Source organism: Quercus lobata, chromosome 5 (genome assembly GCF_001633185.2).
Source record: "Quercus lobata isolate SW786 chromosome 5, ValleyOak3.0 Primary Assembly, whole genome shotgun sequence".
Classification (NCBI taxonomy): domain Eukaryota; kingdom Viridiplantae; phylum Streptophyta; class Magnoliopsida; order Fagales; family Fagaceae; genus Quercus; species Quercus lobata.
In genome coordinates, this window is record NC_044908.1 from 74,287,144 (window position 1) to 74,350,717 (window position 63,574).

At 32.8% G+C, this 63,574-nt stretch overlaps 2 protein-coding genes, 1 long non-coding RNA gene and 1 pseudogene across 6 annotated transcripts; 2 read left to right on the top strand and 2 right to left on the bottom strand.

Moving 5' to 3' along the window:
- Positions 1 to 1,399: 1,399 nt before the first annotated feature.
- On the top strand, positions 1,400 to 9,414 carry LOC115991115 (putative pentatricopeptide repeat-containing protein At3g25970). Its single transcript, XM_031114861.1, has 5 exons — positions 1,400 to 1,421; positions 2,714 to 2,820; positions 3,009 to 3,152; positions 8,792 to 8,862; positions 8,952 to 9,414. Exons 1-5 carry the CDS (start codon positions 1,400 to 1,402, stop codon positions 9,412 to 9,414), a joined length of 807 nt encoding a protein of 268 aa, XP_030970721.1.
- Positions 9,415 to 11,355: 1,941 nt separating this feature from the next.
- On the bottom strand, positions 11,356 to 17,493 carry LOC115988606 (beta-glucosidase 45-like). Of its 4 annotated transcripts, XM_031112168.1 has the most exons (12): positions 17,192 to 17,493; positions 16,889 to 16,955; positions 15,768 to 15,826; positions 15,018 to 15,093; positions 14,854 to 14,928; positions 14,598 to 14,685; positions 14,005 to 14,257; positions 13,555 to 13,670; positions 12,977 to 13,232; positions 12,565 to 12,667; positions 12,374 to 12,482; positions 11,356 to 11,909 (listed from the first exon to the last, which is right to left on the bottom strand). In XM_031112168.1, the coding sequence occupies exons 1-12, from the start codon at positions 17,345 to 17,347 to the stop codon at positions 11,693 to 11,695; spliced, it is 1,575 nt and encodes a 524-aa protein (XP_030968028.1). In that variant the 5' UTR covers positions 17,348 to 17,493; the 3' UTR covers positions 11,356 to 11,692. The 4 variants fall into 4 exon arrangements, with proteins under 4 accessions (XP_030968028.1, XP_030968032.1, XP_030968029.1 ...); XM_031112172.1 differs by lacking the exon at positions 16,889 to 16,955 and having other exon boundaries at positions 15,018 to 15,089; positions 17,192 to 17,278; XM_031112169.1 differs by lacking the exon at positions 16,889 to 16,955 and having other exon boundaries at positions 17,192 to 17,278.
- A 24,016-nt stretch (positions 17,494 to 41,509) lies between these two features.
- LOC115992994 lies at positions 41,510 to 43,411 on the bottom strand. The gene is made up of 3 exons (XR_004092745.1): positions 43,182 to 43,411; positions 42,346 to 42,471; positions 41,510 to 41,761 (listed from the first exon to the last, which is right to left on the bottom strand). It is a non-coding gene; the product is annotated as an uncharacterized LOC115992994 (long non-coding RNA).
- A 19,640-nt stretch (positions 43,412 to 63,051) lies between these two features.
- Positions 63,052 to 63,574, top strand: part of LOC115991116 — a 5,014-nt pseudogene continuing 4,491 nt past the window's right edge.

Sequence of the window (63,574 nt, forward strand, 5' to 3'; positions counted from 1 at the left end):
TGTTAGATCATTCTTATTCTTCGTTCTTCGACGGCAGATCTTCGTTCTTTCTCTTCAGATCAGATAGCCTCTTCAAATCACCTCTTCAGATCAAATCGTTCTTCCTTCGACGGCAGATCTTCGTTCTTCAGATCAGATCGTGTTTCCTCTTCAGATCGTGCCGCTTCAAATTGTTCTTCGTTCTTTAGATCAGATCGTTCGTTCTTCGTTCTTCAGATCGGATCGATCGTTCGTTCTTCGTTCTTCGTTCTTCAGATCAGATCGATCGTTCATTCTTTGTTCTTCAGATCAGATCGGGCTTTCTCTTCAGATCGTTCTTCCTCTGATTTGGTTCAGATATCCAAGTATTTGAAACTCGAGTCTCTAAGACTCGAGATCTATAGTTTGATATAGAGTCTGTGAAACTCGAGATGCTAGTTTCCAACTTACTTTCCGAAGCATCTTAACTTACGATATACTCCCTCTTCACTATGCTATTCTGCACATTCCCTCGAGAAACAGCACTAGCAGTTAGCACCAACGCCTCCTCTCCTCTGACCAACGGAGCTCCTCCCTGCCACGGTGTCATTCTGAGCCGGCGCCCACGCACCCAAATACTGCGTGGACAACCAGGTGACGATCTAGTTCGACGGTTGGACAACCAATTCCTGGATCAGTTACTCCCTTTCCCTTCTCGATTGTTTCCTCGTCTTCACCTTTTACTCAAGCTCGTCTCCGCTGCCAAAGCCTCCAATCCTCCTAAACCCCAGATCAAGGACCCTTTGCTGTAGCAAGGCGACAGAAAGACCGCCGGGTCCAAGGGGTTCGCCGTGAGGTTCGCCGGAGCCGCCCTGTTCGTGGCTATTGTGCTTGGTCTCGTAGTTGGTTACTTGGTTTTCAGGAGTGGAGATGAGGATGTTGCTACGCTTGTCGTTGATAACCCTTGTGCTTGTTCTTAGATCATAAGAATTATTAAAATCCAATCATTTCCAATTTCTGTTTTTTTCTTTTTTCTTTTTGGATTTTTTTGGGGGGTTTTTACTTTTAATTTGACGTCCAACGTCTTTTTTTGTAAATATGTAATTCTGCTTATGAAACAAAATTGTTGTCTGTCTTTTCTTAAATTTGTGCTTGTGTTCTATTATTTTTTTGGTTCTGTGTTTGGGTGAGGAAGGACGTTGTTAGCTACAACCCATGAAAATAGCGAAATTTGACATCTGAAAATATTGTGTGGGCGCTGGCTCAGAATGACGCCGTCACGGCTCTAGTGGCGGGGAGGAGCTCCATTGGTCAGAGGAGAGGAGGCGTTGGTGCTGGTGCTGTTTCTCCAGGTAAGGGCTTCCGTGTTTGATGATTTGGGATTTATTTGAGCTACAATCATGTGTGATAGAGTGTACTGAGGTCTCATTGAATATCTGACATGGCAGCTCTTGATTGGTGGCGTAAATAACCCCTTTTCTACTAGCTCCGGACTGTAAGGTTGAATTTAATCAACCATGTGTTGGCTTTATTCCATGACAAATTTTCTTGTAATACAGCACTTAGAAACCCTGTATTTAGGTGGGAATTATGTAAGGGTAGTGTGTGAGAGAGTGTGAAGAAATGCTCAAGACTGTGCAGTGAAGCAGGGACTCGCGGGAGGCTCGCGGCTTGCAAGCCGCCAAAAGTTGCACACGTGCAAAGCATGCAGGGGAGCTGAACAGTCATGCCAGCTAGAGCACTACAGGACAAAAATCTAGACTGGCCACTTAGTTAGCTCGCGGCTTGAACTCGCGACTCAGTCAAGTCTCGAGGTCAAGTCGCCAGCCAGCCCTATTTTGGAAAAACTGATTCTTCGCATTCCATTCTCACACCAGTATAAATACCTCTCATTCCCACAAAATATGTGTGGCTATTCAGAAAGAAAAACCCTAAGAGAGGTTTCTTCAAAACACCCATCCAATTAGAGAGAGCTACTCATTCTTAGAGAGAAATCTTTGTAGTCTCTTCTCATTCCCTCTCTCATTGTCATACCTATTGAGAGGAGATTTCTATCCAAACACTACCCACACCCATTTAGAGTGTTGAGTGTTTTTGGAACTTTGGAAAGTATTGGAAGATGCCAAGGATGGCGGATGCTATGGATTATAGCAGAATCCGATAAGCTAGAAAAGAAAAAAGTTCGATGCAACCTCGTTGGAGCAAGAAGCTTGGAGGGCTTAGGTACATCGGGTAGATTAGGCTTGGAGGGTCTATTGCTGTTCATGTATCTCAACTACATTTTCTAGTGGATTATTGACCGCTTGGAGGGCGGCGGAGAGGTTTTACGCCGAGGGCTTCGGTTTCCTCTTCGATAACACATCGTGTGTTGTCCTTGTATTTGCATCTCTCTTCCCTTAATCTTTGCCTTTTATTTTCTGCTATGGATGTGATTTTAATTGGCTTAGATTGTTTACCAATTCTGTTTATAGCTTGTGTTCATTTTCCGCACACTTAGTGTTTGTCATAAAGCTTGAATTGGTTGTTTTGTAATTGGGGGTCTAAGCGTTCAAGGGTGTTTTATACACTATTTGAACTTTCACGGACAGAACGTTTTCTCTATCTGTAAAGCTTAAGATCTTTCTCCTCTGTGAGTGCTGCTCTTTCTTCTCATCACTTTTGAAATTTTGGTACGCTGTATGATATTTGATTCTATCAAAATATTTTAGGATGAAGTGATAAATAGAGAATTTCATTGTTTGAAAGTTTGTTGCAGATCTCATCCATTTCGGAGCTATATTTTATGCCCTAGTATGTCCAGAGCCTCCTCCAAGTGCCACTTCTGTGCAAATTAGGATATTTGAAGAAGTTACAGCTTCATTGGTACTGAGAAATAGAGCTTCCATCAGAGGGAAACCAATATGAGAAGCAGAGAAAAGTTTTAGGATAACTCATGTAGACCAGTTTGAGAGTGCGTGGGAGATTTTAAGATCGTGAAAAGATGCGGGTTTGATGATTTTGATGTGTATACTTTCAGAATCATACTTGAGGGAGTTGCTTGTGCTCACCAGCTTGATCTTGAGCAACAAGTGCATTCCATGATTTTCAAGATGGGTTATGTTGGAAATGTTTATTCCTGTACTGCTCTTCTGGACATGTATGCAAAGTGTGAGAGAGTTGAGGTTGCATATGTCGTTTTCAGAGCATACCTGAGCGTAATTCTGTCTCATGGAATGCGCTTATAGATGGTAATGTTCTGCATTCTGGCTTTTAGATTGTATTGAGCGGGATGGTGTCAAGGTTATGATGGTACATTTTCTCCGGTTTTGATGCTGTTTGATGATGCTGAGTTTTATAAATTAACGATGCAAATTCATTGCAAAATTGTAAAACATTGGCTGGTATTTCATAATACTGTGTGCAATTCCCTAATCGCTTCATATTTAGAGTGTGGGTCTATAGATGATGCCTAAGAGTGTTTGATGGAGCTGTTGATACCCGAGATTTGGTGACATGGAATTCCTTGCTTGCTACTTACCTTGTACACAATAAAGAAGCAATTGCATTTAAACTCTTTATGGATATGCGAATGTTTTTTGCATTTAGCCTTAAATTTGTAACAATTTCGTTAATGGTCACGTTTTCAAAACAATCCGGAAAAATAGCATCTCAAGCCTAAAAGAATCGAGTTCTATGTGCTAGCAGAGCTGAGGTGGATTTAAAATCCACGTGGAACTCTAGTTTTAGACACTCGAGTTCCGTTTCTTCATTTTCTCCTTCTTTTCTCTCGTTCTCCCTGTTCTTCCCTTTCTCCTTGTACCTCACCCACGGATTCATAAAATCTTGGCACCGGAGTAAAAACCTAAACCTAAAAATCATGATCTCGGCACCGGAGTGGCTCCCTTAGCTTGGGTTTGTTGATCTTGGCACCAAAGCAGCTTGGGTTTGATGTTTCTCTCTTGTATTGTTGTTTGGTTTTGTTGTTTTTTGGGTTTGTTGTTTTCGAAAGTGGGTTTGGGGTTTTGAGAGTTAGAGAGATCGATTAGATGTGAAACTACTGAATGAGGTAGTGGTGGTGATCGGAGAAGGAGGGCTAGGGAGATTTGGCCATGGTAGTCCGAAGTGAACAGGGAGAACGAAGAGGGAAAAAGAGAAGGAAGAAACGAAACTTGAGTGTCTAAAACTCAAGTTCCACGTGGATTTTAAATCCACCTCAGCTCTGCCAGCACATATAATTCGAGTCTTTTAGGCTTGAGTTGCTACAGTGAACACGAGTCTAAGAGACATGAGATGCTATTTTTTGGATTGTTTTGGAAATGTGACCACTAACAAAATTGTGTGGCAAAATCATGCTAATCTACAAATTACCTCTGCATATGCAAGGGTTTGGACTCGAACCAGATGTCTATACACTAGTGTCATTTAGTGCTTGTTTTGATGAAGCACATAAAAAACCATGGGAAATCCTTCTATGGATTGGTAATAGAAAGGGGATTGGAAAAATCAGTACCAATATATAATGCATTAATATCTATGTAATGGTGCATGTTGGATTCAAAATTTTCTAGGTTTGATTATTTGTTGCAAATCAACTTTTTGATTGTGTTAGAATTTGTTGAGTTTGATCACGAGTGGTTTGGTATGTCTTCATTTGGTTTTGATCATGATTTTGTATGTATTTTCGCATGTTTGGTTGCTAAAAAAAATGCAAGAAAAGAAAAGCCAAACAAGTTCTCTAGGGAAGAACTTTCGGAAAAATAATGAAAAGCCAAAAAAAAGAGAGAGGTTATTTTAATTAGATTGAAGGTTTGTTTGTTTGTTTGTTTGTTTGTTTTTTTTTTTTTTTTTTTTTTTTTTTAATTTTCTAAAGTGACTTTTTTTATTTATTAAAATTTTGATGTGAGATTTAAAAAAAGTGAAATAAATTATTATTATTATTATTATTATTATTTTATTAGTCATGTTTGCATCTAACGTGCCAGTAGGGTAAGTAGTATGTCATGTAGACTATTTCCATTAGTATGATAATAGTAAGGATTAAATTGAAAGCGATTTTTCAATTTTTAGAGACCAAAATAGGAGCTCAAAAAACTTGGGGGACCAAAATGGAAAATGACTGAAAATGTGAGGATCAAAAATTTTTTCGCCTAAAACAAACATAAACATAAATATAAATAAATGTATTATTAAATAATAAAAAAAAACTAAGCATTAAGTATTATGAGTGAATAGATAATTGGATTTGTATGTTTTCATTTTTTTTGTTGTTGAAGGTTGTATGTTTTCATTGAAATTAATTATAGAATAATTAATTGGATTTATCATTAATAAGATTATGGTTAACTATGACCCCTCTAAAGAATTTTTTTGGCTCTGCCATTGATTCACAACACAACTTTTAACGTCAATCACAATATCATTTTCTACATTATTAATTCAGAAAATTTTCAATTACAAAAGAAAACACATAATGATTGATAATAAAAACAATGTAAATTTTTTTTTTTATTTTTTTATTTTTTTTTTTTTTATTTTATAAATGATAGTTGAATTGACTCACAGTACACAATATCGTCAAACACATGTTACAAAAGAAAACACATAATGATTGATAATAAAAACAATGTAATTTTTTTTTATCGTCAAACACATGTTTTATGTCCAATCAAAAAGGGAGGAAATTTGAGGGGATGAAGGGACGTTTAGCACACGCACGTTTGTATTATGTTATTTATTAGTATTTTATGTTAACTCGCCCGTCTGTAAACCAACGTTATAATGATTCTGAAAGATATTATTGATAAAATAATAAACGATATTTTTTTAACAATAGTTTCTAAGATTGTTTTTATTAAATCGGTGTGTTCCAAACTGGGATGTTGTTCTAGGTCAGTATTTTCAAAAAATGATGATATAATGAGAATTAAAAAAAAAAAAAATTAAAGCGACAAAAGGTATAATGGAAAATAGAAATTAATAATTGTATAATGGATCTCTTATACTTGTAAATATACAAAATTTTTGAATGTTTCAAACAATTGATTTCTATCTACTTTTATATGAAACCAGATCTGCAAAAGGGGAAGAAGAAAAAGTGTAACTAGCTTTTGTGAATGGAATAACTTGTATTGCAATATCAATAATAAACCAAGTTAACTTTTTTAAATAATAATTAAAAAAATAAAACTTATGAACAAAGAAACCACTAATATATTTATGTTAATATTCATGCATGTCCTTGTATGTCTATGTATATGGGTAAAAAACAATATTATTGTGAAAAATATAACAATAAACGTCAATATAAATGTAAATGTATACATAAACATGAACATAAACAAATATGTAGTAAAATAATAAAAAGGAAAACCAACCATTAAATATTATGAGTGAATAGATAATTGGATTGCTATGTTTTTATTGAAATCTACATATTAATCTACTTAAGGCATTTGGTAAATCTCTAAATATATATATATATATATATATATATATATATATATATATATATTTATATATAAACGATTATAGTTAGTCATGGGCCCTCCAAAGAAGATTGAAAATTTTTTACTAATACCCTCGCAAAATATTTAGACCCCAAAATAAATTTTTACAACTTAATCACTTTTAACCCTAATCTAGCAATTAGTCCAAATATGTGTGATTAGCCAAATTTTATATTGCATGCATATAAAATATAAACGAAAGCATATTAAGAACAATGTAAATATGCTGAAAAGAAATCATACCACACTTAAACACCAAGACACATTTAAGAAGAGAAAAACTTGATCACTCGAGCAAAAAAAGCCTCTTTGTCAAATCCAGTGTCAGAAAACTCCACTAGTATGAATAATTGCAACATAATGATGACTATAAACCCTTCAAGTCTATATTCTCTTTAACCCTTGAGCCCTCCAATCCCTAGCTCGCAACAGACTTTCTTGAATTAATTCTTTAATTCTTTGGAGTACAATGTGAACAACAGTTGCATGTGCTGAAATAATATTATGCTTTGCTACAAAGGGCTCCCTCTTTGAATAACCTTGAGTACAATTTCCTATGGTAGCATTTGGCTTAGGAAAATCTATATTACTCCTAACATTTAGATTCCAGGGAATGTGATACTTGACAATTTGGATGCTTGAGAATGCAACTATTTTTATGTTTGGTTTACTTATGAATTTAATAAGAATCCTTAGTATATGAGATACTTATATTTGATTTACATCATGCAATCTTAAAAGAATTATTTACGGGAAACAAAATATAAACTATAAATCATGGAAAATTCAATAAAATTATGGTATAACATTTTCTAAATGACATATATTATACAAAAATAATTGTTCAAATTATCAATTTATAATAATTATTATATTTTAATTTTATTTCTATTGGTTAAAGGGTAAAGAGGAATGGGCAAACTTGTTTGTTTATAATTTTTCCAAGCATAGGAACATAGATACCCATTTTTTTAGAAGGGAATCTACATTCCTATAAAAAGGGGTTGATTAGGAATTCAGATTCCCCAAGTATCTCTTTCTCATGTGTGATTTGCAACTAAACATGCAACTATTTCAATATTCTCGAGAATCCTAAAAGATTACCTCATACCAAATACCACCTCGGTATTAGGCATCCACATACCCCAATATCATTTGGCAATTTGGCTCATTGAAGGTAGCCCAGTACTTGACCCGATCTATGAAGAACTTTAAATAGATTTCAGCAAAATATTCAAAATCCTCCTTGGGAAAAGGAAGTGTAGTATGTTACAATGCTTCGTATAAAAAAAGGGGTCATGTTAACTGATGTTCTTAAAGCAATTATTAATAAACATTTTAGGAAAATTTTGATATAATTTTTATGAGAAATAGAAAAACCTGCCAAACATTAATTGGGTTTTTTTTTTTATTATTATTTTTTTAATAAAACTTTCTTAAAATGATTTATTAACAAATGCCCTCACAACATTCATTTACATTTCCCATAAAAAATAGGAATAATTGCAATAAACCTATCTTCAAAATTCCTAACAACAATTACAAGAATTTAACAAAATCAAACAAAAAAACACAAAAAAACCAAGCACTTAGCAAAAATTGAATTAAACCCAAACCAAGAAAACCTTTAGCAAACGATGCACTCTACACACACACACACAAAATAATAATAATAATAATAAAGAAAACCCTTGAGCCGGAGCTGAAACCACTACATGCAATCAACAGCAAAGCTACCCCTCTTGACTCTATGTCCTAGTTCCGTCCGTACTACATATTGGATTACTGCAATTACTCCCAAAAAAATATTGTGATATTAAATGGTTGGATTCCTGTAGATTTCATAATTAAGAAATAGAGACATGCATAATGCAGTGTTAAAAGTGATAATTTTATGTGCAGCAAGTAAACGATAGCAACTTTACGAAGACAAATTGTTGTGCATAGACGTCGACGCAGAGTTGTATTGCTCACAAACTGTTCGAGGAAATGCCTCTGAGAGACACTCTCTCTTGGAATACAATGATAGCTGGTATGTATACAATGGGAACTTCAAGACTGCGTGGAAGATTCTAAGAATCATGAACAAATATGGGCTTGATGATTTTGATGGGTATACTTTTGGAAGCATAATTAAGAGACTTACTTGTTCTTACCTGCTTCACCTTGGACAACAATTGCATTCTATGAATGTCAATATGGGTTATGTTGAAAATGTTTATTCCTGTAGTGCTTTATTCTGGACATGTGTGAGAGAGTTGAGGATGTATATGTCGTGTTTCAGAGCTTACCAGAGCGTAATTCTGTCTTTATGCTCAACTGGGTGATTGTTAGATTGTATGGAGTAGGAAGGTGTCAAAATTGATGATGGCACATTTGCTCCGCATTTGATGTTGCTTGATGATGCTGAGTTTTACAAGTTAACAATGCAAATTCATTGTAAAATTGTAAAACATTGGCTGGTATTTCCTAATACTGTGTGCAATGCCTTAATCACTTCATATTCAGAGTGTGGATCTATAGAAGATGCCAAAAAAGTGATTCATGGTGCTGTTCATACCCGAGATTGGTGACATGGAATTCCTTGCTTGCTACTTACTGTGTACACAATAAAGAAGCAATTGCATTTAAACTCGTCATGGATAGGCAAGGGTTTGGACTTGAACTAGACGTCTATACTTACACTAGTGTCATTAGTGCCTGTTTTGATGAAGCACATATAAAACATGGGAAATCCTTGCATGGATTGGTAATAAAAAGGGGATTGGAAAAATCAGTACCAATATCTAATGCATTAATATCTATGTATCTCAAGTCTAAGAACAGACGCATGGAAGACGCATTGCTCATTTTTGACACCATGGAATTGAAGGATCGTGATTCATGGAACCCAATTTTGACTGGATTTTTGCAACTTGGGTTCAAGATGCCCGGAAATTCTTGGGGCATGTGCTTTGCTTTTGGCTTCTGACAAATAGTGGGAACTAATAGTGCAGGAAACCAGGGACCTATAGTTTTTTTTTTTTTTTGATAGGACACGGACCTATAGTTGAATTCAAACAATGCAGCTCTTTTGTTGAATGTGAGTGAGAGTATGTTTTTCTTGAAGGACTTCAATCCTTTGGCAGGAATTCGGGCATCAACCCTGGCATATTAATAGCTGCTACGCACTATCAAATATCTGGCTATGCTAGGACTGCAGCTTGGATAGTGTTAGGTGTGTAAGCCTGAGTTTGTACAAGGGATCTCTTGCTAGTAGAGCTTAGTTGTTTGCTGTGGCCCAGGTGATCTATACAGCAGAGTTCAGTCTCTATTTGGTTGTACACAGGATTTTTGCCTTGAGTTTGGGAAGTAAAAGTATGCATCATTGCAGGTGTGTGGCAGGTGTAGTATAGTGCAGGGATGCCGTCATCCTGTGAGAATTTGTTGTTGTTTATCTTAGGAACTGTACTTTTTGCCTGGCTGAGCTATTGTGTATTGAATTGGTGTGTGCATAGTTGTATGCTATTATCACTTGGTTGTATGGTCTGCTAGACCTGTGTGTTTGAAACAAAAATTCTTGCTGATTCACTTAAAAAAAAAAGAAAAAGAAGTTTTTTTGAATTACTAAGGAGTGCCTGCTCATAGGCTTTGCTGACTCAAAGACTCAATTTTTTTGTTAAAGCTACGCTGAATATTGTTGGTTGCTTCCATGTCCCCTGCACAGTGGCCCACCAAGAGTTGAACACTGGGTTGTCTTAGAAGGGCCTGGTCTAGAATATATCGGTATAGCTCTGGATCTTCCTCCTCTGTGAGTGCTGCTCTTTCTTCTCATCAGTTTAGAATTGTTGGTATGCTGTATGATCTTTCATTCTCCTAGAATTTTTCAGGATGAAGTGATAAATAGATGATTTCATTGTTTGAAAGTTTGCTGCAGATCTCATCCGTCTTGGAGCTATATTTTATGCCATCATATGTCCAAAGCCTCCTCCATGTGCAACTTCTGAGCAAATTAGGATATTTGAAGAAGTTATAGCTACGTTGGTACTGAGAAATAGAGCTTCCATCAGAGGAAACAGTATGAGAAGCACTGAACACTTTTAGGATAACTCATGTAGACCAGTTTATTGAAGCTGGAACATAATTACAAGTGCATGTACACCCAAAACCCTTCACAATGTAAAACATAATGTTGATAGAGTTTATTAACATTTTTACTAGCATGGTGCTTGTTGAATTTAAATTTTAATCAGGTGCTATGCAATTGACTGGAAATCAAGAATTATAGGTGTGACTGAGTGCTATGTGGTTTTAGACAAACCTGCTGGCACAATAATTTCTCAATTGTATCTGATCTGACCTCACAAAAATTTGTGCCTCAAATGAATTGATGTTTTGTAAAATTACTTGGATAACTGTAAATACTAGAGGTGCATAGTTTGGTTGTCATTTCAATGCTATATATATATATGTGTGTGTGTTCACTTTTTTATACATTATTTACAATATTTAAAAAAGGCAATCCAAACTGGCTATTTTTTACGGAGAACGTTTGCATCACATACCCAATACCTCTTTGCTCATTGAGAATTTTCACATCAAACCTTGCTCAGTGTTCCTCGCAAAGGAAACCCAAAATCAAAACGACAGCCCCCATTATGCCCTAATTACCCCTCATCTTGTGAAAATCGTAGTTTGTGTGATTTGCACCTTCGACATGAATTGCATTTCCATCCTTCCCATGAATTACAAGTTCACCCACATCATTGCATTCTGTACTATGAATATGCATCATAGTTTAAGATCTCCTTACTTAAAAAAAGGGACATATATATATACGCGCGCACACACACACATATGCATATTGTATTCTCATGGTATTTTAGAACATGCATTAATAACAAGAGAGAGAAGAAAAAGGGAACTAACATGCAGGGTGGATAAATGGAAGATTAAATGCAGTGAAGATCCTCAAAATTGCCGAGCACATAGTAGAAACATGCAGAAACTCAATGATGAATGGAAAATGATCATCTATCCCATCATTGATATGCACTTTATGTGGTCTACAAACTTAATTTTTGAAACAACCAACACAACTTTAGCCAAACAAGCTTGTACATGTGATTTCAAAGTGAAGGATGTAGAGAATGTTTTGGATATATGCTAGTAAACAGCAAACTTTTCTTTTCCTCCAGGTGAACAACATATGGCCATGTTTTTCACTTTTTCTTTTTTGGTATCAAAACATTGAGAAATAAGATATTTAATTAATACTGGAACTGTTCCTGATCACTCTTTGGTTTTATGGGATTGATCGTATGCTTTGCAATGAACTGTTTGTACCAACTTGCTGATAATTTTGGGGTTCTCTTCAGCGTGGTATAGTCAACATGGTGGATTCCGAACCTTATTGTATATCCAAAATTCCACTCAAAGTTGTCAAGCAAGGACCAGGTAAAGTAACCCCTCACATCTGCTCCTTTCCTGATCACAAAGAGAGAGAGAGAGAGAATCATAAGAATTTGATTGTCTTAAATACTCGTCTAGTAACGGAGCATTGTTATGAAATTATATATTGCCTATCCAAAGTACATCTCAGTTTAACTCAAAACGTAATTGCAAAGGAATAATCTGATTGCCTCTCCAAGTGTAACACTTGACCGGGACAATACCATTTCAAGTCAAAGTAGAAAAACTGAAAATGTACTTAGACCTCTTTTGTGGTAGTGCACCACAACTTTGTTAAGATCAATGAAATTATTGTGCAGACTAATTAGCATTGATGGGAAGGGGACATAACAAATCAAAGATCATTAATGTGGCGCCTCCCTCTTTTGTTCTATGGGATGCTGTGCATAGGTTGTATATAAACCCGGATTTGTAAGATAGTGCTAGTTTATTGATAATATAAGTTGAAAAAATGCCTAATATTGTGGCTATATTCTTACCTTACTGCTCTCAAGAGTGCATCTAAGTAGTGGTCCATGTACTCTACTCTTTTAACATCGTGGTGAAGCTCTTCTACGGTGATATTTGGATTGTCCTCCTCGCCATACCCTACAAGATCCGTGACTTAAATTTCTGTAAAAGTTAAAAAATATGCAGAAACCACCAAGGAGATTATTAGCCTTTTGCTTACCATTTTCTGTAATGAACATGGGTATGTTATTGTATCTGTCCATTACATAGGTAACCATTTTCTCCATTCCCAGTGGGTAAACATTTAGCCATTCCAAATCAGTCTGTACAATCAAAAAGCTTCAGCAATGATTGACAAAGAGACACAAGACAAACCAGGGCTCTCTAATAGGAAAAATAAATATAGATGATCTAGGGTTATCACCCAGACCTACTTCGACTTTGCACTATGTGATAGAAAACCACTTGGAGTTATCACTTAGGGTTTACTTTTACTTATAGGCTTGCCAGAAAAATAAAAAATGAAAAACCTCTGACTTCACCACTGACTGACACATTAGTTTGTATGGCTTATGTTGTAAAGTTTGTGGTATCCCTAACATCACTCTTGTTATAAAGTTGAAGTTTCGTACAGGTTCTCCAATGTGCATGCCATCTTTCTGTGAACTTTGTCGGTAATAACCTTCTGTCTTGGTCACCCCTGGTCCAGGTTCACATATGGAGGAAATGCAGTCTTGGACGTAGTAACTGGTGTACTGGTTGATGCCAATAAAATCCAATCCATTCTTTAGCATTTCCCTATCATTGTTTGAAAATTCTGGCAAGATAGATCCTAGAATTTCTTTCATCTCTGCTGGATAATCTCTGAATATTATTGGGTCCAAGAACCTGCATTAAAATTGATTCAAGATTCATGATATGCCAACCACATTTGAACGTTTGTGCCTATTTGACACATAAAATGTGAAATTCAGTGTCAATTTTACTATAAAAGTTTTACAAACTGATGTTATAATAAATGTGATTAGTGTCACTTCAATAACATAGTATATAAATGACTAAATGGTCTCAGAAAAAAAGAAAAAAAAAAGTGAAGGTTACATTTCTGTGATTGATGACACATCAATTTGTAAGGCTTATATAATCAAAATTTTAGTATTTTTAACATCACTCACATAAAAATATTGATGATTGACAAATGGATATTTACCAGTTCAAAAAGAAGGATTGGGCTCTTTCAGCTGCCAGCTTGTCTGGTGTGGAGTTGCTAATGGGTTCAAACCAGGCGGCATGTAAGACAATCCCAATGCTACCTTCTTGTTCTTTCTGGATGTTCATTGATCTAGTTAGCAAGCATACAATGTCTTTCGAGAGTGTTTTCTATTTTGGCATATAACTACTTCTTACTCTGTATAATCACTCCCTCTATATATAGTATGCTTCAAAAGTTCATACCAAAATACATAGTTAAGAATATTGTTAATTCAATGGAATAGTTTTTTCTTCTTTATTAGGAAAATTAGAGTTCAAAAGCCTTTCCCCATTGTACTATTGAATTGTTAAAAAAAAAAAATGTAAGTAGAAACACAGGCACTGTCCTGAGTTTTGATTTGGTCATTGTCCCTTAGAAATTATCCTAGCTATAAAATAATGTTAGTACCTGGAATTTTGTTCTATAATTTTGAACAGCAGCTGCATGTGCTAGAATAATATTATGGGCTGCTACAAAGGGCTCCCTCTCTGAATCCCCATGAGTACAATTTCCAAAGGGACCTGAGCAACGCGACGGTGGGAATTCACCTGTGCGGTACCCCATTATCACTTGGCAATTTGGCTCATTGAAGGTGGCCCAGTACTTGACCCTATCTCCGAAGAACTTAAAACAGATTTCAGCAAAATATGCAAATTCCTCCCTGGAAAATGGTGTGTAGCATGTTACAACATTCCATATCAATAAATCTAGTGATATAAAAATTGTTGATGTTACTTGTCTCAAATGGTGCATAATAAAGCTTGTATTAGTAGTGAGTTATGAGTCATGTGATAGTGATGTTCTTCTAATAACAATTTTTCATCTTAACATGTTGGGGAAAATTTGTCTCTAGCAATACTGTGTAATGTATAGCATAGTCAAAGATACACCAAACATAGAACTAGAACCCTATTTGTAAAATTTGTCATTCTTCTATTAAATAAAAATCTACCGATATATTCTACAAAATTACATAGGCTATTGATATCTGGTTTGCTTACTGTGATTTGGGACTGAGCCAACCTCCATACTTCTCCTCGAGTTCTTGAGGAATATCAAAATGGGTCAACGTTACAAATGGTTGGATTCCTGTAGATTGCACAATTAAGAATAGAAACATGCATAATACAGTGTTAAAGTGATAATTTTATGTGCAGCTTCACATTGGTGTTTATTCACCTGAATTTAGTTTGCAAAAAACTTGGTGCAATCAATCAGTCTTTAATACGCTAAAAACTAATCAAGATGGAAGTAAACCTTTATGTAGGAGACCATCAATAAGCTTGTTGTAGAAGTTAATGCCATCCAAATTGACATTTCCCAATTTCCCTTCTGAGAAAATTTAGAGAATTTTTCATGTTTACTTGCAAAAGTTCCAAGCACAAATTATGTTACATACATGCCAACAAAATAAATCTTACTAGGTAAAATTCTTGCCCATGAAATTGAGAACCGATAGCTGTTCACTCCGAGGGAAGTCATTAGATCTATGTCTTCCTGATGTCAACAATTCACCTTAAAATTTCTATAAATGACAACATTGCATAATTTAGTTTACTTGCACCATATAAAGACATCTCTTGCGACACACAGGATAAGATCTTCTCCCATTAATTACTCCAATCTCCTCTAATTTTTATTAGATGTAAGACATGGCATTTAAAAATCAAATAAATGTCATGCGTTGCATGTCCGACTAAAATGAGAGGGAATTTTAGGATTTAATTGGAATAGATCTTTTCCAAGTCATTAAACTTTGTCGGAAATGTATCTTAGGTAAGTTGAAATCAATTAATTAATCAAACTCACGTTGGTTTGGTACATATTTCAGGTCATGGTATTTACGAAAATCACTTCAACCTCATGTTGTAGGAATTATTTGGTAATTGGTATAGCTTTTCAAAAAGTGGCTTTTGTAAAATTTTGGAAGAAAAGAATTCTTTTTTACTCAACCGCGCTTATTATGTAATGGGCAGCTCCTGGGTCCTGACTATAATTATTCTAATTTCTACCAAATATTATGCATGGACCATTCAATTTTTATTTTTATTTTTTATTTTATTTTTTATTTTATTTTATTTTATTTTTTTATTTAAGATCAATAGACCATGCATTATGAAATTATAAAAAAACTGAAGGGGATGAAAAGGGACAAGTCACAAAGGTCATACTGGATAAAGATGATAATGATCCACAGCAACATCCCCATTGCTTCCATCAATTATGGTACCTGCAATTAAAATTATAGATTAACCTCTTAATCTCTTATTGAAATGGAATTAAGGACAACAAAATGTCGCATCCTATTTTGCCTAACTTGCGGTGCATGTAATGCCACCTCCACCAAGAGAGGACAAACTACTGATTTTACTAGCCTCATTCCATCATGTCCTAAACCTCCTCCACCAAGAGAGGACGAACGACTGATTTTACTAGCCTTGTTCCATCATGTCTTAAACCTCTACCAAGAGTGGATGAAAACGACTTATTAAAGAGGGAAAAATACTTTCTTCCCATCCTTTTCCTACCCTATCCTATCCCACTTATCTTGAAAAGGGACGAGGTACCCATGATATGGCTCTATCCTATTCCAATTAATGTCATCCTTAAATGGAATATACAAATAAGAAAAATAAAAATAAAATGGATAATATCTTTGTAATGAGTAAGTATTGTTTGTGTGGCCTCTAGATGATTTATAGTTTATTACTTGAATAGTAAAAGAAATGTTATCTTTAATCAGGGAAGTTAGGAATGTAACAAAACTTCACAGAAGATAATTTCACAACATTCCCAAATTAGCCAACCACCTCACAACATTACATGCAAAATAATTCTATAAGAATCTTTATGAATTACACATTATTGCAAGTGAGATTAAATTCATCAGTTATGCATTAAAATGCATGAAATTTTTTTTTAGAGAGTTTCAACCTATGGTGTTCGCTCCTGATAATAGCCCTTTATCATCAGACCAAAAAACCAATCAATTTTTGGTGTAGGTGGAGATTGAATCCCGGATCTCTTATATAACCATCAGAGATTTTACCCATTCAGCTAACTGGAACCCACAAATGCATGCAATTTAATTACATAGGTTTTACAAATTAATTCAAAAACTTATTATTTTGTTGATGTGTTACTAATTATATTCATTACCATGTCTGGTTTATAAATCTTTTGATAGTAAAATTGATAATAAATTTAGCATTTTCCTAAATTCATACTGAATTAGTCATATCATCTGAGCTTCATATTAGCACACTTGAGCTAAACTGAGAGGTCATATCACCTGGTTTGTGAGTGTAAACATCCCAATTGTTCAAACCTTTACCATCACTCAAGTAAGCGCCTTCGAACTGCAAGTGTACATGTAAGATTTTTCTGTATACATATCTTGTGTGTGTGTAAGATATATATATATATATATATATATATATATATATATATATCATCAAGCATTAATTGCAAGATATGAGTTTTTTTTTTTAAGTTTGTGTTTTCAGTGGTAATAGTATGCATGACTTGGAGAAATTAAGAAGTCTGAAAATATTGGCCAAAGAGTATTAGTATTTAGCAGTTTATAAAGGAAAACCTGATAAGAAGAGGAGGCAGTGCCAAAGAGAAAGTTTGTGGGGAATGGAGATTGAACCGTGCTCTTAAGAGCTTGGAGATCACATAATATTAAGAGAGGTAATAGGAACATCTCTAACAGAAAGAAAACCTTTTGAAGTAGTATTAGAATTCCCATATGGCAAAGAAATCCCCTGCTGGACTAATGCTATAACCAAATGGAATGGTTGATCAGTGTATATGCATTTACTACTAGGAGGAGGTATATGAGAAAGAGAGAGATATGGAAATCATGTAGCGTGAAAACATGTAATAGTGCTTAATTCTAATTGTTGCGCACATTTTTCACTGCCAAAAAATAATATAAAGCAAATTGAAAATCGATTATTCTATTTTCCATAAAGGGTTGCCGATTCCCCACTTAAAAAGAATTTAATTCTCCACTCTGCAACTCACTCAACAATATTCTTATTTGGCCATAGGATTGTTTGATTCCCCCCTTAAAAAGAAACTGATGCTCCACTTCTTGCTCTTCCTATAAACTTAAACTAGTAAATAAAATTGAAAGTTATAATTTACAAAGTTATGCATTTAAGTAATAATACTTTTACAAAAGTTGTACATCACCTCAAAATAGAGAGAAAATTAAGAACATGGTGCTTCGCAATACTTTTTGTTGCTGAGCAACTGATGCAAAATACAATAGCCCTACCACATTTTCCGAGAAGTTACTAGTATGCACTACTAAGTAAGATAAGAAACTCTAAATTCAAAAACGGTACCCTCTTTTACAACTAGGTAATATAGGTACCAAAAAGATAGTACTAGACTTTTGTAAAGAATGAGAATAAACTTTTCTAAACTATTAGACATTATATAGACTAGTGGTATGTCTCTCTAATAACTGGAAGAGAATTTATTTTAATTTTTTGGTAATTTGATAATTGGGGGTGGAGGATTTGAACACTGGAACATTTCTTTAATTGGAAACATTAAAAGATGCCGCGAATTGATTCACAAGACTCTAGAGTCTAGGCTGTAAAAAGAGAGTATTTGAATTTATTTCAATTAGATAATTAATTCATTTATCATGTACAATGCTAATGTTCTTCACTTGCAGGCTTTCAACTCTGAGGAGCATTTCATGGGATTTAGAGTTCAAGTGGATGGTGCATTTAGGAACCAAGAAAGTAATGTATGTGTAATATATATCATCTTTGTTACTAATACGAACTTGTTTTTATGGGAAAGTCTAATGGGTATGTAATTTTTCACAGGCAGGCTGCCAATTTTGAGGAGAACTCAATGAGATATAGAGCAGAAGCTGATAGTGCATAAAGTAGTCAACAAAGTAGTAGAACTTAGTTAATTCTAGCAACATAACTTTAGGGATGTTTTTATGACTTTTAGTTTCTTTTTGTTCATGATCTATGCCAAAAATTGTGATGGTATTGACAACTACTTAGGCAGGTATTTTGTGATGTAACTGCCCAAACTGTTAAGACAACAATTATTTTTTGGAGTTATTACCAACTGTTACAGTTAATTACCTAGGCAGATATTTTCTTATGTGATTGTCCAAACTGTTAAGAAAATAAATATTTTGTGGTATTATTGAACAGTGACTTATGTAATTGCCAATATTGTTAAGGCAACAAATATTTGGCAGGTATTATGACGAGAGTTGAATTTTTCTGCATCATATGCTAGAAATGTTCTTTACAGGGCTGAATTTGTCTTATATACAAGCTTTCAACATGTTCTTATTAAAATTACATTGCAAGAATTTTTATTTTTATTTTATGACGTTACAAACAATTGCTTAGGCAGGCATTCTGTGATGTTATTTGTAGAATTCATTTAAGTCACACTTTCATTCAAAAGAACTAAATTTATGCACTTCCCTGTTCTAAATAATGCATTTTATTGTTCTTTTCTACTTATTGTTGTTAGTTGTTTCTCTGGAATACACATAATAGATACCAGAGCATCCAACTGTACTACAAGAACTAGCATATAATTCAGATGTGCTCCCTACTATACACACTTTCATTCAAAAGAACTAGCCCTGCATTACAAGGTAAAATTCACATTACACCATGACATATCCTTACACATTTCTTCTCAAAAAAAAAAAAAAAAAATGTCATTACACATTATAAAATTAGGGCAAATGCATTCTTTTGTTAGTCCTAAATTGCATATCTGCGCTAAGTATGAAGATGGAAATAAAAAATATGCACATAGCGCATACATAGCACCATATATTCCCTTTCTTCCTTTGTTTCATCTCTGCGATATATCTTTTTCCTGCACTATTTTCTTCTCCCAGCCTTTTGATTGTCTTCTACATGTTAGCATTGATGTTATCTTCATTTCATTTGTTCATTTCTTCCAAATGTTGATTTTCCTGCAATACCTTCAGAATCTTTCTTACTAATCCATTCATATGATTGACAGCTAGACATTTTACCAAGATGTTATCTGTCACACTGTTTATTTACACAATAGATGGTCTCCAGTCTAGAATGAATTGACAGGGAGGAGACACTTAATATCCTTAAAAACATTTTTAAAAAATAATAAACATTCCAACTAAAGAAATTACCCTAGCTGAGGCATTCCCCAAGTTCAACTCCAATCCAATGAATTCAAATAAAACAGTTTAAAGAAATATGCTTACCTGAATCAGCAACTATAATATTCTACCGCAAGATACATAAGGGAAACAAAGAAAAGGAAGAATAGACAATCTATTAATTCAGATTTGTCTAAGTGTGAAAGATTTCTTGAAATAATTTTATTTTTACTTGTTTACATACCATACGGTCCATACATGCAAAACAGAAATTTATACAAAAAACTTTGGTACCATTTACTATACTTTTTTTTTTTTTAAAGAGGATCTCTAGTATATATCATTATTAAAAAAACAAAACAGAACATTGCACTAGTTACTTAGCAGATAGTCCCAAATTCAACTACCAATACAACATTACTCTTCGACGCATTGCCTTAAAGTATAGGTTTGGCTAAACAAGTTACTTCATTGTCTTATGACTCATATCAATTTAAGAATACATCCTTGACGATGCTAAAAATGGTCATCAGTCAAGGACCTGATCTAGGCCCTGGATGAGGTAATGTTCCCTAAAAAGATGAGAGAGAAAGGCACTGGAGTGGCGTTAGCCAATCTTTCTCCAATGACTAAATCAATAGAGTTCTCAATATCTTTTAGAGAATCAGAATGTAATTATGTGTTTGAATGTGCATACATTTCTCCTGGTGCTTGGGGGCTTAATTATAGCCTTAGCACAGCTGTTGGGAGCCTCATTATGAGTGTAACCATTGGCAATCTCTTAATGGCTCTTCTGGCTGCTTTGAGTAATGTATGTCTGAGCTTAAATGGAGGCGACCCTGTAATTTTAATACTCATCAGTCCTGTGGATGAACCTGTAATTTTAGTAGTCGTCAATCCTCTCTCTCTTTTTTCTTTTCTTTTTTTTTTCCTTTCTTTTTCAATTTTCAGAATATACTTGAACCAAGTATTTTATTTCACGGCTATTACAAGTTTAACACCATATAAAGACAACCCCAAGTAGTCATATCCTTTATTAAATCACTAGACAACATGTCTTTGTTCACCATCATCACTTACCCCCTTTGCTTTAATAAAGTTGAAAAGTTGAAAAATGTCCTGGTGAATGAATATACACACGCATGAACAAAGCAACAATTAAGCCGATACCCACAAGAACACACTGAAACTGAAACCCCAAAATCTGCTCAACTTACTCAAACGATTACTACGGCGCTACGACGAGTGTCTACTCTTTCTTTGAACTGGAGCCGTCGAGTATTGGCCTGGTGCAGCACCTCCTGGAGCGAACTCGCCGAGTACACCTCATGGAACTGAGCCACCTCTACCTCGATTTGTCTTCCCTCGAGTTAGGCTAGGGGTGGGTGGGGTTTGTATTCTGTGTTCTTCAATGGAGAGGGACGACATCGTTGGCTTCTTTTAATTTCTGGGTTTTTTTTTTTTTTTAATTAACATTAAAAAAAAAAATTAAATATTAAATTAAGGCCAGAACAGCATCGTTTTGGGCAGGTTAATGGCAGTAATGCATGGAATGTTAACGGATGAATGAATTGAGGAAGGTTAAAACTTAGAGAACTGATATTATAGAATGCAAACTTAGAATACTAGAATAAAAAGTGGTGAAATTTAGAGGATAAATATTGCATTTTAGCCTAATTTTAATTTTTTTTTTGAGAGAGTTTCTTATACATTTTACCAGTTGAGCTAACTGGAACCCACAGCCTAATTTTAATTGAATTCTTTAATTGAGATGATTTAAAATAACAAATAACTAGTCATTAACCTGTGCGATGCACAAGATTGTTAAATTTAAAATCACTTATATTTATAATAACAAAGATAAAACAAATGTGTGACTGCATTAAAGATAAATTAATATAAATGAATCTAAATGCTTAGAAAGGCTTTTAGAATAATTTCCCAACAATTGCAGAGACCAATTTGATACTGTTAAGGTCTAAAAAATAATAATTGTGACTTCTTAGGATCAAGCATGCTATCTACTATAGTCAAAACTTTAACATAAATATCATTCTAGAATCCCATCTATTCTTTTTATTCTTCTTAAACATGCACCTCTAAATTCTAATTAACATGGAATATGAGCTTAAAAGAAATCAAATATCAAAAAGAGCCTAATTAGCCCATCAAAAATAAACTAAAAGAAAAAAGAGAATACAACATAAAAGTAAAAGGATGGTAATTTTTTTTTTTTTATAAAAAAATCAAGGCAATGAGAGAATTTTATGCAAAATCTACATTCATTTTTGCACTAACAAATCTATACGACTTCATATTACATATAAATTAACGTTATTTTCTATTATAAATTATTACATATAAATAAACCTCATTACATAAATATATTTTACACTTATATGATTTTGGATATCATTCACCTAACAATCGTCACCCAAGCATCCTCTTTCTAGAGTCCCATCTCTTTTCTTTAAACCTACGTATGAACAATTTTAAGTGAAATAGTTTCAGCCAATGATTTTGAGTAAATAAAAGTCACTTTTGCCCAAATCTAAGTGCCCTTTTTTTCTCGTTTTGGAGTGTGGGTGGGTTTTTCCTTTTGTAATTGCATGCTCTTACTATGCAAAACCAAAAACAAAAGATCCTAGAGTTTCTTATGTTTCAACATCTTATAGCCTTACACATCATCAAACACCATCAACAGAAGATGTTAATTCTGTGAAGCAATGTGAAAAAGAGTTGGAAGACATTATCTGGCGAATTGACTAAAGCCATTCTGTTCATATATTCAATGCATGCATGTGTGCAAAATAAAAAATAAGTTTTGTTTTCTTTGCTCACCATGACCAATATATATCAATCCTAATTGAGCACGTATGAGTTCAAAATAAAGATAGTAGTTTCGATTTTTATCTACAGTGATTTTTCACTTTCATCAACCAAGACCATTCGTTATAATGAAGAGCTACGTCATTGTAGAGTTTATATATGGTATAGAATACGAGTAATGGCAATTGACAACACAGCCACATGCATCTTATTTCATTCATATATACTTTAGTTCATCTTATTCGTTCAAGTCAAAATTTACTTCTCAAAGCAATGAAGGACACCAGTAAACTTAATCCAAAAGTTCAAACTCTGAATCTAAGTATCATGAATAACCTAAACCTAAAACAATAAATTATCCATGAAAACTGAACAAATTGTGGGTAGAATCTTAAGCATTCAAAAGCATCAATCATTGCTTGGTATAATAGATATATAGAATCAAAATGTCCCTAAACTTTATCAAAATTTTGTTTTTCATCCCTGAACTTTAAGGAGTTCATTTTTTGTCACTAAACTATTGAAAAGTTCATTTTTCATCCCTAAACTATTGAAAATGTTTTATTTATGTCCTTAAACTTTACTTTTCATCCCTAAATTATTGAAATCAGTTCCTTTTTCATCCTTATTTTTGTCTCTAAACCATTAAAAAAAAAAACTCGTTACAAAGTTTAGGATGAAAAAAGAACTTTTTAAAGTTTAGGGACGAAAAACAAATTTTTGTCAAAGTTTAGGGATCAAAATAGTATTTTACCCAATCAAAATTCATGGCTATGTATAGTAGATTGCTTTATAGTTCCTATGCTACAATAAATTCCATGATAATTGTTATGCCAATTCTTTGAAGATAAAAAATCTCACCAAAGTGTACTTATAGGAACTTGTTTGGACTCGTCAACTTCATAAGGTCGAAGATGTGAAACACAATTTATACATTATAAATAAATTGAAACTAAATAAAACTCACCAACATTCACCTTTTCATACTGGAAAACCTATCAGCATCAACTACTGCAGTTGGCTTTGATGCTCCAACAACCATTATATAGTCCTCGAACATCATTCCAAATTTAGAGGTTAGAGCAAATGGCTAATAATTTACAAAGGGGCATAACAATCTCATAAAATCATAACAGTACATTGAAAAATATAAACAAAAAAATAAAAAGCCTACCTATTATGACCCACAGCCTCAATTCTCCCTTTCCTTTTTTTTTTTTTTCTTTATTTTGTTGGTAATACTACTCTTTGATGAAATCAACAATAAGCAAAATTAGTCAAAGCAAGCAATGAAAAAAAAATTTAAACCATTCATAGGAAGTGCAAAACAAGCAAGAAAGAAAATTAAACCTATAAATGATATGCACAAAATTTGTATATCATAGTAAATGACATATTTGTCAATTCATGGAGTCATAAAAGTAGTTAAGTTGTCTACAATCAAATTAATTTTTTATTTAAATAAATATATTTGGGAAATTTCTATTATAACCAAATTAATCATTTGCATAGAAAAATTAATTTTTTATAGCCAAAGTATAGCTACTTAGATTTATCACAACATGAGGAGGGGAAAAAACTTTGAATGGAAAGATGTCACATCAAATTTAAAAGAGATTTCACCGAGCATATGTTATGCAACACCAAAAGAACACCTATAGAATAGATTAATTCAAAGCAACCAAAAAGATGATTCAAGAAAAAACACTTACCATTTAGAACCAAACACAAGATAAATAAAATAAAATAAAATTTAAATTAAAAAAAAAAAAAAAAAACAAATTTCATCTAATAGTAGAGAGAGATACCACCCCTTTAGAAACAAACACAATCCTAAACATCTGCTAGGTTAATGAATGACTTTAATTACCAACCTTAAAACTATTAAAGGTAGCTTTAGCTTGCTTGCCAATTCAAGATCTGTCAACCAAACCAAAACTTACAATTGGAGAATGTATAAGTTTTCTAAAAGAATAGAATAAAAAAAAAAAAAACCTAAAATCAAGTTCAAAGAATAGGTGCCATCCATAGAAGCCAGTAATTCATTTTAAGTTGGAGAAACATAATCCAAATAAATAAAAAATTGTTGGCAACTATTGTTATATTGAATGAAAAATGCCATTTTAAAAAAGTTCAATGAAACATCACTTAAGAATTTTATCAAACTATTTGTGCACATGTAACACTATGAAATTTATCCAAGTTTAAAGTAGGGGTTTAAATAGTAGCACAAAAATTATGAATTGATGCATAATTCAAATGTAACAACAAAACTCTAAATAATCACTATCTAACACAACCAGTTTGCTTCAAAATAAAGGATACCATTTAACCACATATTAAAACAACTTGCTAAGCATGGCCTCCAAATTATTTTCAAATTAAAGATTTATCAACCAACTAATTATCACCATAGTCTCCATATATATTCACACATCCATTTCTTGATCCAAAAAAAAAACTACTTTCTATTCTTCCCATATGTTTCGATTTGCATTCCCACGAATTGGGCTTTATGTAATACTACAAAATAAGTAAATATTCTTCAAATCTCACATTCAGAAATAAAACATTTCATTCATATAGTAAATTTCAACGAACCCCACCAAACAAAAAAGAAAAAAAAAGTTTTGATCTTTGGAGTTATAAACCTGTTGGGAAGCCTTTAAATCATTGTGCAAGATGACTCAGTCTTCTGGGTTGGAGAAACAAATAGCCTAGGAGGCGATCATCGAGGCCACTCTCGCCTTTAACAACACCGTTGTCAATAGCTCCAATTTAAACAGTTCGGATTCAACCATCATACTTCTTCATCGTTGTTAGATTCAAAGAAAGGCGAGAGGTAAGAAGAAGGAAGGGTTGTAGAATGAAAGAAGGTTGTTTTAGCGTTTTAGATAGAGGGACAGAGAGAAGAACGTAGAGAGAGATAAAGAAAGAAGTTGAGGGAGAAGGAATATGAAAGGTACAAATTTGTAACTTCCTAGAGCCGAAACGTTGTGTTTGTTGGTTTTTAAGGGAAAATGCTAGTGAGAATTAGATTAAGAGTTTGAAACTGTAGGTTTTGGCAAAGATGAAGAGAGAAACTGATATAGATAAAGATATAGATATATAGATATAGTGGTGGGAATTATGGTGGAGATAGTGGTGGGAATTAAATTAATAAGTAGGCTTTATGGTGGAGATAGAGGTGAGATTTGTAACTTCCTAAAGTCAGAATGTTGTGTTTGTCGGTTTTTAGGGAAAATGCTAGTGAGAATTAGATTAAGAGTTTGAAACTGTAGGTTTTGGCAAAGATGAAGAGAGAAACTGATGTAGATATAGATATAGATATATAGATATAGTGGTGGGAATTGTGGTGGAGATAGTGGTGGGAATTAATTTAATAGGAAGTGGGCTTTATGGTGGAGATAGAGGTGAGATTTGTAACTTCCTAAAGCTGAAACGTTGTGTTTGTTGGTTTCTAAGGGAAAATGCTAGTGAGAATTAGACTAAGAGTTTGAAAATATAGGTTTTGGCAAAGATGAAGAGAGAAATTGATATAGATATAGATATAGTGGTGGGAATTATGGTGGGGATAGTGGTGGGAATTAATAAATGGGCTTTATGGTGGAGATAGTGGTGGGAATTAATAAATGGGTTTAATGGTGGAGATAGTGGTGGGAGTTAATTTAATAAGAAGTGGCCTTTATGGTGAAGATAGAGGTGAGATTTATTTTATTATTTTAAAATTGATAAAATCTATTTTTAAATTGTTGGGAAAATACAAAAAAATATTATGGAAATGACATGACTGCTGACATGGCTCAATGTGAGTGTAGCAACATTAAATGCTAAGTTTCAGCTTTTAGTAATATATAGATAGATAAGTAATCCATCTGGGAAATAACTCTTAGATACTTTTATAGTATATATATATATATATATAGAGAGAGAGAGAGAGAGAGAGAGAGAGATGAGTTCAAGTTACACCTGGTGTAACTCTATTAGAGTTACACCTTTTTTAAACCATTGGATTTAATTAGATCCAATGGTAAAAAAAAACCCCCTCATTAATGCTAATATTCTAATTGATCTCATTTATTATCACTTATTTAATACATTCCATACTTATTTCTGAACCCAAAAAAATTTATACGTTTGACTCTCTCTCTCCAATACACGTCTCTCTCTCTTTCTCTTTGCACTTTTCTCTCTCTATCTCCTCCACGGCTCTTCCATCTCCATGGCCAAATCGCTGGCAAAAAAAAAAAAAAAAAAAGCCACAATTGTCGGACTTTGTTGAATAACACAACTATTGCTTTTAGTTGTTCTCTATCTCCACGTTTTATCAAGTTGATTTCAGAGCATATAGTTGAAGATTGTATATTATTTTTTTAAGTTTTGAAGATGTAATAGATGGATTGTTTTCATAAAAATTAGTAATCTGGGGTATACTAATAATGAAAACGTTTTGGAGGAAGCCTGTTAACAATTCTGCCCAAAACGTGTTAATGCCTCCAAGGACGGCTTTCAATGAAATACACATGTTGAAAAAAAAATTCAGTTTATTTTAAATATTTTCTAGGAAAGGAAGATAAGAATTCTTCAATAATTAGTATGTTACCTTAATCAATAGGATTGCATTGTTGTAATGAATTCGCTAGAATTGCACTATTGTCTTGTAAGCAATAGCATTTGTTATGATGGTTATAAAGTTGCAACTGAATTGCAACAATGAAGAGTGCAGTCTCTATAAAAATTTCACAAATATCACAAATACAAAATGATGGAAACATAATTGCTCAAACTAGAATTTTAAACTAATTTCTTCCAAAATATTTAATGTCCGTGTCCGGCAGCTGTGTTTTTTTGTTTTTGTTTTTTTTTTTTTGGGTTGCTGGCAACCTATTCGTGGAGGTGGAAGAGCAATGGAGGAGAAAGAGAGAGTGTTCTAGAGAGAGAAATGTGGAGATAGAGGACAACTAAAAACAATAGTTGTGTTATTCAACAAAGTCCAGACTCCAAAGGCTTGGCTTTTTTTTTTTTGGTTGCTGCTAGTGACCTGGCCATGGAGGTGGAAGAACCATGGAGGAGATATAGAGAGAGGCATGCAAAGGGAAAGAGAGAGAGAGTCAAGTGTATAAATTTTTTTGGGTTTAGAAATAAGTATTGAATGTATTAAATAAAGGATAATAAATGAGATCAATTAGTATATTAATATTAATGAGAGTCTTTTTTTACCATTGGATTTACTTAAATCCAATGGTTTAAAAAAGGTGTAACTCCAATAAATCCAACGGTTTAAAAAATGTGTAACTCTTTGGAGTTACACCAGGTGTAACTTGAACCCATCTCATATATATATATATATATCATCTTTATATAAATCTTTCTTGCCCATCACGCTAGTTCTTAATAAACCACCGCGCACCTTTGCCTTAATGGTTATCCAATAAGGACAAGGTCTTGTTGGGTTCAAGTCTCCAACTGGGAGTTTCACACACAGACACTTAAAGAAGTAGGATTTCTATCTCAGAAGATTAGGCAAGAAAAATTAGAAAAGTTATTCATTCCTTTAAAAAAAAAGTAAGGGAAACTCAAAGTAAAGAGACAAAACAATAAAACAAATTTTGGGTTATCAATCATGGTTGGTTAAAATTGGAAAACGAAAATGAACAAAATTTGAACATGTAATTTAGTTTTGTTTGGGCTTCCATATAGAAAATTCAAATCGATATATCTAAATCTAATCTATAATAAATATAAAATCAAAACTTTTGTTTGATATCTTAATATTTTGTCATACAATCATTTGAGATATATATATTCCTTAAATATTAAGTCTACATTATATTTAATAGGATTAAATGAAAAATATTTGTCATCCTCAATGGGGCTAGATGTACAACTATGGCTTATTCAGATACCCTACTCTCGTAGGCCCCAGGCCTAGCGAGTAGAGTGTTACTATGGTCATGCCCAAGTAGAAAACCCCAACTCAAGTCGCCCCTCTCTACCCATTTTCTTTCATAAAAAAATAAAAAAATTTGCAAGCAAATGAAAATGCTAAACCAAAGATATTTTTCAAATGAAAGTGCTTCCAAAGATGCAAATTTTGGGTACTTATCCTAGCAATACATTGTAATAGATATATATGCATTTGAGCATGTACAAAAACATATTGCGATGTAAACATAAACATAAACATAAATGTAAGGACACACTCACATATTGTCGATATCGTATATTTTCAATCCTCCTTTTGTATGTAAAATCCCAAACTGAGTTGAAAAAAAAAAAATTTACCTTTGATTCATGAGAATGTTAAAATCAATTTAGTTTGTTCTAACTGAATGTGAAATTAGCCAATTTTTTGGGTCTGTGGATAAAATATCCTTGATTGACCAAACTTCTAAATTGACCCGCAATCAAACAAACTCAAAAATTCACCAAACCACCAAATTTCATCATTTTACATCAAAATTCATAGTCCTAAAAATTTCCCTCACATTGATTAAATTTGACTGCAATCAACCCGAGTTTAACCATGATTTGACCAAGAATTTGACCGTGTGATTGAGATGAATTCATGCTCATATTGAAGATCACTAAATTCCCTTTAACATAATTTTTCACAAGCTAGCCTAGATCCAACTTAAAACGAGTAATATCATTACTGATTTGCCCTAAATTATGTAATGAATGAAAACCCAAAAAAATTACACACACACACACACACACACTAAACAAAAAAACTTAGAAACCCCTGTAGAAAGGCATTGAAACACATTATCCATTTGCCTTAAATTATTTAAATTTTCATACAAATTGGCATTCTTGCACAATTGTAATCCGACTTAAAATAGCATATTAAATATAAAAAAAAAAATTATATTTCTCCTTAATTTTAACTCTTGGACTTATGTTATTGTAAAAATAATAATATGGTTCCCTCAATAATTTCCTAATTTTTTGCATTTTTTTTACCCCATATAAGAAACAACCGCTTTTACCACGTACAACAATAGAACAACCAATTTTATTACTATCAACCTAAAGAGAAGAGCCAGCCCAAAAATTTATCAATTTTAATAAAACATATAAATTCAATTATCTATTCACTTCTAATACTTAACGGTTAGTTTTTATTTTTATTATTTTCTTATGTTTATGTTTATGTTTATATTTTTATTGAAATTTATTTTTATATCTTTCATTATTATATTGTTTCGTACCCTTATATATTGTTTTTATTGTAATGGTTTCTATCCCCGCACACAAAACAAAATGTGAACTTGGTTCATAGATGTGAATAAGTTGAGTTGAAACTAATCTAGCATTATAACAAGTTAGCTTTGAGTTGACCAACTAAATTTGTGATGTAAAATGTCACTGCTTTTCCAACTACCTGTCGGGGGGTTGTTTTTCGATGCGTAGCCATGTGGAGGGGTGACCTTGCTAGACCCGAGTTTGTATGGGGAGTTGCATCCAAAACTCAACATTGGGCCGCATTGTCCAATGGCTTCCTATGTATTTTTAGGCCTACAAAATTAGTAAAGTCTAAAGTCTAAGAATCATGATAATGGTTGAATAGATAATATGTGTTTGATAGTTTTGATTAATAGTTGTAATAGTAGTTGAAATAAAGTAATATGTATTTAAAGGTGAAGTAAACATGTATTCAGTAGTGTAAATTTAGAGATATGGAAACAAAGTCATTTATCTTTGTATGGTTTGTTGCTCCAGCTGTATAGTATCAGTGAGTTAATAGTATTCCAGCAAGATGACTCCAGCAATAGAGAGGTAGTTTGCTTTGATAATTTTAAGATTGAAGAGGAAAAAATGGATGCAACTAGAGGGAGAGAAAGTATGTCCAGCTATGTGTAGAGGCTGGTTAAGTTTGTCCCCTTTATCATGCACTTAAATGAATTTCCCCTTGATAATGCTCTTTTAGATATTGTGAAGTTATGAATAGTATTTCCTTCCATGGGAAGGCTTTTGTAAGATAGGTTTGTATCTTCCATGAGAAGGGCTTTTGTAAGAAGTATTTGTGCCTTCTAGGAGAAGGGCTTTAGGGAGCTTTTTTGCACCACATCTATAGGAGTGGTTTTCCCTCATCCCTAACCGCACCTCCCTTGTGAAGGGGTGGGAATCAATCTACACAATGTGTGGTGCACCATTCTGGTTCGATGCAGTTAATTTGATTTTAAAAAAAACCCAAATATTGAAAAAATAAAAAAACCATACCACAGATTAAACAACCCAAATGATTGAAACATTCAACAACTCAAATATTCATAAAAATAAAAATAAATAAACAAAGAAACAAACATATTCATTATATTTCTCTAATACCCACAAAAATACCTTAAACAAATTCACAATCAAAGGAAAGCATAAAAGCCTTGGCATTAATCATCAAATAAATTCACATACTAGGAGGAGAACTGGAAAAGCATAGTAGCTTGTAGCCATATTGACTATTGAGCATCAAAAACGTCTTCAAAAACTTCCAAAGAATTGCTTTGAAAAAAAAAGGAGAGAGGAGAGGTGAACATGTGGAGAATGGTGGCATTGAGCAATTGAGGACAATGGCTTCAAGCGGTAGTGTCCGGCAGAGGCTGAGGAGAGAGAGGAGATTGTGACGACACACACACACATGCACGCACACACACAATGTGTGTGTGTGTGTGTAATCAGTTTGATATATAAATGGGAAAGGATAAAACGAAGCCGTTTTGAACATGTCATTAAAATTAATGTTAAGTCCAAAACGTGTTGTTTTAATATTAGTTTTTGTTTTAAAAAAAAAAAACACTTAAAATGACGTCATTTTGTGATATATAACTAAACCCTATTTATTTTATTGTTTTCTACTTCTTCCTTCAAACTCAACTGCCTTTCTCTCTCTCTATCTCCTCTCATCCTCTCATTCTTTGAGCTCTCTATCCCATTGAAAAACACACATATATTATATAAGCGGTGCGGTGCGGTTCTCATCGGTGGGCAAAATACACCATTGCTCGTCACACCTATTAGTGTCAGTATTCAAAAAACACTGTCGACCACCATGCCAGACACCTGCAGTGGTGCTCTACGGTGGTCGGCTCAATGCAATAAAGGGAGGTCCTATCGGTGGCGAGCAGTGGTTGAACAGGCTTACTAGGATTTGGCTAAAAATGGTATGTTTAGCATTAAGGGGGTTTTTTCTGTTTTGGGTAATATCACTTGGAGGAAAGACCAGCAAAAATGGAAAGGATTTCAGTAAGAAAAAATATAGTTTCTTTGGTTGGTTTTGGCTTTTAGCCAAATAGGGAAAGTTTGTAATTTCAAGGCTACTAGATCAGCTGTCATAGCTGTTCTGAAAAAGCTGTCGTAGCTTTCATAAGACTGCTGTTGCTTGGGGCTAAAGTAGATGAGGTCAGCTGGATGATGTTAGGCTGCTGGAGAGAATATTTAGTATTTATTTCATGGATTTGACTGAAAATGGTATGATCTCTTTTAAGGATATCTTGCTATTTTGGGTATAGCAGCTGGCTGCTGGGATTTTGACATTAAATGGCTAGTGATGTCACTTTTAGATAGGTGTCAAGTGCTGAACACACTGCTGGTGTTCTGCTGAAAATGTTTCCTCTTTTGGGTATTTATATTTTTGGTCCAAAATTCTATCACAATACATTTTTAGTAAGTAATAGAATGATTGATTGATAGTTAATGAAGCTTTAGAGATCTAGTCAAGGTCTCATTGTGTTATGATTTAATCTTGGTGAGCAAGAAGAGTATTTAATGCTCTGCTTTGGCACTGGCAAGGGAATATTTGGTCTGATTATGGCAAATGGTAGTTGGGTATTAAGGATATCATGAATATTTTATATTTGAAGATTAAAGATAGCCAACCAGATTTAGCCATGTGTTTGAGTTGGATTTTAGCTGAAAATAGTAATATAGTTTATCTAGAATAATATAATTAGGTTTCCAAATTCGTATAGGAATAGTTGGATGTTGAATGAATAGTTAGTTTCTCAGCATTTATATGGTTGTAGTTTTTGAGTATTTGTCATATGATGAATATTAAGTTTTAGGAAAAGTGCAATGGAGTGTTTTATCATTTTAAGTGCTATGTGATAAGAGAGGCTTACCATATGTTACCTGCTACATACTGACTCGTCAAAGTTCAGGGAGTTGGAGAAGACACGCCAAGCAACATGTTTCTTTTATCAACTTTAAACTGTTGGAGCTTTACTGAACATACCTCTTGGACCTCCAAACCATGACTCCCAAAGTTTCCCCAAAGAGACTCATGAGCTTGGATCATGAGCCGAAGATGAGATGATGTACCTTGGGTTTTGTTGTCATTTTGTGTAAATATGGACTTTTGTTGGAGAAGCTGCTTGCCATGAATATGAGAGAGGTAATATGAGCCGCGAGCTTTGATCCATTGCTTGAGCCCGATCCATATATTGATGTTGATGATGTTGTGGGTTAGGATCCCAATTGATGAAGAGGAAATGTGGACCATGAATCCGCCTCTTGAAGTGAGGATTTTGTAGGCCATATGAGCTCAATCCATGTGGTTGGATAAGATATAAGCTTATTTTGGGCTTTAAAGGAGATTTACCCAAAATTCAATAATATATTGATGGGGCACGAGTTGCCAATGAAGTAATGCCATGTGGCATGAGAGAAGAGTCCTCAACACTACCCAAAAATTTACGTTAAATTTACCTTATGCCTAGATGTAAGAATTGAAAAATGATTTTGAGTTCATTGAATAGGCCTAAGCGTGCTAATTCTAGCCACCTTCACTATAGCACAAGCCTCAGCGTGTGGATGTTATCTACATTCACTACGCTCCTCTCTGATATGTGGATGGAGAAAGAGGTCAACAATATTACAAATAAGACAAAAATTATGCGTGTTGTGGCAAATATGCACTTCCCTTATAGAAGAATGGATTTACAATTACTTGGACTCTTAGAAACTTAGAATCTTCCCTATTAGACAGCTAGCTAATTTTTCATGGAATTTTCACTCTTTTGGCTCCATTAGGAAATTATTGAGGACTTTTTACTATTTGAGAATATTAGTACACATTTACAATTCATAAAATTATTGTAATATTGCTATTTGCTTTTGTACTCTATATAAGGATCTGCCTTTGGTTGTATTGTACCAACCATCAATCATAATTTTTAAGATTTGTACAGGCTTTCTACACCCTTTTGTAATTCAGACGAATCTAGTACCATCTTCCACCAGAAATCTTTCTTTTGTAATATTTGAAGAATTGAAATCAATTTCGATTTAATATTCAAAATAGGTTCAAGTTTGTCAAAAAAAATTTGATAATTTAATAGATAAATGTATTTATCATTTCTAAGATTATGGTTTACCATGGACCATCCAAAGAAGTTTATTTCTCCACTACTAATTCACAACAAAAAAATATGTCAATCACAATACCATTTTCTATGTGATTGTTTTGAAAAATTTACAATTACAAATTAAAACACATAATGCTAAATAATAAAACAATGTAAGTTTTTCTAAATATATTTGACATTTTAAAAAAGGCACAGGTCGATCACCATGTCTTAGCAATACAATGTAATAGGTATATATATATATATACACGTACATACATACATACATACATACATACATACATACATGTGTGAACATGTACACACTCATACCACAAAATAAACTTAAATATAAACATAAACATATATAATTGAACTCTCTTTTTTTCCCATTCCCTCCATCAGGAATAAAATTATAATGATCAAAACCATAGTTTATAAAACAAACTCTAAAACATAATATAGAGACCAAAGTCATAAAATAAAAATAATAAAAAAAAAAGACTAAATACTACTACAACAAATGCCAAACTATGAAATTCCAAAATAATAATAATAATAAAAATTCCAACAAAAAAAACAGAAAACAAAAACTAAATAAAATGAAATAGTAATATTAATAAGCCACTAGCATATAGCTAGAGCTTGAGTAATGTGGTATCAAATTTGAGATGCTGACAATATAGTAAATGAGTAATTTAATGTCATGTGTCCCTATAATTAAAATGGGTTTCGATTTGTGTTCATTCCATCTCATTTGTAAAATTTTGATTGTAAATACTTCCATACTATTTAAGTCCATCTAAAAAATTGTCTAATCTAAAACTAATTTTTGCTCATTCTATATAGGTCTCATTTGAAATGAATTCTGATCTATTTAAAACCTATATTTTCTTACAATCAATTGTTAAAATTCAAGTTTTTGTAGTTTAAAATAATACATAAAAGATGAATTTTATGGATCGAATGTAAATAACATCTGATTGGCATGAAAATTAGTATGCTTGTTAAGAACATATAGAACATATAATCCACCAGTAAAATATTCAAAGTGTGAATTTAATAATAGGTTACTGAGTGGTGTAACATTACTTAGATATATATAATGTTTGGTACACACAATGTAGTCCACGCAAGGTATGCACACGCCTTTGTGGCATGCCAGACATTACCCACCAATTCCACATAGACTTCCCACCAAAATAATTTGCCACATCACAATCTTTATACTCAAATAGCACTCGATCCTAATTCTCGTACCCAATCCTCACTAAACTGTACTTGATAAGAAGACAACAAAGATCAAAATTGTTTGCTTTAGCTTCCCTATCTTTTTATTTTTCTTTTTTTGCAAGAAAACAAAGCACTTAGTTGGAGAAGAAAATATTAATGGAGGTGAATTGGAAGACAAGGAGCTAAATACATTCAAGTGCTGAACTCAACTTCCCCCCAATTCCTTTCTCTCATTCATTCCCTTGTTCCCGCTGCCTTCTTTGAAAAGTGAGTACTGTTGTTTGTACACAATTTACAAAAGAAACTCGGAATGTGAATCAAAATAAAAATATATGATCTTTTTTATTTTATTTTTTGTATCAATCCCTTAAAATAAAATTTTGAACACTTGACCCTAATTTTTTTTAAGCACAACTGAAATAATCTTGAATATGATTATCTTAACAATATATTGCACTTTTTAAACACAAAAAAAAAAAAAAAAAAAAAAATGCCCAACAACAAACCAATTTGATCTAAAATCTAAAGAAAAAAAAAAAGCCCAACAACAAAAGTAGAAATTTGTTAATCTTAAACCTTAATTAGAAAAATCCCATGTAGATCTTAAAAATTTGAAAAAAATCAATCAAATGGGAGATCAGTGAATGAATGATTGTTTTGCTATGTACATTGAAAGAGATGATCTCGTAGGATTGATAATGAATATAATATGCAATGATTTCAAAATATGAAACCTTATAGATGACAATTGTAAAACTTCATGTATTGGGTTTTTTTTTTTTTTTTTTTTTTTTTTTTTTTTTTTTGATATCGATATATTTAAGTTTACTTTTGTTTTAGATTTTGTATAACTTATGTTTCTTATCAATCACCCTAGAAAATAAACGTAAAGCTGCCAGCATAAGTGTTGGTGGCACGTGTTCACTTTGGTCTGTGACAAATGAAGGTGGAAAATGGGAGTAGTATTTTTGTAGTGGATAGAACAAGTTTCCAAACTATTTTTTTTAGTTACAATATCCTGTTAACCTTATTGCTCGAACCCTTACTCCTAAGTACTTTATGCATGGAAAAGTGTTAATTAAGTTATAAGACTCTTAGCTAGTCAACAATATTCTTATTTGGCCACAAGATGCTCGATTCCCCTCTTAAAAATAAAAAATAAAAACTAATGCTCGACTTCGAGACTTTAGTGTATATTGTTGTTCTTCTATAAACCTAATTTGGTAATTTAAAATGAAAGTCATAATTTGCACAATTATGCGTTAAATAATAATAGGGCAGATTACAACTTACCTACCTGTGGTTTGCCTGAAATTTAAGTTGTCTACCTGCGGTTTGAAATTTGACATTTTAAAGGTTGTACATTACCTCAAAATAGAGAAAAAATTAAGGCAATTTTTATACAATTGTTCTATGATTGTATAAAGATTTCCTTGGGTTATTTCTTCTATGATTTTATGATTGCACTTTATTACCTAAATATTTAAGTCAAGAAGGAAATAATATGAACCAAAAAAGTTGAAAGTTACAACATGATATTCTAACCTTTTTCAAAGAAGAAGAAAAAAAGAAGAGGAGTACTTCGGATCTCCAAATTTGGGTAATTGGAATTAATACGTTGACCAACTCACCAATATGATAATCCCATACTTTTGGATGCAACTGAAAATCACACTATCGAAGTTTTTCAAAACTTTGTTTGAGGATTTAAAAAATTGGGATACTAATATTAAGAGTTGGCAATGCTACATCATCAATATTGGCTTCTAAAAGAATTTTGCATTTTTTCTTTTGAAAAAAAATTTAAATATTGTAATTCACTTTCCCATAATTTATAAATCAATTAAAAAACAAGTCATATAAACTGTTGTAACCCCTGTAAGGAAATTTTTTTCTATGAGATTTTTTTGGTTGTGGATTATTGAATTATGATATTGGTGATTTGGGGATTTTTTGTTGTGCTGTATTTGGACTATGGAGGGGCCTCGGGCTCAAAGAAAGGCTTAGGTAATTAGTTTCTTTTGCACCATTTGGACCAATCCAAAAATTTAAGGGGGCCAACTATTTTCAAAAAAATTGTGGGGGGCGGGGGGGAGCATGGCCCTCCCTAGCCCCTTAGTGGGTCCATCTCAGAGAGAGAGAGAGAGAGAAGGTAATGGATGGCTATTCTTTCATTTTTTAGCCAATAATTTCTGACATAAGAGTATAAGACAACCATTTTTGCGTACTTTATCAAGTAAAAATATGAAAGTTTTTATTTGCCTATTTGGTACAACTTATTTTTCATGTTCTTGAAAATGAGGTTGTTTGAAAAAGTGAAAAAAAAAAAAAAAAAAAATCTTTATTTTGAAAATGTTCCATCTTAAAAACTTTACCAACAGGGAACATATGCATAAAGCTTACCCAATGAATGTGATATGTCGTATTGTCTAGATTGGTATTGTATCGATATAAGAGGAGTGTCGTGTGGGTGTGTATTGAGTTCTATATCAAAAAAATATTAGGTCGCTCTCGAATGGATTGCATTAAATGATTAGGAGGAATTCTAATTATAATTAGATCAATATTTTTAGAATGTAGCGTGAAAACAATCATGTCATATAATGCTTAATTCTTAATTCTAATTTCCATGACTCCATGCATGTAAAGCGATAAATTAAAATCCCCGATTATTCTATTTTCCATAAAGGGGTTGCCGATTCCCCCACTTAAAAAGAATTTAATTCTCCACTCCGAAACTCAGTCAACAATATTCTTATTTGGCTGTCTGATTCCCCTCTTAAAAAGAAACTGATGCTCCACTTCTTGTTCTTCCTATAAAATTATATTAGTAAATAAAATTGAAGTCATAATTTACAAAATTGTGCATTAAGTAATAATACTTTTACTAAAGTTGTACATCACCTTCACTCTCAAAAAAAAAAAAAAAAAAAAGTTGTACATCACCTCAAAATAAAGGAAAAAAACTAAGAATATTAACTCTTTGGTGCATCGAGATACTATTTGTTACCATTAATTCCATATATATATATATAAATTTTTTTTTTTTTTGAGAAGGTATTAATTCCATATATTTAAAAGACTAAGTTAAGATGATACATACCATTTGCGAGATATTTTAGCAACTGATGCAATAATGAAACTGAGTGTTAACTTAGTATTCTCAAAAGAAAAAACAGTGGGTTAATCTCACATTGGAAAATGAGTGTGAGTTAAAAATGTTTAAAATCTGTGCTGTGTATCTAAGAGTTTGGCCCCTTTGGATATACACCACTGTAAGTTTCTTTAAGACATTTTCCCCTCTTCCCGTGTGTGTGTTAAAAATACTTAGTATTCTCAAAATAATAATAATAATAATAATAATGAAACAAATCTTTTAGGCATGCCATCCCAAAATACAATAGCCCTACCACACTTTCCGAGATGTTACTAGTATGCACTACTATGTAAGATAAGAAACTTTAAATTCTAAAAAAGTACCCTCTTTTACTACTAGGTAATATAGGTATCAAAAAGATAGTACTACATTTTTGCAAATACTAGGTAATATAGGTATCAAAAAGATAGTACTACATTTTTGCAAAGAATGAGAAGAAACTTATCAAACTATTAGATATTATATAAACTAGTGGTATCTCTCTCTAACGGTAATTCTACAGTACCCCCAAAAAAGGGGGGTACGGTACTCATTAGTAGGTAACTTGCTATACCAGGTTACTTTTTTTTTCACATTTGACGGTTTCATCCTCACATTGTGCAGTTCCAATATCACATGTGACAGTTCTTTTCTCATATTGGGTGGTTTCCTTACTTTTTTCTCACACTTGACGGTTTCATTTTCACATTTTGCAGTTCTAATATCACATGTGACAGTTCTAATATCACATGTGACAGTTCTTTCTTACATTTGGTGGTTCCCTTACTTTTTTCTCACATTTGAAGGTTCCATTTTTATATTGTGCAGTTCCAACATTACATGTGACAGTTATTTTCTCACATTTGGTAGTTCCCTTACTTTTTTTTTCACATTTGACGGTTCCATCCTCACATTATGCAGTTCCAACATCACATGTGACAGTTCTTTTGTCCCATTGGGTGGTTCCCTTACTTTTTTCTCACACTTAACAGTTTCATCCTCACATTGTGCAGTTCCAATATCACATGTAACAGTTCTTTTCTCACATTTGGTGGTTTCCTTACTTTTTTCTCACATTTGACGGTTTTATCCTTACATTGTGTAGTTCTAATATCACATGTGACAATTCTTTTGTCACATTTGGTGGTTCCCTTACTTCTTTTTTTTTTCACATTTGACGGTTCCATCCTCATATTGTGCAGTTCCAACATCATATGTAACAGTTCTTTTGTCACATTGGGTGGTTTCCTTACTTTTTTCTCACACTTGACGATTCCATTTTCACATTTTGCAGTTCCAACATCACATGTGACAGTTCTTTCTCACATTTGGTGGTTCCCTTACTTTTTTCTTACATTTGAAGGTTCCATTCTCATATTGTATAATTCCAACATCACATATGACAGTTATTTTCTCACATTTGGTAATTCCCTTACTTTTTTTTCTCACATTTGATGGTTCCATCCTTACATTGTGCAGTTCCAACATCACATATGACAGTTCTTTTCTCACATTTGGTGGTTCCCTTTTTTTTTTTTCTCACATTTGACAGTTCCATCCTCAGATTGTACAGTTCCGACATCACATGTGACGCCGAAGGCGTTGTAGCTGAATTGACACCTCCCCATATACAAAGTACTTGGGGTTTAGGGAGAAAAGGTTTGAGCTACGGGGTTAGTAGCAAGTTGTAATTATTTCTCAAAAAAAAAAAAAAAAAAAACACATGTGACAGTTCTTCTGTCACATTTGGTGGTTTCTTTACTTTTTTCTCACATTTAATGGTTCTATTGTCACATTAAGAAGTACCAACATTGCATCTGACTCTATTTTCGTCACATTCAGTGGTACCCTATTTTTTATTCTTAAATTTGACAGTTCCATTATTACATTGGGTAGTACCAACATTACTTCTGACCGTACTTTTGTCACATTCAGTGGTACCCTATTTTTTTTCCTTACAATTAACAATTCAATCGCACAGTAAGCACTACCAATATCACATCTGACCATGATTTTACATTTGGGTTTATCACTGATGTCACTTTTTTACTTACTAATAACCGCTCATCACAATAGTAATTTTTTTAAAGTTATTAAAAAATTTAAATCTAAAATTGAAAACCAAAAAAAAAAAAAAAAAAGCATCCTGTGAAATTAGCCCAACCACAATAATTACTCTTGTTCACCAAAAAATAAATAATAAATAAATAAATAAAAAATTAGTTGGAATTATCTTGGTTTCTTCCACAAATATTTAAATATACCAATTAACTTCCTACATATCTCCCTTGGAAACTTCCATCACATTCAGGAGTATACCTCCCTACAAAATAACATAGTTGAGGTCACTTTCTTGATGTTTATATTTTTATTATTTATATATGATGGTGAACGAAAAATTAGACTATCTCCAATTTGTCCATTGTGTCGTTCAAGACCAGAAAGGTCATCCAAGTGCAAGAAGGTCGTCCAACATAAAGTCACCTGGACAACTGCCAAACACTAAGAAATTTTTAGAGTAAATCTATATCAAAAAGCTTATGATTCAGACCAAGTTATACTATTCTGAAGTATGAGAAAAATCTTTATTCATCGCTCTAACTTCCCGCTAAGTTCTTAACTTCTGATAGCAATTATAGAAGTTAACTCTGAGCCTTCTAACTTCCATCCACGTTGAGGAAATTACTAAACAAGTAGCCACTCCAAAGCTCACTACAAAAGGACTCAGCCATATGAAATCAAAGTAAATTTTTCACCACTTATAGAGTTGGAATTCCTGAGTTCAAGAGAGAAAAGTAACTTAAGCATCGGCGGGTTCTTGGCCAGTTCACCCCGGTCACCTTTGATCTTGTGCTTCTTTCTTTTCAGGTCTTCCAAGCAATCTCAAGCCCATTGAAGCCCGGATAAATTAACATTAATGAGTGAGATTAATAGGGATAAATTATTTATTTATATCTATTAATATATATTTTAAGATGTGTTTTGCAACATCTTAGTGGCATTAGCTTGCTGGTAATACAAACATGTTTTTGCTTGTGTGCAGTTTTTTTTTTTTTTTTTTTTTTAAATCTCACACATAAAGGCACAATTATAAATTTGCCAAGTTTCAATAAAAAGATAATCCAAACACAAATGAATCATTCCAAAGCAATATACAAAATGAGAAAAAAAATTATCTCGATTAAACAAATAGTTAGATGTTTCACTAGCACAACTGTCCATATATATCCCATTACACATATAAACCGTTTCTTTTTTTCCTCCAAGACATATATTTCATGTTTTTGAAAAGCAACACACTCATATCTCCACCTAAAAAAATACTTACACTCCCCATGCTTGTCAATATTTACTCGAGCTATAATTTACAGATGTAACAAATACTCTCCAAAGTGTAGCCAATAAATGTTTGCAGCTATGGTTGTTCTCATCTGGAATGAGGCCACAGAGCAAGACAAATCTTCTTCTCGGTCCCTGCATATCAAGCAGCTTTTGTGAGAACAAATTAATTGTTTTCCATTGGACATTTATACATGAAATGAAGATGATACACAAGTCAGCTCAAGGTGATTGGCCAGTAAAGGGGCCTTTCAGTTGCGGTCAATAGTCAGTATTTACACTGAGTTGAACTTATTTCCATACAATTTATTGGGCTCACATTAGACTAAAATGTTCAAAGAATAAGACAGGAATCAAAATATTCAAAGAATTTTCATCACTTTAAAACTCATTATAATTTCAAAGAAAATACTTCCCTAGACCACCTTGACCCTGGTGGTGCTTTTGGAAAAGAAGCTGGGAACTAAATTCACCCCCTGCTATGACCAAGGTTTAAACTCCTATCTCTTCTCTCTAATTTTGCAGTAACTGAATAAAGCATAAAGCTTCTCCTATTTTTCCTCAGCAATCAAGAAACGTATTTAATTATCTCAACAGCCTATATCATCCTAGCATAATGGTAACCTGAAATCCCTAAAACCATCAATCTAGACCATCATGAAATACTAGCAAATTATACTCAATCAGTTTAATTCACAAAGCAACTAAACAATACGCACCACTTGTTCATGTACCAAAAACCATTGGCATTACTCCTAAATCTCTCTTCCCTGGACCATTTGTTTCCATTAGTACTAGGATGTGCGTGGGCATAGCCTGATATATTTCCTTTCCCCTTTACTTACCTGCGAAAGAATTGAACCACACAAACATTGAATCAACAAAACAACACACACAACGCAAATAAAAATGAACTAAACTTGATCTAATCAACAAAACAAGTTACTTCTCTAAAACCCAAATCCAATAATTCATCACCCACCAATTCACACACTCAATAAAACTACAATTTAACCAACAAAATTAGTTACTTCCCCAAAACCTGTATCCGAAAACTCACCAATTAGTTCACATGGTCCGACAAGCTAAGCTCAACTTAACCAACAAAATTATTTACTTATAAAACAAACCCGAGTCCGAAAATTCACCAATCAATTCATACATTCAATGAGTTAAACTCAATATAACCAAAAAAACCCAGTTCCTTCTCCAAAACTTGAATCTGAAAACTAGTCAATCATTCAAGCAGGCACAAAAAAGGGTATGCAGAATTAGAATCACGCAACAAAACAAACAACTCAAACAAATCCATAGGTTCATAGTATCGTGTCCTCCCCACACTCCCAACCAAATCTAATCTCATCCCAACTTATGGATAAGGGTTCCCACGTCTCACTCAAGTTTCAAGTCTGAACATCCCCAAACTCAAAAGTGTAACGATTAAATCACATATATAAGAACCGAAACTCAAACAAAACAAAAATAACATAAACCCACAAAGTTTAGAGAAATAATATAAACCCATATTAGCGTTAATCCTATGTAGAGAGAGAACCTGAAGATTGTGGGTGGCACCGCTGAGTTTGATTGGAAGAGAAGAAGCGCCGTCGATTTGAGGTTGTGGGTGTGCCGCCGAGTTAGATTGAAATTTGTAACTCTGTTTCTTCTCTTGTGGGTATGGTTTTGTTTAGCAGCAGTCTGGTTCTTGTGGTTGGATTAGAAGAGAAGAAGCTAGAAAAGCAAACCAGGAAGAAGATGAGACAGAGCGTGATGCTGTAGAGAGAAGCGTAGATGAATGATTTGTTATTTTTTCTTTGTTTTTTTTTTTTTTTTTTTTGGTTTATATATGAAACCTGCCTAACCGGTAACCAATACCCTTTAAAATTATATGAATGGTGAAGATTAAAACAATGTTAAATGAATGGCTAAGATATAAGTGGGTACCGTACCCCCTCTTTTTTTGGGGGTACGGTAGAATGACCCCTCTCTCTAATAGCTGGAAGAGAATTTATTTAATTTTTTTTGGGTAAGTCGATACTTGAAGGTGGAAGAATTGAATTTAAGATGTTTTCTTTAAAGACACAAGGAGGTGCTAACCAGTTGAACCACAAGAATCTAGATTATAAAAATGACTAATAACTCTAAAACATTTGAAATAATTGGTCAGGGTGAGTTTTCAAGATTATATTCTTCCAATAAAAATCCTTCATGAAAAAAACTCATGATCAAATTTTGACTTTTCAATAAATAAAGAAATAAATCACAAATATTATTTTGTTATTGAATTATCACAATAACCCCTCACTAATTTTAGTAAATTTTGTTAGCCATAATTGAACATGCCTCCAGCCAATTAGGGCCTTCAACTCCTTATAGGTGGTGCTCATTTTATTAAAATCAAGCTTAGAGATGCAAAACCCTAATTTAAGGAAAAATATCGTGTCAATTACATACCAAAAATTTAATTAATTATAACTATTTGGTCACCTTAACAAATTAAACATTCAAACCTACAACTAGGTATCTTAATTGGTACTTTTCCATGCACAAAGTACTTGAGGGTTTAGGGGGGAAATTATTTGAGTTGCCATTGTAACTATTTCAAAAGAAATAAGTACCTTAATGTCATATAGGAACCTTTGAGTTGGGGTATCATCAAAAACCCCAAATTTGACATGTGTCATAAGAATTGATTTATTTCACTAAAAAACCTTCAAGTTGCGGTATCACCTTTATATAAATCTTTCTTGCCCATCATGCAAGTTAACAACTAGATCTTAATAAACCATTTCACACCTTTGGCTTGATGGTCACTCGACAAGTATAAGTTTTTGTTGGGTTCAAGTCTCCAAGTGGAAATTTCACACACATACAATTAAATTAGGCTATAGTAGAATTTCTATCTCAGAAGATTAGGAAAAAAAAAATTAGAAAACTTATTCATTACTTAAAAAAGAATGTAAGGGAAACTCAAAGTAGAGAGACAAAAGAAGAAGACAAATTTTGGGTTATCAATCATGGTTGGTTAAAACTTGAAAGTGGAAAATGAACAAAATTTGAACATGTAATTTAGTTTTGTTTGGGCTTCCATCTAGAAAATTCAAATTAATGTGAGTATCTAAAGTCTAATCTATAATAAATATAAAATCAAAACTTTTGTTTGATATATTTTGTCATACAATCATTTGAGACCACACCATTTTTCACTTTATTATTCGAGTTAAAATTTCATTTGGTCTCCTTATAGAATTTGAAATTATATATATATATATATATATATTTATATATATTTCTTAAAAAATTAAGTGCACATTATATTTATTAGGGTTAAAAGAAAAATATTTGCAAGCAAATGAAAATGCTAAATTGAAGATATTTTTCAATTGAAAGTATTGACAAAGATGCAAATTTTGGTACATATCCTAGCAATACATTGTAATAGGTATATATACATTTGCGCATATCAAAATATAAACATAAACATAAACATAAACATAACACATGCACATACTCACATATTTTCAATATTGTATTTTGTCCTTCCTCCTTTTGCATTCAAGCTCATACTAAATATGAATTCAAGCTCATACTGAAGATGACTAAATTCCCTTTAACATGGCTGTTCATAAGCCTGGATCTAACTTAAAACAAGTAACATCAACACTTAAATCCTAGTTAATCTCAAGTACGTACTTAACAAAAATTCAAAAAAATTAAACACACAAAAACTGAACAAACAAACTTGAAAACCCTCATAAAAAGTTATTAAAACACATTAGCAATCTACCCTAAATTGTTTAAATTGTCTTGCTGATGGGTATTCCTACACAATTGCAACCTGACCTAGAACAACATAATAAATTTATATATATATATATATATATAAACATTATATTTTTCCTTAATTTTAACTCTTGGACTTATGTTCTCTTTAAAAATGATAATTTGATTCCCTCATACCCTACAATTTTTCATTTAATCAATATACACATCTATTTGAGGCATTAAGTAGATTTTTACTCATTCTCTTTTCAAAACATGGGGAAGATTCTTAGTTTCTTACACCGTTTTGGAATGTCTTCCTATTAATTTTTTAAAAAGTGTTTATATTTATTATCATTTTTTTAAGTGCAAATATTGGTCCCTAATGATTGTAAATTCATTTTTGTATAAGGGAATTGCATATCTGGAAAAATATAATTACTCTGCTAAACGACGTTTTGCTCAACTTCTTCTCCATCCTTATATTTGAGAGTAGTGCACTAAAGTTGGCAAAAACGAGCCCTAATAGGTCTAAGGAACACATATAGGAATTAGTCCACTTAGGTTTGTTCAGTGAATAAGGCAAGAATCAGCTCACTTAGGCCTCTTCAATGAACTCAAAATCTTCTTTCGATTCTTACATCTAGGTATAAGGTAAATTTAAAAGAAGCATTGAAGTTGTTGGATAAGCATTGGCATTTTACATCATAGATTTTGTGGTCAACTCAAAGCTAACTTGTCATAATGCTAGATTAGTTTCAATTCAACTAATCCACATCTATAAACAAAGTTCACATTTGTTGTTTGTGTGTGAGCAAAGATACCATTACATTTATGTTTATAACCATTTATATATAAAGGTACAAAATACTATAATTGTGAAAGATATAAAAATAAATTTCAATAAAAGCATAAACATAAACATAAATATTATAAAATAATAAATAGAAAAACTAACAGTTAAGTATTAGAAGAGAATAGACAATCGAATTTATATGTTTTAATTGAAATTGATAATTTAATAGATAATTATATTTATCATTTTTAAGATTATGGTTAACCATGGACCATCCAAAGAAATATTTTTCTCTGCTACTAATTCACAACAAAAATTTTTCAATCACTATACCATCTTCTTTGTGATTGTTTCGAAATTAAAATTTTCAATTACAAATGAAAACACATAATGCAAAATAATAAAACATTTTTAGCAATACAATGTAATAGTTATATATGCATGTGTGAACGTGTACACATTCATGCCTCAATATAAAACTTAAATATAAACAAAAACATATAGAATTAAACTCTTATTTTTTCCCCATTACCCCCAACAAAAATAAAACTATAATGATCAAAACTATAGTTTATAAAACTAACTCTAAAACATAATACAGAGACCAAAGTCATAAAATAGACATAATAAAAAAATAATAATAATACTACAACAAAGGCCAAACTATGGTTTTTCTAAAACAACAACAAAACAAAACAAAACAAAAAAAAATAGAAACAAACAAACAAAAAACATGAATTTTCAACCAAAAAAAAAAACAGAAAAAAAAGAAAAAGAAATAGAGTGAAATAGTAATTCTAATTAACCACTAGCATATAGCTAGAGATAGAGCTACGTGGTATCAAATTTTAGGTGTTGACATTAGAGTAAACGTGTAATTTAATGCCATGTGTCCCTATAATTTAAATGGGTTTCAATTTGTGCTCATTCCATCTCATTTGTAAAATTTTCAATGTATAATACTTCCAGCCTATTTAAAAATATTTTAGTCCACCTAAAAATTTATTTAATCTAAAACTAATTCTAGCTCATTCTATTTAGATCTCGTTTGAAATTAATTCTAATATATTTAAAACCTATATTTTTTTTCAAACACTTATTATTAGTTCAAATATGAATTTCAATGAAAAAATATATTATGTTCTAGAAGTTAATTGTTCATATCTTACTTATAAAAATGTATACATGAAATAAATTTATTGCATTGTAATAACAAAATTAAGTTAGGAAGTAAAATAATATATTTTTCTAAAATAAGATAACAAGCATGAATAATTTTTATTTTTACTAAAGATTCTTATAAGGCTTTTTAAGAGTTTTAAAAAATATAATAATGACTATATTTAGCTTATATGAGAATTATAAAATGTATCTAATTGCATATTTTAAAATATACACATGCATACACATAGGCTTGCAAGCTAGCATATCATAATACCTTTTTTTTTTTTAGAGAGAGTTTTAACCTATGACATCTACTCCTGATAGCTCTTTATCATCAGACTAATACATTAATCAGTTTTTAGTGTAAGCGGGAATTGAACCTCAGATCTCTTATACAACCATTAGAGACTTTACCAGTCGAGTTAACTAAAACCCACAGCATATCATAATACCGATAGATTCAATTTTGTAAAACAAATTGACCTGGCCATAATATCACTTAATTGGTAATTTAAAATTTTTAATTATTTTCCTTAATTTCATTATCAAGCACTCAATTTTACAAAACAAAAAATTTCAAATTTGAGCGAAAACTCTACCCGTTCAATTGTAATCATCTTCATAAATTATTAGATGTATACTCTCATCAAATTGCATTTAAACCTTCAATTAGAGTTCATAATTATATGTTTTGTGATCAATTTACATAATTTATAACTGGAAATTAAATACCCCCCCCCCCCACAACAATTTAAGCGTAAAAGCCTAAAGGTTGAAATCTCTCAAATTCCTACTAAAGAGTTAGAATTAAGTTAAATTGGCATAAAATATTAAAATAATGGGCTGAATTAAATAATGAGAAGGGTTCAATCCAATCAAGAAGCAAGTAGCAAAAATCCCAATCTTTCTGGTGAGATGGTCGGAATCCCATTACAACACACTGACCAAAGGTAGGAAAACAAGGTTTCTGGTAGAGGAGGCTAGAAAGTAGAAACCCCTAGGTTTAGATTTATTATGAGTAACTTTTGGTGTTGTTATGATGAGTTTTTGCCCTTTTTAGGCATTATGTGATGAAGGAAGGGCAGGGCTTGGGTTTCTAGAGTTTTAGAAGATAGTAGGTACTTTAGGAAGTTAGTATATATATAAGGTTAGGTTCAACTTACATTTGGTTTAACTCTAATCAATATTACACCACTAATTTTTTTTTAATTAAATGTGAATTTTGACAAATTCACTATTAGATTACGTACATTATCTTTTTATATTTTTCATACTTGCAAAATTTCAAGATTATCATAGATCAATAGCTATGTCATCAATCAATTATTAATATTCAAGTTTTTATAATTTAAAATAATGTATAAAAGATGAGTTTATAGATCGAATGGTAAGTAACATCCAATTGACCTGAAAATTGGTATGCTTGTCAAGAACATATAGAAAATGTAATCCAATTGAAGAATTTTCAAAATATAAATTTAATAACAAGTTATTGAGTAATATAATATTACTTAGATTTACATTATATATAACTTGAACTCAACTCCAGTGGCAACGCCACGTTGAGGACAGGGGGTTCAAATGAACCTCCTGACCTAAAGAAAATGAAAAAAAAAAATTAAATATAATATTTTAAAAAAAAATTCTTTTGAACCCCCCAAAAATAAAAATTTGACCGCCCTAACTCTAAAAACTGATAAAAAAGATGGGAAGATCCAACAATAAATTAAAAGATGCATGGCTATACGATAAGAGGAGAAAAACAAGAAGAGGAAGTAGAAGATAACAAAAATTCACAAGTGGGCAGAGGAAGCTTAAGTCTGAAATTTTATTCTTCATCCTCTACACGTAAAACTTTGAGATTGGAAACTAAAAAGTGAGATATGAGATTTGGAAATAAAAAAGAGATGAGTTCAAGTTACACCTGGTGTAACTCCTTAAGAGTCACACATTTTTTGCACCGTAGATTTCTAATAAATCTAACGGTTGAAAAAATAGCATTAAATGATTATTGCTTTTCACATTATTTATCTAATTAATAACAGATTTTCTCTATTCTCATTTACTACTTTCCATTAATCTCATTGGGAGTTGTTTAACTATGTCCTTTTCTTCCTCTTCTTCTTCTTCTTCTTCTTCTTCTTCTTCTTCTTCCTCTTTTTTTTTTTTTTTTTTTTTTAATCTTTTACGCAATAAGGGTATTATCATCAAACAAGCCGATTAAGTTACAAGATCCATATATTTACCAAACTGTCGTCTAAAGTATTACAGACTTACTATATATATATGGAGAAGTCCTATATCGAATTCAGAAATATGGAGACCTCACCAACGAGGTCCTCTCAAGACACCCAGACACAATAGCTACATACTTTTTGGTTTGCTCTTTCTCTTCCAACAGAGAATCAACATTATTAACATCTTAATGGCTTCCTACGCACCATCATCTTCAAGGTTGTTGACCTGCTCACATTCATCAATCCAGTCACTATATATATATCTATGGGTTCAGTTAAAGCTGTTACAGTTGAAGATAGGGCGGATTTGAGATCAAAAAATAAAATAAAGAAGGGAGTAGGACAAGAGGAGTGTTTATGTAAAGAAAGCATCAGATCCTGTGGAGTGTCAATCAATGAAAGAAGGTGGTAGAGTGTCAAAAGTGTGTTCTATAATAAAAATAATTTTCGTTACTAAGCTTGCAATTTTTTTTTTTTGTTTTTGTTTTTTTTAAGGAAGAAAGGGACACATTTAAACAATACCCAATAAGGTCTATGGAAAGTAATAAATGTGGATAGAGAAAATCTGTTATTAATTAGGTAAATAAGGTGGAAATCCTCAATCATTTAATGCTATTTTTTCAACCGTTGGATCTATTAGAAATCTACGGTACAAAAAAGGTGTAACTTTTAAGGAGTTACATCAGGTGTAACTTGAACCCATCTCAATAAAAAATAGTAGTAATAAATGTGAAATTCCGTGAGTAGGTGGTGGGAGCGGGGTTTAAGGATTTTTTTTTCCTAATAAGGAGTGGAGTTTAAGGTTTAAAAGAAGCTTGCTTGAAGTTTCATAGCTTACAAATATCCCTACATGTTTTTTTATTTACAGAAAATACCAAATTTAATATATTTTTTTTGAATAACCGATTTAATCATTTTATATTATTATGAATTATTTTAAAATTTATGTTAAGTTCAATAATTTAATTTGCAAATAATAGCTTAATAATAAAGATATAAGCAATAATGATACAAGGCAAATGACAATAGGGTATGATACAATAAGGAGTGAAGACATATTATTTTTGATTGAATTGTTGAGTTTAGTCCTTAATAGTCTAATGATATAGACCCCCCAAAAAACTTCTTTTTAATAGTTAATAATGCTATATTAAAAATTTTCAATAATTAAAAAAATTACAAAGACCAATAAGTTGTTAAAATTGACCCCCCTAAAATAATTTTTTGGAGCCACCATTGCTCAACCCTATCTATATTCTATATATTATATATTTAAAAGTTGAAACACATCATTTATTGTTGTTATGTTCATGTTGCGCTACCTCATCCACCATATCATTAGCCATATAATTATTATTTTTCTTATTTTTTTATTTCAAAATTTTGTTGATAATATTAAATATATAAATAGATTGACTTTACACATTCCTCTTGGGCGATTTTAACTTTACATATAATTTTTTCTTTACATATTCATCTACTTTAATTTTGATGTTTATAACTAAAAAATAAAATCAATGAATAATCAAAAGCCAAAAACAATGTCTATACATATCTATCTATACTATATATAATATGGAAGCTTTGCAATAAATTTTACAAATATCTTTTTTGCACCATGTCATTAGCATCTTTTCTTATTTTTTTATATTTTTTTGCAATTTTTGCTTTATTCAACATTTCATCTTCTTCAACCATTGTCTTCTTAATTCAATCTTTCATCTCCTCCAATCATTGTCTTTTTAAAATTTTCATTTGATTCCTTTATAAAAGTTTAAAATTTTCCCCATCTTCTTAAATTCTACTGTTTCTAAATTTTCTCAATCATTATCTTTTTAAATTTTCATCCTTTTATCTACTTCAAGCCTTCCTCTTCCATCTTAATTTTCTTTTTACTTCATTTCCACCTCTCTCCCCTATTCCTTCCAAGTTTTTCATGGCAAAAAATCTCAGTACCCTCTCTCTCTCTCTCTCCCCCCAATTTTGTTTCTCTTTTGGTGGATTCTTTTATTATTTCAACCATTTTTTCGCTAGTGGTGCTTTTTGTTATTATTGATTTAATTATCACATCATATTTGTTTATCTTTTTGACAAATTTGTATCAAATTTTATGCATATTTATGTATTTTGGTATTCCAATTCCATGATCACAAGTTATTTTTCTTAATTTATCCCATTGGTTTGATTTGATTCGGGTTAATAACTAGTTGTTTTGCAAGTTAGAATTTGATTTTTTTTTTATTAGTTTTTAATCCTTTTGTGTGGAAAAATTTGTACTTTTCGTAGAGAAAGTACTCTTAATAGTTGTACTAAAAGTACCTTATATTGCCACTTATTTAGAAAAAAGCAAAGATTAGTCAAACAAAAATAATTGGACGAGTGACATATTTTAGCTTTTGCAATGATATTTTCATTATTATTGTTTTTGTTGTTGTTGTTGTTATTATTATTATAGTAATAATATAAGGATGCATATAGAAACTTAATTAGGAGACTTTGCTAATAATTGTCTATTTGTAATCTTTTTGGGTGGACAATTTTGTAGTTTCCACAAAGAAAATAGTCTCAATAGATTATCAACAACAAATTATTTTTCTAATGTCTAATTAATTATTGTTAAGTGACGATTGATATGAAATTTTGTTTACTTGCAAAGCATCTTCATACAGGTATGTTTTGATTTGGTATATATTTATGAATGTATCAAGAGAAGCACAATGTTCAAGAAGAGAGAATATGATCATACTTGTATAATTCAATAGAGATAAATTTGTTTGGGATTAAAGATAAGTTGGAATTTTTTTAATGGAGGGAAAACTCTATTTTTATCATTCATTTCTAACTATCATTATTGTAATAACTCAAATCCCCCTCTATATTCTATCACTAGCAAATTAGATCATAATATGAGCAGATGAAAATTATAATATAAAAAGAAAGTAATATATATATATATATATATATAAAATTTTTTTTTATTTACAGGGAACATAAAATTGATTGTTTCAAAAAAAATAAAGCAATATGACATTGTTTACTTCAGAAAAAATTCTCTTGCCTTTTGTTGGTTTGGTAAAGATATATATATATAAGATTATTTCTGAATTAATAGCTCAATACATCTAAATTTAAATTCTCTTAAGAAAAAAACACTTTATTACAAATTACTAATCCTAATATATGATTTTAAGAATATTTTAGAAAATAAATTATAAATTATATTTCATTACAATTACAAAATAGTTAGCTATTTCTGCACATTGCGTGAAATTGTGACTAGTATACATAAGGTCTGGTGCACATATTGGAGTCCACACAAGGTATGCACACGCCCTTGTGGCGTGCCAGACATTACCTACCAATTCCACATAGACTTCCCTCCAAAATAATTTGCCTCGGCACAATCTTTATACTCAAACACCACTCGATCCTTATTCCCACACCCAAACACCCCAATCCTCACCGAACCATACTTGATAAGAAGACAGCAAATATCAAAATTGTTTTCTTTAGCTTTAGCTCCCCTATTTTTCTTTTCTGAAAGAAGACAAAGCGCTCAATTGGAGAAGAAGACAGTAACTGAGGTGAACAGGTAGACAAGGAGCTCATTCAAGTTCTGAACTCAACTTTCTCCCATTTCCTTTCTCTCATCCGTTCACTTGTTCCCGCTGCCTTCTTTGAAAAGTGACCATTGCTTGTACACCATTTGCAAAAGAAACTAGGAATGTGAATCAAACTTCATGGTTTTCGTTATCATCCATCAATAACTGGTTGTGCAAACCCATTTTGTTTGCCATGTTTTTGGAATTTCCAAAGTTAGCTGAAAGTTGATTCTTAGCATTGGGGTGCTCTGCACGCCTTGTATGAACCCCTGTGAAAATGAAAAAGTTTAGCCTTTTCCCATTACTGACCTTCTGAAAATGAGAAAGGTTTCATTTTCCCCATTTCTTCCCACCACACTGCACCATATCCAGATGGAATTTTGAAAATAAAAAATGTTTATTGTATTCTGAATATTTTAATGCAATTTTAGTTACAGGTTCCCCTGTTATCATTAATGAAATGATCATAAACTGATAGTTGGACAGTTATTTGATTTCTCCAACTGTGTTTATTAAGTTCGTATAACCACAATTGGTAAGCTGGAAACAGAGATTTTTGTGTTTTTATTTTGGATATGGTGTGTTGGTTTCAGCCATTTACAAGACCTTAAAATGTAGAAGTTCCCATATGTCAGTACTCGTAATATGAAAATTGTGAAAATCTGTAATGGATACCCAAATGTCAATTAGAACTTAAGATTATGAGTTATAGATGTCATCAGATAAGTTCTTCGTTTATGGAAAAATTATTTGCTATATGTTTGTTTATTGAAAGATTTTAGTTTAGCAGCATGTTTTTAATGATTTATGAACTTTGACTTAGTATTTCTGCACAAATTTGAGTTATATGAATTTGGAACATTGATGAGACTGCAGGTTTTGTGTGCAGTACGAAGTATGGGGTGGGGACCTTTACAAAGAGGTGTCTGCAAATTCGGATGGTCCTTATTTGACTGCATAAGCGTTGATGGCAGGCTTTCACTTTGGTCTGTGGCAAATGAAGGTGGAAAATTTGTATGTTAGGATGGGAGTAGTTCTTTTTGAAGTGGACAGAACAAGTTTCCAAGCTAAACTGGCAATTTGTGATTGCCTTCCGCGCGTGTGGATGCCTTAATATCATCAATTTGGTGCATTGTTAACCTCTTTATGTATTAATTTGACGCTTTCTACAGTACTGTGATTTATTCATTGTTGTTGTCTAAAATCCCGACTGCATAAAAATCCATGCTGCCATGTCTAGATGCCGACCGTGTATGATAAGTGCTTAACGCAATAAGTTCTCTTGGTGTTGGTATTAGGCAAGATAGAATTTTCCCTTTTGACCATGTTTTTGTTTCTAAGGGAGAAAGGGAAGGAAATACAGGATATTGGTGGGTCCCCATTTTTCAGGTATAGGGTTATATTCTGGAGGCTTTCCACTAAGAAGATCTCATGGGATAATCTCAACTCAATGCAGGGATTTTTTTTTTATTTTTTTTTTCTTCTGAAATATATCACGATATTCTATCAAAGAAAAGAAAAAGAAAAAACCACTTTTTAAAATTCTTATGCAAGGTAAAATTTTGTCTTTAGGGTATATTCATCCCTGTTTATCCATGAAATATATATATATATATATATATATTTTTTTTTTCATCTGTGATCAAAATGTTGTGACGAGTTAAATTCCTTCAGTACTCAAAAGTAGATAAATTTGCTGGCAATAACTGAAAATTGTGTTCCCGTGGGATGTTTTTATATGCCAGTTTTGAACAATAATAATCTGCAGCATGTATGAACAACAACTTCTTTAGGATGCTTGCAGATGATTAGAGCTATATAATTCATGAACCAACGGTTAGAGATTCCTATGGTGGAGAATGTAAGCAGCTAACAATATATACAATATTACTGGAAGATGTGGAATAGAACAGGATATTATATACAACAAACTTACTGATATTAGTAGATTGAAAAGGGTTGTTACATATGACATGAGAATTTTACATAAGGAGGAAGGAAGGAAGGGAGGTGTTCTGAAACTCTAAGGCTCTATATCCTTCCTTCATACATTGATCTTCTATTTATAGAACCTAGAACTCAACTTACAATTCAACATATTTTACATACAATTATTTTGCCTACAACACAGTAGAATGCATGGGCTTAATAAATCTCCTTTATAGCACCATAATGTCTTTTGGTAGGAGTTGTTGGAAATGATAAAAGCTAGTGGCAATGATAAAAGTTGCTACCATACGGAGGAATGAATGCAGCCAAAAGATAAATATGAAATTTCTCTCTCTTTTTATTTTTTATTTTTTATTTTTTAAGTGTTGAACACTATTAGTCCCATCCATCTCTTCCTTGGAACCAATCATCATCAATATCCAGATATGGGTCATGATTGTCATAATAAGGGTCATTGTTTATGAAATGGTGGCCAACTAGTAAAGGATTGGGTAATTCCCAAGCATCAACATGTGGCAATTGCTGATGATAGACTTTTGGAGTGCTTGGACCTGAGTCATTCGAGTTTTGAATTCCTGTGTTGAGAGTTTTTGTCCACCTGAGTGCTTTATGGCAACATGACCAAGAGGGGTCCACATGCACATGGAGAGAATTATTTGGATTAGTGAGCCAATGAACTTTTGGCAGGTGGAAATTTCCTTCTGCTTGAACATCATTTTTTGAATTAAACTTGACAATCATAGATCCTGCAATAATCCTGTGTCCAAATCTTGGATGAACTTCAGTGGTATATTGTTTCCAATCTCCATTATGAGCATCATTTTTGAGAATTTCAAACCAGAATTTTTCAAAATATCTATTATTGTTTAGGAAAAGGAGCTTGTAAAATCCTAGTTCAAAACGGATGCACAAGTAATACTCATTAAGTAGATATCACATGTAAAGGTAATGGAAAACAATCCAATTGGATATCCAGAAGGCAAAAGGTGTTTTCTATGGCTGGTTAGGGTCAGGATAGATGGCAAGAAAATGGTTGTAATGTTGTTTATGGTAATCATGGAGAATTCTAATGATTCTTTTGGATCTGGCTTCAAGGGTTAGGGTTCTTATATGGTCTTTTATATCTAAGGGAATGCTTTCTATCATATCAATTATGGAATATGAATGTGAGGATGAGGATAGATCTGTGATAAGGTATACACACAAAAGTGAAGAAATAACTATGGTATTAATAGTTGGGGATTTTCTAGAAAGATAGTCAGTAATCAAATTATCTTTTCCTTTGATATGCTTGACTTGGAAAGACCACTGTGAAAAACAATTTGACCATCTAAGCAGCTGAGGATGAGGGAGCATCTTTCTTTTGAATTGAAGCATTTTTGGAAAGGAAGACGTGTCCATTTTGACTAGAAAATTATGCCCAAGGAGATGAAATTGGAACTTTTCAATTCCATTCTTTACTGCAAGTATTTCTTTAAATGCGGAATGGTAATGGAGCTGTAAGGTCTTAAATGCACTACTTTTATATCCACAAATATTCCTCTTTCCATCAATTTCTTCAAAGAGAGCTACTGCCCAATATTCATCACTACATCTGTTTGTAGTACTTTATTGCCTAGTCCTGGAATTTGCAATGGAGGAAGCCTTTCCGCCAATTTTTTCAATTGCTAGACTGATTCTGTACGGTATGAATCCCATTCTGGGGGGGGGGGGGTTCTTCTTCAAGAGTTCAGCTAGACAATTTTTGCACTTGGAAATCTTTGGTATAAAATCAGACATATAATTAACAATTCTAAAGGTACATTTATTACATTGTAATGATTATTACATGGGAATAGGAATAAGTTTTACAAGGAATACATTAAGTTGGAATGTAATAAGTATTACTATTCATTAGTTTGGTGACCATTTAAAAATAGAATCCTGAATATGCATCCACAATTTAGTAGAGTATAAAAAGAAGGTGTAATTAAATCATTTTTCAGTCAAATTTCTTAAAATACACTTATTTTAGGGTGTTCAAAGTAAAGCTAATAATTAATAACAAGGAAAATTTATTTTCTTTCCTTTTGAAGATGTCGTAACTAATGGCTTTTTAGGAATTTTTAAAAAAAAGTTATTACATTAGGTGAAGGAATAGATATTCAGCACTTTTGATAAGGAATAGTTATTCCTCATTTTGAAGAATAGCTATTCATAAGGAATAACTATTCATTGTAATAAAAACATAACAACTGAATAGTTATGCTATAGGAATATTTATTACATTATAGTGTCTATTACAATATACCAAACGTGTCTTAAGAAACTATTGTATCAATTTAGAAGTAGAAAGCCTGTCTGGAAACTCTTTAAGAGATGTAGCAATATGTGGTTGTAGAGTACACTTTCCATCTGAGATAGTCATCCCCAAAAACTCTATTGATGTTTGCCCAATGATCATTTTTTTCTCTAAGAGCAGAATTCCTTGAGATTTCACTAAATTATAAAATTCAGCGAGCAATTTTTCATGGGAATCTGCATCTTTTGAGAAGAGAAGAATATCATCTACCTAGATCAATGCATTTGCCAAGAGAGGTTGAAACAAGGTCACCATTGCTTTTTGGAACTGGGATGAAGCATTTTTTAGTCCAAAGGGCATAACCGTCTACTGGTACTGATGATTTGGGATGCAAATGGTTGTTTTGTATCTGTCTTCTAGATGAATTCCTAGCTACCGAAATCTTGCTTTAAGATCAAACTTCGAGACACTTTTGCATTTGAAAGATGCTGGAAAAGAGCACTTTTGTTTGGCAAAGGAAACTTATCATCTGCTAGAAAATAATTGAGATCTTGGTAGTTGATTACCAATCTGAGTTTTCCTCGGATTTGCTCATCATGCTTGTTAACATAAAAGGCTTCACAAGCCCACGGGGAAGAATTGGGTTCAATAAGACCTTCAATGAGTAGTGTGGAAATATCTTGTTTGGCTAAAGCTAAATGTTTTGGATTCATTCCTCTGTGACTAGCTTTTGTAGGATTGACATCTTCATTCTTTTTAAAGGGAAGGTTGTTAGGACATATGTGAATCATATTAGGAACATATGTCACTATTTTATGTAATTGGCTAATCCTTTGACAAAATGCACTTTACTTGTAATTGGGTAGATCTAGGATGTGTTTAATACTTCAAGGAACAAGGTTTCAAGTTCAAGTGTTAAACCCATGGAAGTCTGTCCAAGAATCAAGTGTGAAAGTGCTAGATTTTAAAGCTCGACAGTTAGCATTTATCAAGATTTAAAAGCTGCTAAAGCCCGTGGCTCGACAGCTAGCTTGATAGATAGCTATCTATCGAGGTTTATAAAATTCAGATTTTCTGTTCTACTTTTCATCCAATCCGTAGGTATATGTTTGGGCTTTCTTTTCTCACAATCCTAAATATATATAAGGATTATTTTGAGGGCCGTCAAGGTTTACACAAGTTGCATAAGTGTGGAGCAAAGTCTTGTTCATGCAAATTGTGACCAGAGACAGAATTTGCCCTAATTCATCTTCCTCTTAAAGAAGCTATTGCGTTTGTACACCGTAGGGTTTTGTGACCAAGAAGCTTTTTGATCTTCATCCTGTGATGAACTGAAGAACTTTGCAGTCAACATTCTTCTCAAGTTAGTGATTAAGTCACGTATTGGGATCTGCTTAATTGGTTAGTCACGTACTGGGAGCCATGCATTAAAAATGAGAGATTATCACTACAGAACAAGTCCAATTGGGTATTGGGGTAAGGGTTCAACTATAGGTTGGTATAAGGTACTGAGATTCCTTTACTTGTAACCGCTTGTTGTGATAATAGTGAATTCTCGGGAGTGATGACCATAAAATCACCTGGTGGGGTTTTTGCCGTGTTGGTTTTCCTCATTCGAAAACAAATCACTCGTGTCAAATTTAATTTCCGTGTTGGGAATGTTTCTCCATTTTCTGTATGGAATATCTAGTAACAAGGTAACCAAAATTCTTCAGGTAATATTTTGGGATGAATGATTGTTGCTGCTGCTTCGGTATCAAAAAGGGCAATGACAAGGGTAGGTCTGGAATATGAGTCAAGGAGAATGTGAACTTGGGCAATAGGAATGGGGCTTGCCAAAGAAATTAAAGTAGGTTGAGAAGTATAAATGGCTTGAATTTCTAGGTCTGAGGCCACTGATTCAGAATCTGAGTCTTCTTCTGTTGTAAAGTATCCCATGACAACTAATGCTTTAGGAGAATATTCGTCATCTAACGAATAGGGTGATTTTGCATCAGAAAAGGGAGTGTCTTCTGCATGAATCTGGGTTTGCTCAAGAAGCTTTGCTGGCTTTTCTCTCTTTGGGCAATTTTTTGCAAAAATGTCCTGGTTTTCTGCATGCAAAGCAGACTTTGGAAGTCTTTCCTTTGAATTGCTTCTTCTTGAGGAATCTCCATTTCTTTTTCTTGAAAAACCTTTTCTTTGGTTCTGCCTAGTATCTCTTCTTTAAAGAATACTTCCTGAAGTGGTTTCTCCTTTTTATCGAACAATCACAGCTTTTTTCTTGACATTCTATCTACAAATTTTTCCTCTTACAGCTGTCCTTTAGTTTATTGTGAATCTTTTCCATTTTTGAAAGGAACTTCCTTTGGTTGCAGAGCTTTTCCAAGGCAATAAGCATATGTTGATAAATTTCTCCCAATGAGGCTTGATTCAAAGTTATTCTTTGAATGTTCATCATTCGAAGGATTTCTTCTCCCAATGGTTCTAGAAGAGAATTGAGAAAAGTCCACTTGATATTCACATCATCCATACCATTGATGGTATAAAATTGCCTCGACATCCAATCAAAGTGTCTTTCTAAATCTCTCCTTTCAAATGAACAACACTTCATGGCAAGAAATTCTTCTTATGCAACTTCTGTGTAGTGTGTTGGTGCCCCAAGGAATTCATTATGAATAATTGTAAAGAAATCTTCCAATGTTTGAGATTGGGCTGCATACCTTTGCCGAAATTCTCCTACGGAAATCCACCATTCTCTTATTCTTCCTGTGAGCCTTGTAATGAATTTAGCAATTACTTCGGCAATTGTGGAATTTAGAACATGGAGTTCAGCAGTACACCATGAGTACATGTCAAAGAAATTTTCATGCCACTTGGAAGGAGGAGCATCATCAATGGTGAATAAATGCTTCAAATCTGTCATTGATGAATAGGTGAGACGAGTTTGGTTGTTAGGGACAAAAGGTGGAAGTGGAAAAATGGGTGGTGGAGGTGGAGGATAAAGAACATCATCTTCTTCTACTATTGGTTGGTCATCTTGTTGATACATAAATACCTTCAAGACCAAGATTAGAAAGATCCAAATCAGTATCAACAATGATTGGGAGCACAGGCGGGTTATTTGAATCATCTAAAGTGATGGCTTTTAGGAAAGATGAAATTGGGTTTGGAGGATTAGGATCTATGGTTAATATGTTCATATCTAGGGGTTTGGAGGATGCACCAACAATTGGATCTGGGGGTTGGGATAAAGGTTACTTATTTGGAGATGATTTATTTTGTGATTGATTTTGAGTCTCTATTTTGGGTTGTATTGGAAATGTTATGGCTAGAAGGATTCCATTGTTCTTAAGAGGGTTATGATTAGGGTGTATTGTGGTTAAGGGTTGGAAGTTTTGACTTATGGAATTGGATAAAAATGGAGAGGCTAAGGGTATAGACAAATCTTTGTACAATGATTGTCTAGATTGGTGGGGGGTATAGACAAACATTGGGCAAGCCTGTGTTTCTGTCTTTTGGGATCTCTCTATAAATTGGAGTTATGACAACAACCGTTTTCTTTCTTTTTCTTTTTGTCACAAAAAGGGGAAGGAAATTGACATATCTTTGACTGTGGATGCAATTGTTGCAAGCTCTTGTTCTACTTTCTTGATTTTCTTCTTCAAATCATTGGTAAGAGATTCAGATGATGAAAAGGTATGTGTGACTGCTTCTGCGAATTTTTCCTAGTTATCAAGAATCTTTAAAAGAGCTTGATTTTGGGCCACAACATTCTCTGCTTGCCAATTTAAAGCTGCTTCTGCAGACGAAACTTGTTTTCGGGTTCCATCTGAATTGGTTCCAACAGGAGTTTTGATTTTCCATACATGTTTTGTGTTGGCCTGGGGGTGGTCAAAGTTTTCTAATGGAGGAAAATCTTGAACATAAGAGGATGAAGGTCTGTCAATAGTGTAACAGGGTAAAGGTTTTTGTGTTTGGGTTTGTGTGAAAGGAGTAGGATGATATTTATGCAATTAAGGGAGGATATTCTGGTAGTATGGAATCAATGGAGGTTTGGGCTCATGGTTAGAATCTTGTTTAGGCTTGGATTTTTTGCATGGAGGAGGAGAAGACTGACATTTCTGTTTTTTGGTTTTGGGATAAAAGATATAATAGTCAAATTTTCCAGAAGGTTCTCCCAAGAGGTCTACTTCAGGATCACCAGCTTCATATCTTTCTTTCAAGCTTTGCTGGAGAGATTTTTCCTTTCGTCCTTTCGGTTGATCATCATCATCAATTGATTCGTCTTTGCATTCATCACAATCATAAATATCCCACCATATATGACCAGAGGATGATTTTCCTTCATAATAAGGTTTTCCTTCTTCACAAAATGCTTTAATTACAAGACCTTTTTCAGCAACATATGATACAGGCTGCAACATTGCCATCTGGGTAGGAAAGACTGTTATATCCTTCTTTTCTGGTGGAGCCTTCAGAAATCTTGTCTCTACTTCTCCATTTTCTTTCCTGATAAAGAAAGGATAATTGGACTGGATCGGCTGAATTGCTTGGTGTAGTGACTCGTACTTCGTGATCCATGACTTTGGGAAAAGGGAAATCATCTGGTCCCTTGTAAGCTATCTAGGGACAAATGTACACATCGAAGTTAATCTCGAGTCAACTTGAATAGGTAATGCATCATCAGTTTGAGCAATTTCTGGAATAGGCACATCAAAGGCATGATTTTGGAGCCTATAAACAAGCTAATAATGGAGTGTAGCTGCATAAGTATCTCGTACTTGAGAAGCTTCAGTAATCTAAACTTGAACCTTGAGAGCATCACAAAGATGGGAATCTTTTAAAGGCATATTGAAATTTGGAAATAATGTGACAAAAACAATTCCAGCATTCAAATTTGTTTGGATAGTTCCTATGACTGCATGTTGATACTCCAAAAATCTGGAGTCAAGAAGTGCCATTTTGTAGACTGCAGGGAGTCCCTTTCTTCCATGGAAGGTTAATGCCAACCTTACAGCACCAAAGTGGAGATGAGTATACCCTTGCTTTTGCCATGAGTTAACAAATTCCCTAGGAAGGGAAAGAGTAATGAAGTTTTCACCATCACTTGCTAGAATATTGAACTAGTCAAACTTAGAAGCTTGAACGTATTCTTTTACAGTAGAAGGATGAGAAGGACCAATATATTTTTTTATGGTTTTTTGAAAGAAGATTGGGGTTTATTAAATATAGTGTAGGGATTTACAATAGGGAAATCAGTAATGGGGATTTTACTATCTTCAGGTACATGGGAGATTTCATATAAATAATCTAGTCTATTTGTTGTGGATCTACGAAGGGAAGGATCAAAAGGGAATTTAGAGGTATCACTCTCTACAGAGGATGTGGTAGCCATAATGGTTTTCAACAAAAAGAGTTATTTTCCACAAACCTAACAGGACCACACTACCAACTTTTGGCTAAAAAGTTCACAAGGTGACACTAGAAAACTAGCTTCTTTGGTTCGCTTAAAAATAGACTCCTTAGTGTTCTTCTTGATTACATAGTCTAGCTTTCTGATATGATTAATACAGAGGATCCACTTATTGTGGCAATTGTAAATCACAGAGCATACTAATCAAGACAATAATCAAAGGAGATGAAAACGTTATATGGCTCTGATACCAAATATAGAGGACATACAGAAAGACACACAGAATATAGAGGTAGACACAAAGATTCAAAAGGGTGTAAGAAGAGGATTAATTTGACATTTCGACTAATGTTTAATAGATTTCTTGTGCATACATTTATGTCAACTATTTGACAATTGCTCTGGGTTCTAGACATGCCACTCTGTCCATTGCCATAATATTATATGATGAATTCATTATTAGCTAAGATTTTCCTCATAGCCTTTGAATTTGCTCATGTATGACTGATGAGAATGCAAATTGTCATATTTTTCTCCCTTAATGTTTATTCTTTTAAATTTATTTGGTGCCTAGATGTACTCATTATTCTTATATTTTGATTTAGGATGCAAATGGAGGCATTCAGTGCAAAACGTAGCTAATTGGGCGATTCTAGACATCTTTGACATCGCTTCGTAATCTAGGCATGACTCTCTCATCCAAGCTTCGATTGAGATGATTCAAGATGCTATGGAATGCCAAGACAAAGCTCTACAACTTT

Bases quoted from the DNA above. Each gene is read 5' to 3' on its own strand.
- LOC115991115 (XM_031114861.1), top strand. From the start codon at position 1,400: ATGGCAGCTCTTGATTGGTGGC. The intron at 1,422-2,713 runs GTAAATAACCCC...AGTTTGTTGCAG, and splicing joins GGCAGCTCTTGATTGGTGGC to ATCTCATCCATTTCGGAGCT. The intron at 2,821-3,008 runs GTACTGAGAAAT...TGTGCTCACCAG, and splicing joins AAGAAGTTACAGCTTCATTG to CTTGATCTTGAGCAACAAGT.
- LOC115988606 (XM_031112168.1), bottom strand. From the start codon at position 17,347: ATGGGAATTCTAATACTACTTCAAAAGGTTTTCTTTCTGTTAGAGATG. The intron at 16,956-17,191 runs GTTTTCCTTTAT...GTACACTTGCAG, and splicing joins CTGCCTCCTCTTCTTATCAG to TTCGAAGGCGCTTACTTGAG. The intron at 15,094-15,767 runs GTATGACCTTTG...TGTTGACATCAG, and splicing joins ATCATTATCATCTTTATCCA to GAAGACATAGATCTAATGAC.